This window comes from Sylvia atricapilla, chromosome 10, assembly GCF_009819655.1.
Source record: "Sylvia atricapilla isolate bSylAtr1 chromosome 10, bSylAtr1.pri, whole genome shotgun sequence".
NCBI lineage: Eukaryota > Metazoa > Chordata > Aves > Passeriformes > Sylviidae > Sylvia > Sylvia atricapilla.
The window spans coordinates 17,113,486-17,182,575 of record NC_089149.1 but is presented as its reverse complement, the minus strand read 5'-3'; the positions used below and the strand labels follow the sequence as shown (position 1 = coordinate 17,182,575).

The 69,090-nt window shown below is 50.9% G+C and overlaps 3 protein-coding genes across 3 annotated transcripts; 1 reads left to right on the top strand and 2 right to left on the bottom strand.

Moving 5' to 3' along the window:
- The first annotated feature begins 13,396 nt into the window (after nt 1-13,396).
- Nucleotides 13,397-38,583, top strand: SLCO2A1 (solute carrier organic anion transporter family member 2A1). The gene is made up of 14 exons (XM_066326149.1): nt 13,397-13,639; nt 26,078-26,215; nt 28,109-28,271; nt 30,268-30,483; nt 31,296-31,394; nt 32,959-33,086; nt 34,115-34,196; nt 35,065-35,229; nt 35,518-35,707; nt 36,784-36,943; nt 37,285-37,448; nt 37,606-37,670; nt 37,766-37,886; nt 37,985-38,583. Exons 1-14 carry the CDS (start codon nt 13,550-13,552, stop codon nt 38,103-38,105), a joined length of 1,902 nt encoding a protein of 633 aa, XP_066182246.1. The 5' UTR covers nt 13,397-13,549; the 3' UTR covers nt 38,106-38,583.
- A 3,809-nt stretch (nt 38,584-42,392) lies between these two features.
- On the bottom strand, nt 42,393-47,393 carry SRPRB (SRP receptor subunit beta). The gene is made up of 7 exons (XM_066326151.1): nt 47,267-47,393; nt 47,039-47,133; nt 46,131-46,208; nt 44,904-44,986; nt 44,275-44,411; nt 43,390-43,444; nt 42,393-42,708 (listed from the first exon to the last, which is right to left on the bottom strand). Exons 1-7 carry the CDS (start codon nt 47,370-47,372, stop codon nt 42,492-42,494), a joined length of 771 nt encoding a protein of 256 aa, XP_066182248.1. The 5' UTR covers nt 47,373-47,393; the 3' UTR covers nt 42,393-42,491.
- Nucleotides 47,394-51,255: 3,862 nt separating this feature from the next.
- TF (transferrin) lies at nt 51,256-63,979 on the bottom strand. Its single transcript, XM_066326148.1, has 17 exons — nt 63,827-63,979; nt 61,586-61,749; nt 61,299-61,407; nt 59,932-60,123; nt 59,601-59,736; nt 59,271-59,326; nt 58,068-58,237; nt 57,766-57,952; nt 56,643-56,797; nt 56,437-56,530; nt 55,764-55,793; nt 54,951-55,109; nt 53,619-53,763; nt 53,090-53,154; nt 52,794-52,978; nt 51,897-52,083; nt 51,256-51,487 (listed from the first exon to the last, which is right to left on the bottom strand). The coding sequence occupies exons 1-17, from the start codon at nt 63,867-63,869 to the stop codon at nt 51,450-51,452; spliced, it is 2,115 nt and encodes a 704-aa protein (XP_066182245.1). The 5' UTR covers nt 63,870-63,979; the 3' UTR covers nt 51,256-51,449.
- Nucleotides 63,980-69,090: the final 5,111 nt, after the last annotated feature.

The window sequence follows — 69,090 nt, the reverse complement described above, 5'->3', positions numbered from 1 at the left end:
ACGCAGGCGCCTCTTCGTCTGGTCCTGATCCAAGCCCCAGCAGTAGCAGGGGAAATTCCCAGTCCAGAGGAAGCCATACCAGCATTCCAGTCAGCCTTTTCAAAATACTTGCTGAGGAAAAGCACACACCCTCTGTTTGAGTCCATCGAGTGTCCTGTTTACCTTTCTTCTCGGACACTGCAAGAAATGTCCCGGTATCACCTGGCCCAAGAAAAAGGGAATTATCCATGAAAGTTTGAAAAATCCCCTGTCCTGGCACTTTTCTGAGTTGAAGAGGTGCCAGGAGCCCAGGTGAGAATTCCTGGGATGGGGATTGCAAAAGAGGCTAAAAAACATTTGAGACTTGGCACTGTGTGGTGGGGGTGGCTCTGCCCTAAGGAGCTACAGGTCTGCTCTCCTCTTCACACCCCACACCTGTTGGGTTTGCTCTGTACCATAAGATTCTGCTTCTGCCAACTGTGTTGTTGTCTGGCAAGGAGAAAGGGACTGAGTGCTGCAGAGGGAAATGTTGGCCTGGGAACCCATCAGAGACACCTTGTGCTCCTGGACAGGATGGCAGGAGCAGGAGAGGGGCTGGATTTCTCTGGGTATGTTGTTGTGCAAAGAATGAGAAATTGCTTCTTAAAGGACCTCACCATATAACCACAGAGTGTGTTAAATCAAGCCCCACATCACACTCCAGGTGTAATGTCCTCACCATTCCTGTGTGACTCCCAGGAACGCTTCCAACACCAAACTGGCAGTCGAAGCACAGCATCCTGCACTCCACATGAATGGGGCTTGGAGCAACCTGGTCTGGTGGAAGGGCCTTTGGAATGACATGGGCTTTAAGGTCCCTTCCAACCCAAACCATCCTGGGTTTCAGTGGTTCTATGATCTGCCTGCAGCAACCCCAGGGAACTGCAGCTGTCCCAAACTCTCCATATGGAGCGTCCTTGGACTGTCACAAAGATAGCTGGAACACCCCACCCTCCAGTGAGACCCCCAGCCCAGTGCCGTGTCCACAACAAGGTTGTTCCTTCCCTGTGAGAGAGCACTGCCATGCCCTGGCATGCCCTGGAATCTGTTCACGGGCTCTGGGAGGAAAAACACCCCCGTGGGCACTCTTGGGAGACATGCAGCCCTTGCTTTGGCACTGGTGCCCTCCTCACAACGAGAGGCACAACCTGCTGCCCTCCCCAGGGAATTTGGGTGCTGAAGGTGCTGTTCCCGAGGCTGGTCCCTCCAGGAGAGGTGTTGGCTGTCTCTTGCCACCTCTTATCTCTGGTGATGGAGGGCTGTGCTGCAGAACGAGGAGTCCCGGGCTGGTGTCCAGCTGGGGATGCCAACAGCTCTGGACAGGCTGAGCACAGAACAATTCCTCCTGGTTCGATACTGCCGCACTCTCTTGTGAAATGTCCTGGCTGCATCAAGGATCAGGGCTGGCTCTGGACACACAGGCTGGAGGAGGCAGGGAAAGGCCTGGGGAACAAAGACAGCACCAAATCCTGCTCTTTCAACCCCTCTGTGCCCATGACCTGTGAGGAGGATGCCTGGTGTCTTTCATCAATAGTCATTTTCCCAAGGATCTGTCTCTAGACCGTGGCAGAGCACTGCTCCATGAAAGCCCAGAAACTTTGTCCATGTGGATGGCACCACCTGCATTCAAGTGCCAGAAACCTGCTGCCTGTACCCACCTATCTGATGGGTCCTGTCCACACCAGGCTCTGATCTTTCCCCTCTAGGTCCCACGTAGCTCCAGGTTTGCATCATATGCTTGACATCTCTTCTGGGAGTTTTCCTGGCTGACAGGACAGGTAGATGTGCCTGTCCTTGGGTCTTCCCCAGCATTTTGGAGGGGCAGCAGCTGCTGCCAGTACCAGCACCAGCAACCTCTGCAGGAGTTAATTTTCCTTCATTTAGGTGAGTTAGGAACCTGCTTCCTGATGCATGGATGGACCAGGCAAGATCTGCACTGCTCTTTCTGGCAGCAGAGGGGAACTGGCTGAGTCTTAATTCCTTGTAGCATCTTCCCAGCCCTCTGCTGCTGCTCTGTTTGTGTCCAGACTGGGTTAGAGTTGACTGGGTTAGAGTTGACATCGTTCGTCTGAGAGCAAACCTCCTGGCAGGACTGGAGAAGGAGATGAGTCTCCAGGTGCCTACGGCCTTCTGTTGCTATCAAGAGCCCACAGAGAGGGCAGCTTGGATGCCTGGAAGACCCCAAATGCAGGGTCTCTGGGGATGGGAGGAGGTACAGCTTGAGTCATGCGAGAGAGGAACTGCTGCTGTGCTCCACCTATTCCAGTTATGTTCCATCCCCTGCCTCGCTTGCTGTAGCAGTGGAGCAGGCAACAAACGATGAGTCAGGCATTGTCCAGAGAGTCTCCAGGGGACAAACATCATGCTATCATCTTTCCTTGGCTATCTCCTCAACAACTGCATCTTACAGCTGGCCTGGCAGCGCTCCTCCTCCTGTTTTGTTTGCTTCCTCCTGGCTGCAGACCTCTGTCGCTGGAAGGGGAAGTGTCATGGTGCCTCTCAGTCTATTCCACCTTAGTTTAAACCACTATTTTTGTCTCTGCAGGCTCATTGTGTTTTAAATTTGGAATAAAAAAAGAATCACATGAGGAAAGCTGTTGTCTGAGGTTTGGTGCCTTGGTGATGAAGCCCTCAGACCGGGACAGCCCAGTCTGGCCACTGAATGTCCTGACTGCGAGGGACAGGGCTGTGTTTCCTACAGACATTCCCCAAATGAGCAGGGAGGAGGCAGGAGCAGGATGGGATGTCCCATTTCTCTTCCCAGTTGAGTGTTTCCAGTCAAGAGGCTCCTTCAGCAGCGTGTCAGCACAGAGATAACAGAGGTGGGCACGTTTCAGGAAGCGGTTCCCAGAAGTGGATTGGCATTTCTCACTGGTGTGACCTGGGCTGAGGGGTGACCTTGCAAAAGAAAGAAAAGCAAAGCCAGAGGTCAAACAACAGGAACAGGCATTGAGGAAATTACCCCTTGCTGAAATTACTGAACTCATGTGGATAACATGTCTTTGAGTGTGAGTCAGAGCTTTTCTTCCCTTCATGGTGCTGAGGGGAGCACCGGGGTGTGGTGCTTCTGGTGTCCCTGGGGAGTCAGGGCTGAATGGGGTGAGGACTCGGGTGCCTCCTCACCAAAAGCACACCAGTGCTTGGGATGGGATGGCTGGGCAGCCTCACTGAAATCACCTCACAGGCTGTTTGTGAAGAGCTCAAGAGGCTCCAAAAAGTGTGGTGGTGGTGGTGTCCATGCAGCTCCTCGTGATTCTGGCTAGATGGTGCCCACCCCTGCCAGGTGAAGCCAATTCTCCTCAACTGCAACTCACCAGGAGATCTGAGGTAGGGAAGGAGCTAAAGGACAACTGTGCAATTCCAAATGCTGACCAAACTCCCCCAGTGGCCTCTACTGTCCCACCCCTATGGCAGCAGTGTGTGGTCCTCCCTTCAGGTGAGTAGCTCAGGGGAGTTTCTTCTCCAAAGAGCAGACACTCTTGTTCCTCTCCCTTTGCTCAGGGTGTGGGGGAAATTAAAAATGTCATTTCCAATGGAAAACAGGTAGCTTGCTCCATGAACTGGCAGCTCACTCTTGAAATTATTGATTTTTGGAAGTGCTTCAGGGGACCCCCACTGACCACATCCTTTTTATACCAAAATGCATCTCCCCTTTACAGCTCTGTGCTGGCATGTCAAAGACAGCTGGAGTGGGGTCCCTGTGCAGCCAGCCAGTATGGATCCATTGGTGGGATCTCAGCCATGCCTTTTGCTCTGGAATTCAGACCTTATGACAGATCCTTCATCTGACTGTCAGCTGTCAGACACAGACGAGGAACACAATGTTCCTGATTCAAAACAAGTACTTTCTAAGGTAAGTAAAGTCAAGCCCATCAGGAAGATGGTTGATCAAAGGAGGAGTTCTGGGTGGGAGTGCTCGCTCGTGGCTGTCAAAACAATTTACTAATTTCCCTGTAAAAATAAACATCTGTCTCACTCTTTAGAGACTGAGCAGCCGTGGCAGAGGCTGAGAAGTCAGTCAGTCAGTCAGTCTCTCTCTCAGTCACCTGGCAGGGTGGCTCTGAAGTGGCTCAGGTGGAGTGTGAAGGCAAAATATGTGTCATGGGAACTGGCAGCTTCTCACCACACCTGCTCCTTGCTCCAAGCTCACTCTCTTCTTGTGCCACTTGGCTTCTTGCTGTCCTCGGAGCAGCCAGGAGCAGTCAGGTTCCCCTGCTGACATTTTGGTGCTGACAGCCCGAGGCAGGGACTGTGTGGGCTGGGCTTGGTCCAAGGATGTGGTGCTGAGTCGCCCCTTCCACCAGCCCATCCCCAGCACAGTCAGGGGGACACGAGGTGTGGGGTGGGAGCTGGGCGTCATCTCTGTCAGGATGTTCTTGCAGGATTGCGGAATCCCAGAACGGTTTGGGTTGGAAGAGACCTTAAATCCTATCCAGTCCCACCCCCTGCCATGGGCAGGAACACCTCCCACTACCCCAGGCTGCTCCAACCTGGCTTTGGACACTTCCAGGGATCCAGGGGCAGCCACAGCCTCTCTGGGCACCCTGTGCCAGGGCCTCACCTCCCTCACAGGAAAGAATTTCTTCCCAATATCCCATCCAACCCTGCCCTCTCTCAGTTCCAAGCTGTTCCCCCTTGTCCTATCTCCTAAAGGAGAAGAAGAAACGAATGATCCTCTTCCCAACGCATTTAACTGGAATACTGTGATTTTTTTTCCCCATCTGTGCTAATTTTTTTTTAGAAGAAGAAGGGAAAAAGGACACATTTTGTTTCAAACCCCAAAGTTTTCACAATCATTTAGGGTGTGGGGTGGGGGGATAAGGGGAGGAAGATGTTTCAGAGTCCTCAGCCCATTTTTGAAATGAAAGAGCAGCAGATTATTTTGCTAAGAAATGATTGTTTAGGAATGTGAGCTAATCACATAGTGCTAAAAAAGGCATGATCTAAAGGAAATGTTTTGAAATTGTGAAAGGGTAACACTGTGGCCAACCTGAGACTGCAGCTTTCTTCTGCTGAGGAAGCTTTTTGAGAACAGAGTGTTTGTCAGGATTGGAGATGGGAGGGGGTGGAGGTTCCTTTAGCTCTCTGGGTATGAGAAACTTGAGACTACAACAAAGCAGGGCTCAGATTTCTCAGTTGTTACCTGTTTTCCTTCCATTTCTTTATGGAAAGCTGACAGGGATTTTGGCTTCTCTCCAGTGCTCCTCCAGTGTCCTGGATGTGGGTCCAGAGGGACTTGCTCCCACCCAGTCCATGGAGGAGATGCAAAGAGGCCTCCTCCTCCTGTCAGGTAGCAATCTCGAGCTTTAAAAACCATCCCTGTTGACCTATTCTGTGATACATCACATTTCAGTACTGTTTTTCTCCTAATTTATTGGCCTTCCCCCAAGGTCTTGTGGCTCCTCAGTCCAAAACACGTCCCACTGGATGGCTTGCCCTCCATTTTCCAAATAAAATACGTGTTTCCATGAGCTGTGCCCATGGTGACTGCTTGGATGGCTCTCCATCCTCCTGGGTGCGATGGTTGGATGGCTCTCCACTGCTCTTGCATGTGGCTCCTTGGATCCCTCCTGCTGGAGTGGGAAGGGCCAGAGAAGGGTGGAAACCGTGATGGGACGACTCCTGTGTATCAGCAGAAACTAAATGGCATTTCCATTGGAAAATATTTCAAGGTGTTGCAACCTTTCAAGATGAAACAAAATCTTTCCTTGCAAAATGTCGATTCCAGCCATTGTTCCACTTGGACTTGCCCGTTCCAAGGAAAACAAATTTCACTTGCAATGGCTCATGCTGATAGCAGCTCAAAATCAGCTCTTCCCTGCCCACACTCAGAGTTTGGAGAGGCTCTTGTGATCCAAAACTTTTTTTGCTGTTTTGATTCCAGCTTCTCCAAACAGAAAGTTTCCAGCACGTTTTGTACGAGGGACATTGCAGTTTTCCATCCTGCCCTGGGCAACGCCTGCATTCCCTTCTCGGGATGATGCCCGGGATGGAGCCAGAGCTGCCAGTGCCAAGGTATGGCCAAGCCTTCACCTTCATTTTGGGGTTTGAGCTGCTAAATCTCAGTGCTGGCAGGAACCCTATGGGAAGAGACACCCTCCAAAGGGGTTTTGTGTGGGGACGTAAAGAGCTCGCAGCAGCGTTGTCTCCTTGGAGAACCTCGGAGGAGGAACGAAGAAATCCAACTGCTTTGAGCATTCAGAAATGAGTCTGTCAAACCTGATTCCCAGCTGGGCTCTACAAAACTCGTGTCAGCAGGATTTGGTGGCTGCCAAACCTCGGCGCCTTGCTCGGAGCCGCCGCTGCCTCGTGTCCAGTCTGAGCAGAGCAGGTTTAATGGCTTTGTGCTGGGCTGTGCTGGTGAGTTTGCTGAATTCCAGCCTGTAATCCAGGCTGGTTTATGGAGGAGGGTGACCCTTCCTCACTGACAGCCAAACCATGCGGTGATACCCCACAGCATCGGGGAGATCTGCAATATTTCAAACCAAACAAGGAGTTTTGTATGAAACTTCTGAGCAGTTAAAGAACAAAATGGGGAAAAAAACCCCAGATGATTACACAACTTTGTTGGCACTCCTGTTGCCATCATGGTTAAGTAAGTCAATATATAGTATAATAAAAATATTTTGCTGCCTATTAGTGGAGACTGAAGCATTTTCCTTGCAAACACATAACTCTCATTCCATATTTAACAATACCCAGAGCTTCAGGACTTGCAGCAGTGTGAGTGCAGTCAGAGCCAGAGATATTAGGAATGAGATGTGCTGAATTCACTCTCACTTATCCTCTTTTTATTGAATTTACCATTTTTTTCCAGAGAGAAGCCTACAAGCATCCAAAGTTCGTGGTTTTACTGTCCTCAGAACATTTTCAGGAGGAATCAGATCAGAGCTGTGATCTTTGCACAGTGCTTGGACCAGGTCCTGTCATGTAATGGGGAAAGAGCCATTAAAGCTTTTGGATATTTTGCTTTTTTTTTTTTGTTTAATTTCCATTCAGTGGTAGCTGCCAGAGCACTCTGAGGTCTTTTAAAGAAGGCAAAACAGCTAAAGAAAATAATTTCCACGTTTAAGGGTCATGGAAGCTGTGGCCGCCCTGTCCCTGCAAGGCCAGCTTGAACAGACCTTGGAGCAGCCTGGTGCAGTGGGAGGTGTCCCTGCCCAGGGCAGGGGTGGGACTGGGTGGGCTCCCAACCCAGACCATTGTGTGGTTCCCTGATATACCCAACAAGGATCAGCTCTTGGAGGAAGTGAAGGTTTCCAGTGGCCAATGTGGGCACTTGGGTGTCCTATGTCCCAAACCACAGAGGCCATCCCAGCCCTTCTGGCCCTCCCTGGGGTGTCTGTGGGGACTCTGTGCTCATGTCAGTCAGAGAGGAGAGACTCTTCACCCTCGGTGAATTAGAGGGTGTCACACGGTGACACATCTCACACGTCACCTGCCAGGCCTTCCCAAGGGAAGCAGGAGGCTGACACCTGAGCTCTCCACCTTTCCCTGGGATGGCCAGTGCAGCTGGATCACACCCAGCTGGGAGCAGCTGCTGGGACAGGTCATGCTGAGATGTCACCATCCTCTTCCCTAGGCTGGGGTGAGCCACTTGGCATGGGGTGTCCCTCTGGGTAGGACCCTGCCTGAGCTGCTCAGGGTCTGATGCAGTCCCATGTCTCACCCCTCACAGCTCTGCAGACCTGCAGGGATTTTAGGACATTCGTACAAGCAACAGCAGGTTTTGATGCTGCTGGATGCACCAGCTTTGCCCTGCAACCCATTTTGAGGCAGAGGAGAAACTGGAAAATCTGTCTCTCCAGGTTATAAGTCCATGGAGGTGTGGAGGTTAGGGAATTTTACAAAAGTATTTGACTCTACCTTTTCAGGCAGCAGAATCCTTGCTTAGGGGCACTGTTCCTGGAATATTTACCAACTGTGCAGTTTATTGGCAGTGGGCAGAAGTAATTTAGATTGTCTCATCGTGATCACTTGAAACAATTTCAAGGAAATACAATCCTGCTTTGAATGGCTCTGTCAGATCCTTGTCTGCCTCCTTTAATTGCTTTTCCTACAGGATACTGATGCTTTAGATTTCAAATCCTCCGAGGCAAAGACTATCTCTTTGTTCTGGTGTGCAGAACATATCCTGCAGCGAAGGCCGGGGCTCTGGCTTGGCTACAAACATTTGCCTGTTTAAAATACCATGCTCAGAGAGTGCCAGGAGGGTGTGAGGGCTGGGGGGCCCTTTGGGTGCTGGGTGACCCCTGGTATTCACAGCACCCACGTTGTACCGAGGGATGTGCGTCATCGCCCATCCTTCCAGCTGCCCTCATGCATGGCACAACGCAGATGGGCAGGGCGTGGAATAAATAATCTTAATTCCAATCTCCCACCTCCTCCTTTGGCCAGCCAGAAGAGTTTGTCCTCTGGAATGTCCTGAGCTAAAGGCCCTACACGTGACACCTTGGGGCTGGCATCTCCAAAAGCTCTTGGGGAGAAAGGAGAAGTGGGAATGGTGTAATGGAGAATGGAGAGTTGGCTCTCCCACCAAAATAATCCACCCCTCAGGCCATTTCCAGCTTAACTGAAGAGTGTCTGGTGTACAATGGCATTGACTTAACTGATGGTGAAGCTCAAGTGGCCCCAGAGTAAACAGGAGTTACTTGAAACAGAAAAAGCAGAGGAAAAGAAAGTGGCGGTTTTAAGAGACATGAAGCACCACCAGGGCTCATTAAAAGCATTTCCTCCATTCCCATGTTAGCTCTTGACAGTGGAGGAACTTCTACTTTCCTCTCTGCTCTTCCTAAAGTCTCAGCCTGCCAAAATCATGGCCTCCCAGTTTCCAGGCTCCACAGCCACCCTGGAGTCACAGCCTGGCAAAACCTGCCTTCCCATTTATCCCTCCAGAATGCACCTTGCTTCTGCTGCTGCCCTGCAAGAGGCTTGATTGCCTGGGTTTGGACATGGGATGGAGTTGCTTGACGTAGCTATTAGTCAGCACCATGGGAGGGAAGGTTTAACCCTGGCACGCAGCTCTGCCGTCACCTCCCGGAGGAGCTCCCTGTCCTCTGTCCCACCTTGACCTTACTCCTAATCCTGGGCGTCGCTCTGGCTGCCCTGCAGGGCTGCTGCTGGCCTCCGGTGGAGGACAGGCAGTGTCACCTCCTGCTCTGGGGCTCAGCTGTCATTTGTCCCAAAAGCAAATCCCTTCTGGGCCTTTCCACCCTGGGGACAGCAGTGGACACCCCAGGGGTGCCGGAGAACCTCTGGCCCCTCACACTCCATGCCCAGGACAGTGGGGCTGTGAGCCAGCCAAGCCTGTTCTCCAGGTACAGCTGTGCACTTCCCCAAGCAGTACCCCAGCTCCAAACACACAGATCAAACCCAGCTCTGTAATTCCCAGCCACAGGCATTTGGCAGGAGCCACTGATGTCACTTGTTCTCCCCCATGCCACACCAGCAGCCCTGGAGAATAAATGAGGGTTCCAGGGGTGGGGTTGGTGTGCTGCTCTGCACCCCCAGGTGGCTCAGGTAACATGGGGCTTCTAAATCCACATTCCCAGTGCAATGTTTGTACTTGCAATTCTGAAACCTCCTGGGAGCCAAGGGGGGCTTTGTGTTTGCTTCCCCAGTGAATTAATTTCTGCTCAGTGGTGGCTGTCAGAACACTCTGAGGTCTTCTAGAGGCGGCAGAACAGCCAAAGAAAATAATTTCTGAGTTTAAAGTTCAGAGAAGCTGTGGCTGCTCCATCCCTGGAAGTGTCCAAGGCCAGATGGGATGGGGCTTAGAGCAACCTGGGGTAGTGGAAGGTGCCCCTGCCCATGGCAGGGAGTGGGACTGGATGAGTTTTAAGGTCCTTCCAACCCAAACCTTTCCATGATTTCTGTGTTTTTCAAGCCCAGCTGGCAACAGATAATTGAGCAGGACAGGTTGTCAATCCCATGGAGGAAAAGTGAGGTTCTTCAATCCCTACCAGACTGAAGGTGGTTGGTGAAGCAGAGTGAGCCTTGTCCTCAGGCCAGGAAAGCATCAGCCCACCACCCGGTGGAAATTGAGAGAAGGGGGATGTGGGGAAAAAGTCTTCTCTTTACTCATGGTCATGCTGAAGCAGTTTGACCCAATCACCTCCCCAGCAGAAGGAAAGTGGCGTCAGAAGGTTCTGGTGTTCTGTGAATCAGGTGAACACCCCAAAGAGGGGCTTGTCTTGGTTCCTGCACTGCTGGAACCAGTGAAGGTTTGCTCTGGACACTGGAAACCTTCAAGGTGGGCACGTTTCGTATGGTGACAAACCATTCCACCTTGGCTTGTTCTGCAGGAGGGAAGGGGCTGGGTTAGAGGATGAGCTGCTGGGCACATGGAGAGCTGTGGCCCGACTCAGCCTTGCTGACTGAAGCACCTGATTCCCTCTCAGTCAACCGCATGAGGGGTTCTCCTTCCTGCTGATTCCCTGGCCAAGGGAGCATCACCACTGGAGGAGGAGCTCATTTCCAGGGCTGAGGATGAAGCACAGCCCAGGAACACTATACAGCAAACCAAACCCTACCAATGTGGGCTCTCTCCTGCCAGGTATCGCCCTGACCAAGCACGGTGAGAAGGATGTGCAACCCAACTTTCCTCCGCTTGTCAGGACCACCATAAATAACTTCCCTTCTGTGCACTCATCTTCCAGGATGAACAAAGTGGAATGCAGCAGAGAACTCTCAAAAAGAGGCAAGAGACCCCCATTTTCTCACGTGCTCATTTTGTTAACTCCTGTTTGCACGATCTGAAGGCCATGATTTAAAGGCAGTGTTGGTGCAAGAAAGCTGGAGATGAACATGTGTCCAAGGGCTGGAGTTTCTCTTCCAGCAGAATAAAAGCTTGGGAGATGTCAGCAGTGCTCTCTGATGGTCAGAGGTGCCTGCACTGTAAATTCACATTGTCACCTTTTAATGTGTTGCTTATGGCTATTTAAGCTGCCAAGGCTTGAGCAGTGATCTCTGCTTGGGAAAAATGTTCCCTGGGAGCTCTTCATGGAGCACAGGCCAGGATGTGGCGGGGGGTGGGTCAGCAGGGCATGCAGCCCCTGGGGGTCCCAGTGTGGTCCATGGTTCATGGCTGGGCATGAACCAGTTGTTTTCTTGCCTTACCTGTTGCAAGAGCTGCACATTGAGAAATACAATGGCAGCGTGGTTTGCCAGCATCATTTCTCCCTGCCCTCCAGCAAATCAGCCCCACTGGGGCTCCTCTCCACGGCTGAGATCCAGCAGGGGCTTGCTGGGGGTGGCCAGACTCAGGGAGGACAGTGGTGCCTGGGGAGACAGAGGTCCTGTGCTGCCAAGCGTGTCTGAGGCTGCTCCAGTCACTGAGTGGGGTGTGTGGTCAGTTCTCACCAAGGACCTGCATCCATGAAGAGTCTGGAGCACCAGGAGCAGCTGAGGGAGCTGAGAAAGGAGCTCAGCCTGGAGAAAAGGAGGCTCAGGGGGAATCTTCTGGCTCTGCACAACTCCCTGACAGGAGGGGACAGCCGGAGGGGTCAGGCTCTGCTCCCAGGGAACAGGGAAGGGAGGAGAGGGAACAGCCCCAAGCTGCACCAGGGGAGGTTTAGACTGGATATTAGGAAAATTCCTTCCCAGAAGGGGTGGTCAGGCACTGGAAGGGGGTGCTCAGGGCAGCGGCGGAGTCCCCCTTCCTGAAGGAATTTAACAGAGGAGTGGAGGTGGCACCTGGAGGCATAGTCAGTGCTTTACTTGGCAGTGCTGGGGGAACAGTTGGACTCCATGGTCTTAGAGGGCTTTTCCAATCTAAACAATTCCAGTGGGGCAGCGACATCCAGCCCTCAGAGGTGGAGGCAGATGCAGAAAGTCCTGATTCCCTTTGGACCCAGCAGAGCTTTGTGGGGGTCACCAACCCCCCTCACGGGGTGTCCAACCCCTTCCATGGCACAGGACACCGGGGCAGGGGTGTTTCCCTGCTGCCAGGCGGGGCTCAGACTTGTCAAGCATCTTCCCAGCTGTGTTTTGCTGTACAGAGACAAATTTTCAGGGAAAAGCTGGAGTCAGTGGCCAGAACAGCTGCTGCATGAGGGGGTTGTTATGACAAAGCCAGCGTCATGGCTGCTGCAAAATAAACGGAATGGGGAGCAGGTCAGGCTCTGCCTGAGAAATTAGGTCAGTGTCTCCCGGGGAGGATGGGAGAGGAGCAGAGGTTTTGGGTTGCTTGAGCTTTTCTCTTGGTAAGGCTGAAACTTCCACGTCTTGCAGTAGAATGTTGGGTAAAGGGGCTTGGTTGACTCTCACGGGGAGTAAAGGGTCTCTGCATGCCCCAGATCTGACAAATTTGGGGATGCGAGTGGAAAAAGAAAGCTGGAAAACAAGGATGCTCGTCCTGGGACAGCGTTCAGAAACCGAGAAGCTGACAGCCAAAACGAGCTCTTTTTATCCTAGCAGGGCTGACTGTCACACTGCCCTAGGCAGGGTCACATCCCGAGGGGCCTCACCTGGGGACGGCGGCAGCGCCCGGGAAGCCGCTTCCCGCGGGTTCCAGGCACCCTCTCGTGGTGAGCGCCCACGGCCGGGACGTGGGGCCGGGGGTGTCACCGAGAGAGGCTCGGTCCTTGTCACCACTCCCGGGGAACCCGCCAGCCCTCCCAAGGGAAACCATCCCGGGAGCTGGGATTTATTTCTCCAGCCTCTCCAGGGTGGGCGCCACTGTTTGGCGCGGGGTGCCCTTGCTCTCTCCACCTGCCTTACGCAGGGAAAGCGATTAATGCGGACAAAACGCTTGAAGCTGGTTTTTCCTCCGGCTGGATCAACCTGCCCTTCTCCTTCTGACGCGTTTCCCTCGGAGAGGAGCTTGCAAAATAAATCAGTGCTTTGCATAAACAAAGCCCCGAGAGGTGCCGGTGAAAAAAGCACTGCTTTCAGGAGCTTCACGAATGCAGCTTTTTCTATGAAAACAAACACCGATTTTTTATTTTTTTTTTTCCCTCCAAAACCCCTCGACCCGGGGAAGGATTTCTCCATCTGGCCACCCAGTTTCCCCCTCCCACCACCTGGCAGCCAAATCTCCGTTGCTGAAAGGTGCCTCCCTTTCCTCTCTCCCCTTCAGGGGGCTTTTGAATGAAAATCCCAGTCGTTTTCTCTGCGGGAAGGCTCCGCTGCCGGCGCCGTTTCCTTATCCAGCCAGGTCCTGGCACACGAGCACAAGGGTGGGTCGGGGCGCTGGATGTCCCCACGGGTGGGTACAGCATTGTCACACCTCCACAGCCCCCACTCCCCGAGTGTCAGGGCTCGCCGAGCCCGAGCCTCCACCTGCTCCACGCGCGCTGCCTTTGCTCCCTGCGACTTTAAAGTTCCCTCGGTGCACAAAGCAAAAGAGGGAGGAGAAAGCGTTTCATCATCGCTCCCGGGAGCCGACTTATAAAAACTTGACGCTCTCGCTGCCCTGGCTCACTCGCAGCCTTGGAGGGATTTCGGCACAGTCCGTGCGGGCTACGGGCGGCCGGACGGGTCGGAGAGCAGCGCAGCCCAGCAACTCCGGGCTCCCCGTGAAGCCCTCGCCATGGGCGTCCACCCCGAGGTTGGCAAATCCCCGGTTGACATCCACAAGAGGTCCGGCACCTGCTCCAGGAGTATCTTCTGCAACATCAAAGTAAGGATGGGGCAGGGATGCTGGCAGGGAGAGAGGGGGATTCCAGCCTGGAGAGGGACCCCAGCGCACCCCACTCATCCCCGCGTCCCTCGCACGCACGGCGGGTGGAACGAGGGGTGTTTGATGAGGCAGAATTTGAGCATCAGCTCCTGGGGCAGTCCCGGCGAATCCTGCCCTGCTCGGTGTCTGTGGGTTCGGAGTGATGCCCTGCATGGCACGTGGGTGTTTCGCCCCGTGGAGCTCTCCGTGAGCTTCCCCACCGCCTCCGGTACACGGTGTGCTGCTGTTTAGGGAATGATTAACCACATCCTGGTGTGAAAAGAAAACACTACCTCAGAATAATTCGCGCTCGCTTTAAAAACTTGGGTGAGCGGAGTTTTTCAGTGACAGAAACAAAAGCTCGGAGGGTCGAGGTGGGTTTTCCGGTGCTGGCTGCCCAGTTCCTCTGTCACCTGAGAGCCGGCCCCTGCAGGAGCTGCAGGCTCCTGTGCTCACTGCCTGCGTGCGAACACACCGCTCAGCCCGGCCGTGTGTCACCTTTCACACCCTGCCGACCTTCCCGGCTTCACACCACCCCTCAGCTGGTTTTTACCCCCCGCTCTTTGGCCCGTTTTGGGAAATGCACCGAGACTGCCGCACGTGCTGATTCCTGTCCTCGGGACATCCTCCTGGATGTCCCTGCAAGGGTGGGATTCCACGTCTCCACACATCGGCCCCTCGAGCAGCCGGGCTGGATTCCAGCCTGTGTGCTGTGGTGTGTCAGCACCTCCCAGCGCAGGGGTTTCAGGATGTGTGGCCGTGGATTAGGAGTCGTGGTCGGGATGGGTTAGAGGTTGGTTTGCCGTCAAGCTTCCCTCATCCTGCTCCCGGTGCTGCCCGCTCCTCCCTGGACTGTGCCGGGGTTCTGTGGGGATGCTGGAGGTGCCGGGGGCTGTTCCCAAGTGGCTGCTCCTCCTCAGGGCTCCCAGGGCTGGAGGCACGACACCAGATGATATCTCCCAGTCCCATCCCCCTGAACTGCCTAGGCTGGGCTATTCCAGCAGGTGACTTGATGAGATTTTTTGGCTGTGGGCTGCAGGAGGAAGGGCTTGAGATTACCCTGGGTGATTTGGGGCTTCCTCTGGGCTACTCTGATGTTCCTCTGGAGGGGACTGCTGACCTGTCCCTTGCTCTGGTGGAGGTGCAAAATGTGCCCACGGTCCCCTCCAGGCTGCTGCAGTAATGATCCTGACTTGGGGTGAATAAAGTCACCCCAAACCAGAGCCCTTCTTGCAGTTCATGCTCTTTCCTGGAAACTGGCAGCAAGCAAAAATAGCCTGGAGTGAAAAAACATTGCCAAACCCTCTTGCAGGATGTCAGACTTTCAGATTAAAAAACAAAAGCCCCAACAAATAAATACTACTCCATTTGTACATCTCACAGGCAGCTGCAGGGTGTGGGATGTGGGTGCCCCAGAGTCAGGATGGGACCTTTTAGGGGCATCTGGCCAAGGGCAGATGACTCGGGGGTGTCCCTTTCCTAGTGGCAGGAAAACATTGCCTGAAGAAAAACTTTCAAACTGCTTTTGAAACTTTTCCTTTTCTCTTGAATTTTTTTTCTTTGAAAAGAAAGACTTTTTCTTTTTAACTTTTTCTAGTTTAAAATTGTTTCTGGTTTTAAAAGTCAACAGTATGGCAGTGGCACTGTGCAAGCACGTGAAGGAAGAGTTTGAGCTCTTCCCAAACATGCTCATTGGCATCAGAGGGAATGATGTGATTCACCATCTGGGGTGGTGGACAGTCAGGATGCCCAGGACACCCATTTCTCAGAGAAATATTCTTGCTTTTAAGAGCAAATGTATAAATCGACAAGCAACAAGATCCCCCACCCTTTCCTGACCTGTTCACTCTTCCTGTCCTGTGATATTTGCATTAAAAACATACACATTTACAAAAGAACTGCTTCAGGGTCAGAAAGCATCAGCCTGTGTGTAGTGTCAGTCCCCTCAGCCCCCAAAATGAGTAGGACATCCAAGTGTCACAGTGGAATTTCCAGGTTTGGGGGGTTTTGGAGTGAAGGGTCATCAGAGGGCAAAGCATGGTCAACACCTGGGTTTGAAAGGGTTTGTAGCTCTTACTTGTACAAGAAGCCACTGGTGCTATGAATGATGGATTATAAGAAAGCCTCATTCAACCTCAGATTTTATGGAAAGCTGAGGGCATCACCCTCTCCAGAGCCATCAGACACAAAATCCTCATACAGGCAATGGCAGTTTCTGATGGGGACAGCAAAATTCCCTACTTTTAACAGGCTTGGAAGGACATGATTAAGACTTGGAAGACTTAATCACGAAACTCATATTTAATCCCCAAAGCCCCACGTGGTGGGATGATATTCAGAGTGTCTTTTGCAGGACTAGGGCCAAAATAACAAATTTTTTTTCAATGCAAACCATCTTGCCCCTCTGTGATGGCTGTGACAGGGTCCACCCCCTGCACTGGACCCATTGCCACTGAGGTTTGGAGGTGTGGGAATATGGTGGTGCCAGGGATGGGCATCACGGAGGGAGAAGTCCTGGTGGAAAGAGGCAGTTTGAGGGATTCTATGGGGATCTGAAGAGCGGGATGGGGTTGGAGTCATGGGGACACTGCTAGGGATGCAGCAGCACTTCAGGAAGCAATTCCCTGTGGATGTGGCCTTGGATCTGTGTGGTTCCAGCTGCTCCCCGATCCCTCTGGAGCTGGGCTGTGACAGTTCCGTGTGGGGCTGTGCAGTCCCTCCCAGGCACACGTGGGTATTTGGCTGTGGCAGTGACACAGCCAGGCTGGGTCTGCGCTGATACCGCCGGGCTCCGCCTGCCCTGCCTCACACCTGGGACGGGCACAAACACTGCTCTCAGCCTGAGTGCAGGGCTGCTGAGCCCTCTGCCTCCACCCTGAGCCCCCTGGAACAGACAAAGCAGAACACAAAAGGCTTTCGGGTTCTGGGGCTGGGAGGTTTTGGGGCTGCTGAGCTCTGACCTCGGCCAGAAACCTGGACCATCCTGGTAACCCCACAGCGTTGGTGGAGATAGGGGTGATGATGAGATATTTAGATGGGATACTGGGGAGAAATTCTGCCCAGAGCAGCTGTGACTGCCCCATCCCTGCTAGCATCCAAGGCCAGGTTGGACAGGACTTGGAGCAGCCTGGGATAGTGGAAGGTGTCCCTGCCCAGGGCAGGGGTGGGTCTGGATGGGCTTTAAGCTCCCTTCCCACCCAAAACATTCCACAGTTCTGTGATTTCTCTGATGAGCAGGGACATCCCCTGCTTGGACGTTCACCAGAGCTCCCAGGGTTGTGCTGACTGGCCCTGGGGTTTGGGGGACTTGCAGGTGTGCTGCTCTGCAAATGCAGGATGAACCCAACCCTCAGGTGGATTCCAGCACCTGGTGGCACTGGGGATACCAAGAACCTCACAGCCTAAAGGATTAAGACAGGTTTAAAAGATGGAGAAGGTGGTTGGTCCTTTTGATACCCACAAATGGCCAGGGATCCCATCAGTGTCCCCCAATCCAGAGCCCCAAGCACGTGATTTAAGATCATGTTGGGCTTGATGATCTTGGAGGTCTTTTCCAACCTTAATGATGCTATGATTCATTTTCTGCTCCCAGACAACCACTGGAAAAGGATTATTTCACAGGAATTCTCTGTTTACAGAGCCTGAGATATTTTGGCTTCTTAGCCTTTACTGTTTCATTCGTGGTTTTGAACTATTTTAATTGATTTTGGGATCCCCAGAAAGATGTCAAGGAGGAGAGCTTTATAAATATCTTTTGATTTAGAGGAGCTGGACTGGTTTCAGCTGGAAGCTGGAGAGCACAGAGGAGCAGTGTGAAAGCATTGTGAGTGCAAGGCAGGGGGAGGATTTTTTTTCCATGTCTGCAGACCACCTGGCATGGAAAAGGAAACAGGAGGACAACAGAGAATTATTCTCACTTATGTCAGCCAGAGGTGATCCAGAGAGAGGTTTAAAAGCCTTAGTAGAGGTTTAAATTTGGTGTTGTACTGGGGCAGGGAGAGAGAGGGAATGGAAGAGGGTAGGAGAGGGGACAACAAGCTGAAGAGGAGTCTGGGGGCTCTCAAAGTGTGATAAGGCTTGGAAGCATCCCGGGGTGAAGGTGTGGGGAGCAGTGAACAGAGCAGGGAGCTCTCGCCTCCCTGGGGAGGCTGGATGTCTCCTGCAGAGGAAACAGAGCCTGGCCTTGGGGTCTGAGGTCCCAACAGCAGCAGGGCAAGTTTTTTGTCCCTTCCTTCCAAGGGACTAAAGGAATTTGCTGAGGAGTGTATTCCAGAAGCCTGGAGATGTACCAGTTGTGCTCTCATATCCTGTTGGAAAAGATTATGAATTGCTTTGTTTAGCCAGGACAGGAGATTCATCAAGTCACAGATCTGGAGGCAGCATGGCTGTAGGTTTGGAGGTGGAAACGCAGAAAGGAGAGTCATGGTTGATTAGAGACATTGATTTAAGCAAGAAAATCAAAGCAATATTGCAATCCTGGACACTGTGCAGGCACGGTGGGTTGGATAAGAGTTTGTGGCAAAGAAGGGTCCTTATTGACATGAGGGAAAGGACCTGCAGTGACCAGGGTCTTCCAGCATTTGTGGTGATGGTGCTGGCACCAGATAGCACAGGTTGGGTTTGGATGGTCCAGCACTGTGGTCACATCTGCTTTTGGTGGGATCAGGCTCCAGAAGGGAAGAACCACCTGGTCTTCGCCAGCAACACCAGCAGTGGGATAAGGAAAAAAGATGGGTCGGAAAGTTTAGTGGGATCAAGGTCTAGGAGGCCTGAGACAAGGTAATTTTATGAGGGGCGAGGTGGTAGGGTGCCCAAACAGAAGCAAGGAGTGGTCAGTGTAGATAAGATTATCGGGAGCAGGACGGGAGAGGAGTGACGCTGATAGGGAGCACGAGGCACGGCTGGCGGGGCAGGAGGAGTGTTTGCACACACTTCTGGGTCAGGCAAAACCCCGCCAGTCTGGACCTGCCCTCAAGGAAACCCTGATCAGATCCTGATGCCTCAGAATGAAAAGAGACTTTCAGGAAAGAATGAAGGAAGAGCAACCACCCAACCTGCCGGAGGGAGGAGAGGCTGCGGGATACTCGGCATCCTATTTCGTGGGGAGTATTTTCTTAGGAAGCATCCCACACTGAGGGTCTGTCTCAGCAGTCCTCTGCAGCCAAAAACCTCCATTCTGGGCAAAGCTGTGCCTTGCAAAGTCACCAGGACACAGTGCCAGGAAATCCCACGTCTGTGTTGTTGCAAAAAGAACAAATATTGTCTTTGCATGTGACAGATTGTAAAACATGTGTAGCTTGGCAGTAGACTACTGTCATTCCAGCAGGCTTCAGGCAATCCCTGATCAGGGTAATTTGTGTATTTTTTTATTATTTGCAATAGAAATCCCACTTAGAAGCCAACTTCTGCCATTGGACCAGACTCGGAAATTCTGTGCTAAAGGATGGGCTCTGGCAGGGTATTTAGTTCCTTTTGTGGAAAAAAAACCCATGCTTTTTTTCATCTTTCATGGTACTTTTTTGATCTGCAAATCCAATCAGCTGCCCATAGGAGAGTGATGCCAAGGAGGGATGTATTTCCCCACTCATCCCTACACTTTCCATATCCAGCTGATACATTTCTTGTGGACTGAGTGACCTCAGCTGTCCCACTGCAGGAGGATCTCCCAGTGTAGTAAGAGTTGACTATACGCAAGCTCTAAAATAAACACTCTGTCTTCTCCTTATTAAAATTTTGGGGATATTCTTATTAGCTCTTACAGTTGCCCCTTTCCTTTCGTTTGTTTTTTGTTTGTTTGTTTTTTCTTTTGCAAGCTCAGGAGACTAAAGTGGAGTGAGTCGCCAGAGGTGGGCAGCTTGGAGTCTCCTGCTTTGGGAGAAATGTTCCCTGATTTTGGGAGGAAAGTCTTCTGACTTTCCACTCAGGTCAAACAACTTTGCTTTGGACTCAGCTCCAGTTGTACTCTGTGTAGGGAAAGAACTAATGGAACATCCTTACTCCCAGTCCTTTCCAAAGGTTTACTCCAGCCAGATTAATTTTGCTCTCAGCCACGTCCTACTTTGGTGTCATCAGTCACATGGGAGCATTTGGACAAGTTCTGTGAAGGTCTCCAGCTCTCCAGGCAGTCCTTGTGCCCATCTAATCAACAAAGCCCTGGCTCTTTCCATCCCCACTGCCCTGGGAAAGATGCTGGGCATGGAGATCAGCACAAGTGCCGTCAACATTTCCACCCTCTTTATCTCCAACCAGGGCTGCCAAGGGGAAGGCACTGAAAAACTGAAGTGGGGGATGACTTTGGACATGAAGTGTGGAAGCAGGGCAAGGAATTAACCCATAACTGGCTCCTCCAGGTGGAGCAATGGCCATGCCACACATAGCAGGATCCTCCCAAACCCTCCAGAGCAGAATTAGGTTCTCACCTGGAAGAGTATTATCCTGACTGCTGGAGATCCCTGGAGGCTCCATAGAGATGGTTCACTCCTATGAAATGAAACCCGAGTATTTGTTAGACGCATCTCAGATGAAAGTTTAGGCTGGGGTTGACCGAATCCTTGCCAGCTCCCGTTGTCCAGAGCATGGAAGGACCAGTCCTCCCCCTTCCCTGCAATGGGATAGGTTTCTCTTCCTCTGGAAAAAGCACTGCCCTGGGAGGTGCTGGTCCCCACGAGTTGGGTGGGGGCAGCAGCCTGTCTCTCCCAGGAGTTTGCTTCCCTTCTAAATGCAGTTCCTTTTGGAAAGGAGTCAAGTGCTTTGTATAAACAGCCTGGAGTCAGGATGGCTCCAAAACAAGCGTGGGGATGATGATGAGGGGATTTGGGGGTGGTCCATGTGGGTGCACGCCTTTGGCCTTCCTGTGCTGCTCCATGCCTGTGTGCAATACTCCGCCCCCGCAGCTCCAAAAATATTCCAGGCTCCCGTGGGAGCCTCTGCTCCGGAGGGTCAGCACCCGGCTGACCTCAACCTCCCACCACGCCTTCACCCCCACGTGGGCTCTGCATCAGCAAAACCTCCCTGTGAGAGAGCATGGCTCCTCCTGAAGAACCCCTTCTTGTCATGAGGGACATGCTTCCCTCTCGGGGCTGCTCGGCAGGAGCTTGGGGCAGCAGGGCACATCTGGAGCAGCTGGAATGGCCGGGCCAGCACTGGTTTCCATGCACCAGCATGAATGTGTGGGGATGGGAACACATGGGAGGAGAGGCAGGGATGGGACAGACCCATGAGGACCTGTGAGGAAACACAGGACAGTGGTGCTCCTCATGTCCACCAGCCTCAGAGGGTGCATGGACCCCTTTTGGGGAGCCCTTCAAGTAAGGCCTTTTCCCAGTGTTTTGCACTCAGAGCCTTCAAGGTTTGGGATGTCCTTGTTTTAATTAAAACTGAGTCTGCTGAATGCAGGGGAAGTCTTGAATCGGGCCTCATCTTACCTCCAGACACTTGGAGAATGTCTGGAAAAGCCACACTCCAGCTGCACAAGTCCTGCAGCAAAGGTTTTTTGCCTTTCTCCTGCTGTTTTGGGCGGCAGGTTCTTCCCAAGGAAAAAAATCACCCCTGCCCTTCCCCTCCCATCCTCTGGGCTCTGCACATCTGAGGGCTGAGGCTGCTGTGTGGTCTCAGGGTGGGATCAGATCCCTGGAGCATCCTTCCAGCTTTGCTGCCTTTCCGGTTAATCCTGCAGACAAGGGCTGGATTTGAAGGACTCATGGGCAGGGAGAAGCAGTCACATCCCAAGGTTTTCCTCTCCCTTTGGTGGTGCCCTCCAGCTGCATTTATCCCACCTCATCTTCCCTCCTGGCAGGAAGCCCCAGCTTGTTCCCAGACATCTCTGCATCCAGGGCTCTGTTTTGGCCATCCCAAGTTAGCACCAAGGCATAAACACATCTCAGGCCATCTCCTGGCAGTTCTGCCTTTTCCTCCCTGCCCTCTCTACCCATGACTTGTCCTCCTCTCCTCTCCTCTCCTCTCCTCTCCTCTCCTCTCCTCTCCTCTCCTCTCCTCTCCTCTCCTCTCCTCTCCTCTCCTCTCCTCTCCTCTCCTCTCCTCTCCTCTCCTCTCCTCTCCTCTCCTCTCCTCTCCTCTCCTCTCCTCTCCTCTCCCTCTCCTCTCCTCTCCTCTCCTCTCCTCTCCTCTCCTCTCCTCTCCTCTCCTCTCCTCTCCTCTCCTCTCCTCTCCTCTCCTCTCCTCTCCTCTCCTCTCCTCTCCTCTCCTCTCCTCTCCTCTCCTCTCCTCTCCTCTCCTCTCCTCTCCTCTCCTCTCCTCTCCTCTGGCATTCTGGGGAGCCAGGCTGCCTCTCCTCTTCATCTTCCCTCTGTGCCATCATTCTCTCTGTCCTTAACCCTCCATCTTCTCATCTGCCCTGAGATTGGGCTGACATTTGCTGCTCTAAATTCAGCCTCGGTGATCCACCCTCTTCCCTCCCTGTTGGTAAACAGCTTTGCTTCTCCAGCTGACGCCTGGCTCCAGGAGAGCTCTGTGTCTAGCTGCTCTGCAGCAGGCAGTCTCAGATTGCTGCTCTTCAGCCAGCTCTTCCTTGCTCCAGTGGCTTCAGTAGTCTGGTCAGAGCCACACAAACAAAAATTGATGTTCTCTGGCAACCAGATCCCCTCTCCAGTTCCCATCCTCACAGGAGTCACCCCTCTGCTCCAGATCAGCCCATCATGATTCCAGGTCAGGCCTGGGGAAGGTGGTGGATGCAGCTTCCACCCAGAGGATTTTGTCCTGGGATGGGATTTCAAGTGCGGGAGCTGATAATGGGAGGGTGGAGAGGTCATTCAGCTTCAAGAGTTTACTGGCAGATATTTATTTCACTTCCACTTTGGCCCCATCTGGGAGGATTTCCCACGTTACACCCCAAATTCCTGTTCTGCAGCTTTTTGTTGGGGCAAAGTCCCAGCTTGGGACTTTGTCCTCTCCTGGCTATTGCAATGGCAATGCCAGCCTGATGCCAGCCTGTCTGCTCACCCCTGCGAGATGTAACTGGGTACTCTGTGATGGCAGCTTGTGCCTGTGATCCTTCTTTCCTCATTTTGTGAGGATTTGCCTTTCTACTTCATCTTCCCCACAGTCTCCAGGTTTTTCCAAGCCCGCCCTCACACTGCTGGGGCTCCATTTTCTCCTTCTCCTTCCTCTCCATCCTCTTCTCTTCTGTTGTCTGTCAGCATCCCTCCCATTCCTTATGCTTTTAGATTCCAGGTATTTTGGCTGGATCTCTCCTCCCTCACAGGAAAAAGCTTCCAAGAAACCATTTGCTTGCCCGTCTTCTGCCCAAATTCTGCTACAATTGCTGGGAAAAAAAAAAAAAAAAAAAAAAAAAAAGAATTGTGGTGGCCTGCAGCTGGCCTATAGGCCTCACAGTTCTAATTAATTCTGATCTTATAACTGAATTTTGATTGATGATATCATTACCTTGGTCAGGCCGTTGGGGGCTCAGGCTGCTATTGGCTGGTTGGCCAGGTGACAACTGGCTCAGGCAGTGAGGATTGACTGCAGGTGCCTTCTCAGCTATATAAGGCCTTAAAAAATCAGGCTGTTGCTGCATGATCCTTGTGTGTGTGTGTGTGTGTGTCGCCTCCCTGCCTCTCACTGCGATATCTGGTGACCCTGATGTTATACCAAGAGCCCCCTGTGGGTAGAGTGAAGGAGGCAGGAACAGCTGCTGGTAGCATACAGAGCTGTGGAGCCCTGGCAAAGGCAGCGTGTAGAGCTGCAGAGGATGATATGGAGAGCCATGTCTGGGTCCCTTGTTCTTAGAGGTTGTTAAGAGGAAACCACCAGGATGGGAGCATGGGGCTCTACACAAGAGGATCCTATCCTCAAGGTATGGACATTTATGTAAAAGAAAAGAGGTGTAAGGTATGACAACTGGGATTCAGCTACCCTGCTAAGGTGGTACAAAAACCACAAGCTGGACACTACTGAAGGGGTCGCTTTAGATTTTAAAACGTGGGACGGGGCTGGCAGGCACGTACTTCAAGCAGTGTCCATTAGAGATGAGGCTGCCACTGGCATTATCAAGCCATGGAGACTCATAATGGACCTGCTGAAGCAGCTACACAGAGAGCAGAGCACAAGGGGGGCCGAGGGGCCAGCCTGGACTCCTGAGATGGGTGAGGAGAGCCGGGCATTGGAGGAGCTGGCAGGAGGTGTGGGTGTGAGGAGGAGTAAAACAGCTGCACCACCTCTCCCTGAAAGGACCCTGCAGCCTCTAGAGACTGCCTTGCCCACCCGTGTCAGGATGGACAGACATCAAGCAGGCCCCAAGCTGAACCTGGACAGTGGAAGCAGAACCTGACGCTAGAAGAGCCCTGCCGAGCACCGGAGCCGGTCTGTGGACAGATCCCAGAAATGCATCACTGCTGGTGCCTGGATACCTGGCGAATGTCACACCTGGGAGCAGCAGACCAGCCGCAGGGTCTGAAAGTCACTGTCACCTCCGCACACGCACCGCTGCTCCCAGAGTCACCCGTGGAGCACCCACTGGTTAGGGACACCGAAAGGCAAACACACCGCTGTTCTGCAGACCCCCTAGACAAAAGCGTGACAAAGACGCTGCCCTGTTGGTTGTTTTTTCACACGGTTTCGAGAGTTGAAATGTTTCCTGTTCTCTACTGTTAACTTGGAAGTCTGTAACCTTCAAGCTATAAGCCTGCAGCATGTCAACTTGATCACTTGTATAGTTGGCAGTCCTGCCTGACGGCTCTCTAGGGTGAATGTCACAGCTTCGAAGGTAGGTGAGATACATCACTGACTGAGGAAGGACTGAGCCTGTCCAATTGAATCGAAGGACTTGTTGAAGCTTCCCGAGGCTTAGGTTGAGGTTTTTACACAATGCCCTGTCTTGTCTGCAGGACGACGAGGCACCGCTTTTGTATTTAAAAATGAAATGGAGGAATTGTCTGGCCTACAGCCCACAGTTATCATTAATTCCGACCATATAACTGAAATTTGATTGATTATATAATTACCTTGATTGTGTCACTCAACTGGTAAGGCCCATTGGAGAGCAGGCTCAGCCCTTTGGGGGTTCAGTGGCAACTGGCTCAGGCAGTGAGGATTGACTGCAGGTGCCTTCTCATCTATATAAGGAAAAGAGACCTTAATAAATCAGGCTGTTGCTGCATGATCCTCGTGTGTGTGTGTGTGTGTGTGTGTGTGTGTGTGTGTGTGCGCGCGTGTGTGTGTCGCTTCCCTGCCTCCCACTGCGAGAACAATTGCTAGTCCTGGCCCTACATCATCCTCTGCTCCCAAAACACAACTCCACCCACTCACGGAATTTGCATCCTCCAAGCTGGGTGGACAATTTCAGGTTTTTTTGATTTTTTTTTTAAATCATTTAGTGGGTCAGGGCTACTGGGCACTACTGTCCTTCCAGATAGATACTCATCAGGACTATTGCTGCTCTTTTGGCCAAGGACTTCAGGAATTTGTCAGCCCTGCAGTACCTTTGCTCCCCCATCCATCATCCCACACTTCCCAATGTTATCGTTGAGTGACACCCTTCCGGTATTCAGCAAATATTTTATTTCCTGTGGATCTAAATAAAAAGATGTTCCCCTGTTTGTTTAGTTTCTTGGGGTTTTTTTTAATTATTATTTTTATTTTATTGATTTTAAAATACTTTTGGCACCGTGTGGATGGATACATTCCATTCCAAGAAAAATAGAGGGAAACTGTTCTGACTAAATATAGATCAAAAGACACTTGTGAGCTACCTCTTTCATCCCTGGCTCCTCTCGCAGCCCACCCAGGCTCTTTCAACCAGATTTTTCCCTAAACTCTCTGTATTCCCTCTTCTGTCTTTGCTCAGCTTGGCCTCTGGCTCGGCACACTGCCTGGCTCAAAGGAAGATGCTGGGTTTGGAATATTATTTTGGAGTCTCCCAGTAGTGAGACCATGCTGTGCATATTTCATTCTCTCCCTCTGGGGCTTTTAACACCCTTCTTTGCCTTTTTCTAGCGACACCCCTTGGAGCAGGTTCTGTTAAATCACTTTCCAGCTGAGTGAATCCCGGGATGCTCCATGCCAGAAGTGCAGCCATTGGTCAAAGTCAGCTGGAATATGCTCATGCAGGATGTGGTTGCCAGCAGTTACACAACAGCAGGGCACTGTGGTCTCACATGGCCTCAAAGGGTGCATGAAGAGGCTCATATTGGATATCAGGGAAAATTCTTCACTGAAAGAGTGGTTAATCATTGGAACAAGCTGCCCAGGGAAGTGGTGGGGTCACCATGCCTGGGAATTTCAAACAGTGACTAGATGTGGCACTCCTCAATATGATTTAAGTGGGCATGGTGTACTCGGTCACAGGTTGGACTCGATGACCTTGGAGGCCTTTTCCAACCTTAACGAATCTGTGATTCCAACTGGGTCCTCACTGGGGTGCCACTCTTTGTTTGCCCACAGGTGTTTGTGCTGTGCCATGGGCTCCTCCAGCTCTCCCAGCTCCTCTACAGTGCCAACTTCAAGAGCAGCCTCACCACCATCGAGAAGCGCTTTGGGCTCTCCAGCCTCTCTTCAGGTTTCATCTCCAGCTTGCACGAGGTAACTGGGAGAGGAACACCCAAAGAGTGGCCAGAACCTGGGGGGCACCTTCCCAAAACAGGGTCTCAGGGCTGTTCACACCCAGGGCTTCCTCAGCCTCCTTGTGCTGGGAGGAGCAGCTGTGCTGTGCTCTGAGACACCTCATTCTGCTCTGCCATATCTAGGGGGCAACAGAGGACCCTGTGGTGATGGCCCTTGGACAAGAGCAGACTTTCACTGGATAGAATTCCAGAATGGTTGTGGTTGGAAGGGACCTTAAAGTTCATCCCATCTCATTCCACCCCCTGCCACAGGCAGGAAGGAATACATTCCACCACCCCAGGTTGCTCCAAGCCCTGTCCAGCCTGGCCTGGGACAGTTCCAGGGATTCAGGGGCAGCCACAGCTTCCCTGGGCACCCTGTACCAGGGCCTCACCACCCTCACAGGGATGAATTACTGCCCAATATCCCATCTAACCCTGCCCTCTGATAGTTTAAGGCATATTACTGAGCTGGCTGAGGATTTTTCTCACAAACACTTTCTTATCAAGATATCCCTTGGAACAAGTTTTCTCGTTCACCTTTTCAGGATTTCTGTCTTTCCTGGCAGCTCTTCAAGGCCTGGCAAAGGCCAGGAAGAGATCTGCTAGCAGAGACTTTTTTGCTGGCACCAAGTGGCAGCACACTTGTTCGTGAGCTCCCTGGTGAGCACATGGGATGCTCCATCAGGAAGCTGGACACTTGGAATCTTTGTGGGTCCTTGGGGAAGTGGATGCCCAAGTCTTACCTTAACCAGCATGAACATTTGGGATTAAAAAGATGTCTAAGGGCCCACTGAGACTTCCTGCTGTCTGTGACTGCGTGGGGTGCCCTGCCTGTCCATGACAACAATCTTATTGCATTGGTGCCTACAGCAATTCCAAGAAGAAAACCCACAAAGAGACAAAGGAGCCCACACAAACATAAATACAAAGTTTTCTTAGCCATACATAGAATGGTTTGGGTTGGAAGGGACCATTAAAGGCCATTTTGCCGAAAGCCCTGCAACAAGCAGGGACAGCTTCAACATGCCAAAGATAAATGATGTTTAGCTTGTCCTGAGCTGTCAAAGCCCATGTAATGGGAATTTTGTGGTGTTCACCCACTTGCCTGAGTGAGCTGGGTGGCTTCATGGCTTTCTAGCTGATGCTATCTTGCAGTTGCAAATGTCCAGGGTCATAAATATTTGCAGTGAGCTGGACTTTGTAATAGGGCTCATGTTTGTTTCAGTCACAGGAATGCAGGCAATATGTTTCATTCCTTGCTGGTTTTGGAGGAATTGTCAGTTTATGCCACATTGGTCAGCCTCTTCTTCCAGGGAACAGGGGACAGCACAAGAGGAAGTGGCCTCAAGTTGTGCCAGGGGAGGTTTAGTTTGTGTATGAGAGAAAATTTCTTCACTGAAAGGGTTGTCCAGCCCTGGCACAGCTGCCCAGGGCAGTGGTGGAGTCCCCATCCTTGGAGGGGTTTAACAGACATGTGGATGTGGCACATGGGGACATGGGGCAGTGGTGGGCTTGGCAGTGCTGGGGGAGCAGTTGGACTTGATGGTCTCAGAGGGTTTTTCCAACCTGAATGATTCTGTGGTGCCTGTGGGGTGGGGGCAAGGTGGGGGTGTGCTGAAAAAGCCCCAATCAGGTCACAGGGAGGCTGTGATGTTGTTCATGCCAACAAGGGATGCCCAGATGTGGCTGAGGCCAAGGAGTGACCCTCTGGCTGGAGATGAGAAAGGAGCACACGGGGCGAGAGGATGCTCCTGTGAGGGTGAAACATCTCCTGATGAGATGTGTCCACCCATCCAGGCCCAGCCATGGGGTCTGGATGTCCTCTGTGATGTCTTCTCACATCCCTTCCGCTTCTCTGTGCCTTTTGCAGATTGGCAACGTGGTGCTCATCATCTTTGTCAGCTATTTCGGCAGCCGAGTGCACCGCCCGCGCGTGATCGGCATTGGGGGGCTGCTGCTGGCGCTGGGGGCCTTCCTGGTGACCCTGCCACACTTCCTCTCGAGCCCCTATGAGTACACTGCACTCAGCACCGGTGAGTGCCCCCAGCTGTGTCCCAAAAACCAGGATCCAGCTGCTCCGGGATGGGTTACCCTGTGACTGCCCAAAAAGGGGGGCGTTTCCAGGGCACACATGGTTTAAATGGTGGTTGAAGGCAGAGCCTGCAGGTGGGCAGTTGCTGATTAAACATGAGGTCATTATAGCTTTGGAACCTCTTCTGATTTCAAAAATTACATGTGGGATTTCTTCTGACTCTCCTGCACATGTTATTCCAGCTGTTGTTACAGAATCAGGGAATGGTTTGAGTTTGAAGGGACCTTAAAGACTATCTCATTCCACCCCCTGCCATGGGCAGGGACGACTTCCACTACCCCAAGTTGCTCCAAGTCTGTCCTTGAACACTTCCAGAGATGGGGCAGCCATAGTTTCTCTGAGAGAGAGTAGGTTTAGATTCACTATTAGGGAGAAATTCTTTCCCATGCAGGTGATGAAGCCCTGGCACAAGGTGCCCAGAGAAGCTGTGGCTGCCCCTGGATCCCTGAAACTGTCCAAGGCCAGGTTGGACAGGGCTTGGAGCAACCTGGGCGTGTGGAAGATGTCCTTGCCTGTGGCAGGAGGTGGAATAAGATGGTCTTTAAGGTCACTTCCAACCCAAGCCATTCTGGAATTCTGCGATATAGCAGAGCTCCCTTGTCCCGAGGGCCTGTTCTGCTCTGGCCAGGATATTTATGATCCAGTCCAAGGAAGGCTGCTGCTTTAACTGGGAATGCTTTTGGGGACAAACCCAGGTGAACAATGACAGGTCTATTTTCCATGCAGAATAGAATAAGCAGAAGAACCTGCCTCACTTGCCACAAGACTGGCTTAGGTCTCTCCAAAGTAGTTTTGGTCCCTAAATCCTCAGAATGCTGATGAGTCTCAGGCTCCAGAGAGATTGCCACCTCTGAAACCCAGATCTCTGCTTGTCCCCATCCCATGATTTTTGAGTTTGGATAGTAAATTAGGCATCAGAGGCCAAGTTTTCCAGCAGCCTAAATTCATGCATCAGGCTACAGACAGGTCAGGAATTGGGACAAGGGGCTGCTCTTACTGCAAAGGAAATAAGGAAGGAGCAGGTATCACCCTGTTCCCTGCCCGGAGCCGGGCTCCCTGTGTGAGTGGATAGGTACAGCAATAAGAAAACTGGACTGGAATTATGCATTGGTCAAGTAATGCTAATGCCCCAATTGATTAGTGTTGAACTTGTGTGCAACCATGGGAGTATAACCAGAAATCACTGAAAAGGTCAAAAGAAAATACCAAGAACTGTGTTTGACCCAAAAGTTCTGTATAGAGCAAAATTCTTGCAGAACACCTTTGCTAAACTGAACAGGATTAGAGGATGGACTGCAAAAACAGATGGACAAGGCAGAGATACTGACATTATGAGGACTGCCTGATGATGGAAAAGAACATATTCAGTCTGTGAACAGCCCCTGAAGATAATTCAGTCCTGATTGGAGTCTGGAGCAGGGTGAAGACTCTCAGTGTCTGGGCTGTATGAAGAAGCAAGGGCCATGCTTTGGAAGGAGCTGGGCTAGTCCTTGGGGACTAGTCCACGGGCTCCCCTTGAGCCATGGGGGGAGCAGAGATTCAGGGTAGGGCATCCTGCTTAGGGCAGCCAGCTGACCCCAGAGGGCATCACTCCCTGCCCAGGTACCACAAGGGAGGCAGAGACCACAGATAGCAAAAGCCAGCCATGGGTTAGATCTGCCCTTGTTAAACCCAGAGTACCCTACTCCATGGAATGAACCCTTTAAAAGTTTGATATAAAAAATCACAGCCTGGCTGTTGGCTACTCTGACCTCAGTATAATACTCCAAAGGAAGGGCAGGGTGATGACAACTGCTGAATAAAATGAGCAATCCATCCAAAATCCAGCAGTTTGTACCTACTCAGCGAGTTTGGGAGATTCCTGCTATTTGGGGATTTAGTGTGGGAGGAGGCAGGGGATGTACCCAGGGTTGAAATGCTCTTGTTTTCCCTTCCAGGTAACAAAAGCCAGGGGCAGGTTGAGCTGTGCCATGCAGAGAGTAAGTTTGTGTGCCCAAACACCACCCGGGACCCAGAGAAGGAGGCCAGCAGTATGTGGGCCATGATGGTCATCGCCCAGTTGCTGGCCGGGATCGGGACTGTGCCCATCCAGCCCTTTGGGATATCCTATGTGGATGACTTTGCAGATGCCAACAATTCTCCGCTGTATGTCGGTAAGTGGGACCATTGCTGTACATTGTTCTCTGTTTCACAGAATCTCAGGATGGTTTGGGCTGGAAGGGACCTGGAAGCTCATCCAGTTCCATCCCCTGCCATGGGCAGGGACACCTTCCCCTAGATCAAGTTGCTCCAAGCTCCAGCATCCTTGTCTTCCCTCTGCAGTGAGAGATCACTGTTCCAATGAATTACCCCACTAATCCCTTAGAATTTCCAAATCTGCAACGAAAATGAAGGAAAGAGGACTGAAGGAACCTAAAAGGTTCTGAAGAGGAAGGAAAGTGGGACCAGTGTTTTGTTTATAATACAAGTGCTCCCTTTCGGGGAATGTCTGTCAGGGTGAATCAGAATCTTTCACCTCTCCTGATGTTTGCACCAAATGTTTTTCCTTGGATCTTAAGATTAGGATGTGTTTGTTTCCTTGGCATCCCAGAGGAAACAAAGGTCTCAATCCCCTGTGTGAGCCCAGGATGTCACTGCCCTGCTGCTCCCAGGGGTTTACGAATATCATGGATTTTCATGGTGTAGCTGACAACTTGTATCATGTCAGCAAAGCCTTGATGGCAGCAAAGCAGAGGGACTTTTTCCACAGGCAGCTGCCTTCCCTCTCCTTTTCCCATCAGATAAACACCACCTTCACTGTCGGGGCAGTGGGGACCTTCTCACTATCTGAAGCGTGATGAAGGGTGGCTTCTCCCCTCTGTGTGTTGTGCCATCATTCCTGCATCTCCTGGGCAGACAGAAGCCATATCTGCATGGAAACTACCATTCCCTGCTCACAGGGGCTGTCTCTGCTCCCTTTCCCCAGCCATCCTCTTTGCCATTGCTGTGTTTGGCCCTGCCTTTGGATATTTGCTGGGGTCTGTGGTGCTGCGGCTCTTCGTGGACATCGGAAGGGTTGACAATGGTGAGTATTGCTCAGGTAGCAATGGTCCTAAAGACCTTCTGTGGGTCAGAAGGTCACTCTGAGATGAAAGGTGACAGAAATCACCAGTCTTGTGACCCATAAAACCCACTCCCCTGGAAAGACCCAACCTGGAAAAGCATCCCCAGCATACTCCTCCACTCCATAAGGACAGATACAGGTGGTTCTGACACCACCACTGAGGCAGAGCTCCAGGGTAGGGACATTCCAATGCCCAACTCATGGTGCTGCACTGGAGGTCATGGTGGGCTGGGGTCTGCCCACTGCCACCACACTGAGGAGGTATCCCACAACCCCAGCACGGTGGAGGAGAGGAACAGGGAAACCCGAGGAACCCAGGGATGGAGAAAACAACCACAGAGCAACTACTGCCCTACGGATACACAGAGAACTTGAGTCTACTCATGTTCCTCCCCAGCACCCACCCCCAGCGCCTGCAGAGAGAAGGGCTGAGCTGACGCCACGGCAGGGATAATTTGTTTTATCCATGGCGTGTGCTTATTATTGCTGGTAACTTAATCACTAAAGAATTCTCCCCAGCTCCATCATTAACATGGCTTTTCCTGTGTTTCCTTAGAGAGATCAGAGCCTGCCTGACATTTTTGTCTGGTGCCTGATAAAAATAATAAATGAACGTGGGCAGGAAATGCCAAAAAGCCTTGGCCCGCTCCCTGCGGCGGCAGACAGATTTAGCAGCCTCTGCCTGGTCGCTCCATAATGACGTCCAAGCTCCAGAGTGGAGTGGTCCTGTTTGGGGAAGTGGGATGATTGTTTCAGTGGGGTGTGGGCTCCTCTCCTGTCACACTCTGGCACAGAGCTCCCACCCAGAGCTGGCCTCTGGTTCCTTCCCAGCCACCACATTCTGGCCGTGGGCAGCCAGGTCCCCAGGCCAAGCCAGGCAATCTATCAAACCTCCCGTGAGCATCACTTGGCCCAGCCAAAGGATGTATGTGCTGGAGACAGGGTGGCTCTCATCTTCTCCTCCTTTTTCCGGAGAAGGCGCCCAGAGTTTGGTCCACTCGGAAACCAGGAGCTTCTGCCAGCATATGGCCTTCCCTCAGTCCCTGCAACAGAAAGTGACCAAGCCTGGAACAATGGGAGAGAAACTTTTTCCAGGAAAGCAGCATGCCTTTTCCCAGTCCCTGTCTTGGCTCAGCATGGTCCAACCCACTGTGTTCTCCAGGCAGAGGATGGAGTTCAGGCCCCTGCAATCTCTGCCTCACTGGTTGGCTGTGCCACCAGCATGCTTCCATGCTGACCAAATCCATCCAGCAGTCACCTGGGAGGCTCGGCACAGTTGGGATGAGTGGCAGTACAGGGCCCTGGCCAGGGAAAGCACAGGTCAAACACAACCAGGGTGTTGTGTTTACTGCCAGCAGTGATGGGACCTTCCACCTCCATACATTTGCTCTTACATGTCAGTGGAAAGACCCTTGGGCTGCGTCCACATGGACTCTTCATACTCCACGAGTCCGTATTTTCATGCAGATTTGTCCCTTTCACCTCTGGAGCTCTTAGAGTGTGTCCTTGTGTCTTGCAATGTCAGTGGACCTGACGCCGAGTGACCAGCGGTGGATCGGAGCCTGGTGGCTGGGGCTGCTCATCTCCTCGGGCTGCTTGGTGCTCACCTCCATCCCTTACTTCTTCTTCCCTCGGTACATGCTGAAAGGAGAGGTGAGACCTCATCTCCAGAGGCTGGAACATCCTGGAGCCAGGGATATGCTCAGGGAGGGAATACCTGTCCCCAAAGGAGAGGGATTGGGAGGAAGGAAGGCAGTCCAGCAACCTTTTCCCACTAAAACAAATTTTAAAAGATGGAAAATAATTAACATGTAATTAACGTATATTTTGGTGTTTTCAAAGCCAAACCCTGCTGGTTTTGTTACAAAAATACTTTAGTTATGTTTTGCCATGTTTTTTTGTTTACTCACTGATTCTTTAAACGTAAAATAAAAGCCAAAATATTTCACAGTTATGGCTAAAGGACTCCCCAGACTTGAGCTGAACTAGCTCTAAGTTTCATTTTCAGACTTTTTGCAGAGTTAAAATGGAGGTGTTTTGTGAGGATTCAGGGGAAGGAAGTTCTTAAAACCTCCCAAGGGCAAGCTGTTGTTCTGCTGCTCTGTTCAGGGGCTGCAGTGATCTTTGAGATAATCTGTCCCCTTTAATCACAGAATCCCGGAATGATTTGGGTTGGAAGGACCTTAAAAGCTCATCCTGTTCCACCCCTGCCATGGACAGGGACACCTTCCACTATCCCAAGTTGCTCCAAGCCCCATCCAGCCTGGCCTTGGACACTTCAAGGATGGGACAGACACGGCTTCTCTGGGCACCCTGTGCCAGAGCCTCACCTCTACAAGAATTTGTCCCCAAGATCCCATCTAACCCTAATGGCAGTGGGAAGCCATTCCCCCTTGTCCTGACACTCCAGGCCCTTGTCCAAAGTCCCTCTCCAGTTCTCTTGGAGCTCCTTTAGACCCTGCAAGGGGCTCTTCCCAGAGTCTTCTCTTCTCCAGGTGAACACTCACAGCTCTCCCAGGCTGGAGAAGTGCTCGGGGCAGGTGGAATGAGGCTTTGCTGTAATTGTCAGGCTTGGCTGGGGGTCAAAGGCCTTTGGGACAGGCCCTGCCCCTCCTGAGCCTCCCTGTGCAAGGACAATGCCAGTCCCTCTCACCACAGGCTGCTCCTCTCTCCCCTCCCAGGAGCGGAACACGGAGGCCGGGATGCTCAGGAAGATGGAGCCAGGGGCTGCTGAAGAGACCTCCCTGTTGGAGTTTATGAAAAGTAAGCTCCTGGCGGGTCCAGGCGAGGGTGGATGGGGATGCTGGGCCGTGATGGGTGGGCAGATTCACACCAAGGGGGCTTGTTGGGAGTCCTTGGGAGCCCAGCACCGTGTGTGGACCAGCTCCAGCACCATGCAGGTCTAAGGACCACGGGAAGGTGGGCACAGCTTCCCTCTGGCTACAGACCTCTTGAGAGCCCTCTTCTGTGGGGCCAAATTCTGCATTGAGGAACTTAAAGTGGTACCAGTGTGCCACCACAAGGGTTGCTGGGAGGTTTAACCCTAGCTCCAGGAGTGGGCACAGGGCTCTCGGGCCACCAGCTCAATGAGGTCACCCCACTGCAGCTGACACTGTTTATAAGGAGCCAAAACAGGCTTGAGAGGGATATCACTGCTGAGGAACCAGATTAATCACTCTTTTAGCTCCACGAGGACTTCTTCCCAGATAAAGCCTCTCCCTCCTTGCCTCTTCCTCCACTGCAGTCATATTCTGGAGCTGTCAGTTCCCTTTTCTCCTCTCTTTGGGCTTTAATGGATGCTGGCTTTCCAGCACTCTCAGCTGTTTAGAAAACTTGGAAGAGACCAAATAAACAGAGTTACTCCTAGAGCCTATCTGCCTCTGTTGATGGGACCAGAGGACACAATGTTCCAACAGGAAAACACATCCATGGTCCTGCCAGCTGCTGGGATGCATTAGGGTGTCTTCCCTCCCACTTTTCCATGCCCACAGACATCCCCAGTAGATCATCATCATCACCCCACATATATCCTTACTGGGAACAGGCTAAGGGTGGGTGCCTCTTCCCAGCAGAAATTGTTGGCATGAGCATCACACAGCTAAAAGACATTTTTCCTATGATTTCCCTGCAGGTTTCCCAAAGATCTTCATCAGGCTGCTGCTCAACCCCCTCTTCATCCTCCTGGTGCTGGCTCAGTGCAGCTTCTCCTCTGTCATTGCGGGCCTGGCCACCTTCCTCAACAAATTCCTGGAGAAGCAGTATGGTGCCTCCCCCTCCCAGGCCAACTTCCTCATAGGTGAGCACAGATGGAGGCAAGAGATATCCACCAGCAGGGAGCCAACTGCCCATATTCTCCAGGCTTTTTAGATCCTAGATAAGTCACTGAAAGCTCATTTTTGGACGAGACCTGGGGTTCACCTTGGGGTAGCTGGTGGCTTTCCAGCCACCTTGAGTTTGGGCTGATTTGGACAACAGTTGGATCTGTGGGTTCTCCCAACTCCTGTGAGGTCCAGGGAGCTGCCCCCCGCCCATGGGGGTGGTTCTGGGCAGGCAGGACCCCTCTGATGGCTCCATTCCTCTGCAGGAGCTGTGAACCTGCCTGCAGCAGCACTTGGGATGCTGCTGGGAGGGATCATCATGAAGCGCTTCTCCTTCTCCCTGCGGGCCATCCCGCGCTTCTCCGTGGTGGTGCTCGTCTTCTCCATCCTCCTCTCCCTGCCCATTTTCTTCATAGGCTGCTCCACAGGGCACATCGAGGGCATCTACCACCCCAGGTAATGCAGGTGCTGATTCCCAGCTCCTTGTTTCTCCAGCTCTTATTCGTGGGGAGGGATGAACGCTGGTGGAGAGGCAGAAGACATCACCCTGCTGCTTCTTGCTCCTTCATCTCCCCACTGCATGGAGGAGATCTGAGTGCTTCACAGGCCAGAGAGCTCAAGAGGGTGTTTATCCATGATTTTCTGGGCCAAACAAGAAATTACACTTGTAATTTTTCACTCCGGATTTTTAGGGGAAAATTAGTAATTTTGTGTCCACATCACTTCACACGTTCCCAGTGTTACAGCTGGACACCATCCTTCTCCTCACCTCAGTGGATATTTTTGGCTCTTACTATGAATTCTTAAGATAAAAATGACATTTATATAGAACCAAGGCTTGATGTCAAATGCATTGAGCTCATTTCCCAGCGCACTGCCAGCAAGGAAGAGATTTCTGATGCCATCTTCCCAGAGGAGGTGGAGCAGGCCCCATCCCATTCTGCCCAAGGGCAGCTCCCCCAGTGCCACATTCCTGCAAGATTCAGGCTGTGTGACTCCAGCAGACCCACTCCTTGGGAAAGTGAGGGAAGACAGGGCAGATTTGGGATTGTCCTCTTCACTTCCACAGTCATCAGGCTTGTTTGGCAACATGCTTACTTTCAGTTTGTGTCCATGTAGTGCTTCCAGCTGTGGCTGTTAACACATCTGTTTGTGCCGCTCTGGATGCAGCCCAGATCCATTTCTCCACGTTTTTGGCTGATAATTTTCAGCTGAGAGAAAAAAAAAAAAAAAAAGAAAAAAAGAGAGAGAGAGAAAGAGAAAAGAAGCATGTGAGTACTTGTTTGTAGACATAACATAATTCCTGTGATATTCACTGCACACTTTCAGAGGTACCTGCAGGGATCAGAGGCTGGCAGAAGGCCAGGCTGCTGCTGGCAGTGTCCCAGCCCAGACAGGAACAGGAAAACTGCTCAACTAATAAAAGAGTTGTGTTCTTGGGTTTTGGTTTTTTTGGTTTTTTTTTTTTTTTTAATTCCTCCTGTCCTATTTCTTAATTTTTTACCAATTTTTTCCTCCCTCCTTTCTGGCAGTACACCCAATTCCCAGCAGCAGGTTAAGGAGCGGGTTGGGTGCCAATGCTCTAAGCAGATCTTCCACCCTGTGTGCTGGAAAAACACCACAGAATACATCTCACCCTGCTTTGCTGGCTGCACCAGCAGCAGCACCAACCCCTCCAATCCCAGACAACAGGTGAGTAAAGCAAGTGGTTAGCAAAGTGGCTATTCCTTGTTGGGGAATAGTGGAGTGATGCTACAGGAACCCAACAAATAAGGAGGAGTGGAACATTTTCCACACAGTGTGCTGAGCTCTGGGAAGGTGCTGTGGCAAATTGCTGTAATGCCCTGGGAACCTGCTTGAAGGAACAGGGATGGTGGCAAATCCCATTACAGGATACCCTGGCTCTGCCTTCAGACTGGAGCTGGTGCTCTTGTTGGTGTCCTGCACAGGGATGTGGGATGATGGGTCACAAGAAACTCGTGCTCCTGGCTCTGGGAGTCTGACGTCTGTTTTGTTCCAAACATTTCCAACAGATCTACCACAACTGTTCCCTGAATGGGAATGAGCTGTTCTCCACATACACGGGCTCTTGTCCAGTCAGCTGCTCCCATATGCTCCTTCCTGCCATATTCCTCATCTCCTTTGCTGCCCTGGTCGCCTGCCTGTCCCACAACCCCCTCTACATGATGGTGTTACGGTGAGCAGGGGCGAGGGGAGTCCTGAGTCCCAGAGGGGAGCAGATATGATGGTTCCCTGTGTTGGGATCAACAGGATGTCATAAAGGGGCAACCAGCCCAAGTCTTGGCCAAATCCAGTGCCAGCAGCTCTGACCTCCCATGGCTTCTCCCCTGCAGGGTGGTGAACCAGGATGAGAAGTCCTTTGCCATCGGAGTCCAGTTCTTACTGATGAGACTGCTGGGTGAGTGTTCATCTCTGGATGAGGTTCTCTGGAGCCACGGGAGGCACTGAGCCTCCTCAGGGTCAGCACCTGACTCCATCCTCTCTTCCCGCCAGCCTGGCTGCCGGCCCCAGCCATGTTTGGAGCCCTCATCGACTCCTCCTGCATCTACTGGCAGCAGCAGTGCACCCAGCGCCGCTTCTGCGCCTACTACAACAACGATTTCCTCCGAAACAGGTACGCTGTGCCCCGGGCAGGGCAGGGGCCCCGGCCCACCTGGAGCCGGCAGGAATGCCAGCTCTGGACGTGGCATGCCCCTGCTCTTCTCCCGGCAGATACCTGGGGCTGCATGTGGGCTACAAGTTGGTGGGCACCGTGCTGCTGGCCCTTATCAGCTGGAAGGTGAAGAGGAGCAAGGAGTACAACGTGCAGGAGAAGGCGGCGGGGTTGGTGTAGCCCCCGAAGACTGACTCACACCCCCATCACCCGCTGCCACTACTTTGTCTTGTCTGGGTTTGTTTTACCTCCCACGGGAGCGACTCCGCCTTGGCAGCTCCGAGCTCCTCTCCCGCAGGCCAGGTTCTCCCGACGAGGGGCGCTCCGGGCCAGCCCCGTCCTGGGGACTGCATCTGCCAGGTTCTCCAGCGGAGAGAGCAGGAGGCAGAGGGGCCTGGAACACACGGACTCGGAGAAGTGCCTGCCGTGGGCGATGGTCCCACTCTGGTGTGACATTCCCGGCCTGGAGGTGCCTTCCCGGCTGGGACAGAAGCAGGGGAGGTGGCTGCCAGCCCCGAGGGGCTGCCCGGTGTCCCCTCAGCAGAGGTCAGCAGGGATACCGCACACGTGTTGGGATAAGTCATCACAAGGGGTTTATTGCAGAACAGCTGGGGTTTGTTGCTCTTTTTATTTTTTAAATAAAGGTCACTTTTCCAACTGTGGTGCTTCCTTGGTCTCCCCTTAGCAGCACGACAAGCCCTGGTCATGGCCTGGCCCATGCTGAGCACATTCCAGCTGCGAAGGGGATGAAATGGTGGCAGAGGGGGACATTATTCTGCAGCTCCATTGGTGATGGGGGAGAGCTGGTAGGGGCTACACAGAGCTCTCATGGAACCTGCCCAGCCCTGCCCACATCTCCCCGATGGGCAGGGGGCTGCAGGCACAGCAGCAGGTTTTGACCTGAGGTTCTCATCCCTGATAGGTTCATTGACACAGATCACTTCTAGTATTTGGTTGCTGGAGCTGGTGCCTCAGAGGGACCACGAACAAAGAAATGCCTGGCAATTAAGAAGTTTCATTCCCCCTCCCTCACACCACGGTCCTGAGCAAGAGCCATATCAGAGTCTGGGGTCCTTCTCACCCTTCCCTGCATTGCTTTCTTGGTTGTTTCACACCCCTCAGGTGGGTTTTGGTGGACTCTGTTAATCCACACTGTGATGGGGTTGTTACAGTACATAGACCTATTTTTTTTTTACCTATTATTAATGATCTTTACTATTGTTATTGATCAGATTGTCAGCTCCAGGTTTCCTTCTGATCCATCTCTGCCTGACACAGCACAGGCTTAGGGTTCACATCAAGTTCAACCCATGGCCTAACAAGTCCAGTTACTTATGTCAAGCACTGAGCTACTTAAAAATCCTGCAATTCTTTCAATGCAGTGGGCTTTGGGCAGAGTGCAATTGGGTTTAGGGCTTGCTTTCAGGGCGCTTATGGGTTGAATATATTCAGCCCCTGCTGTCCTCACCCCATGGCTTTTCCCTGTGCTCTTGGCCCTGCTGCACCCACGTTCTTAGAGGGAGTTGAAGAAAAGGAGAGGACAGGAGGGGACCTGCCCTGGATTTGCTCTGGATCACCAAAGCCTTCATGAAAAAGAGCTCTCTCTCCATGTTATCCCTATTCCTGTTCTACCTCCACCCTGTAGATTTTTTCCCTGAACACCCACATGGACCTTCCTTAAGTTTCTCCACTTCTTTGGCCAAGCCCCAAGAGGTGCTGTCCTTTCAGCAGGACAAGCCCCATGAGGGGCCAGTCACAAAGCGCACAAGGTGGCCCAAATGCGGCAAACAGAAGCTCCTGGCCCCAAAGGCACCAGGGTGGTGGCTTTTTGCAGAGGAAAGGTCACAGCTGGAACACCTGCTTTGGGGAGCTTTGGAAACCATCCCTAGGGATGCTGATGTCCAGGCATTGCTGTTTTTGCTTTTCTTTGCCTTTCTGAAATCTCTCCTCCCCTTTCAGGTTTTCTGCTATCCCAGTTATCACTCTGCTTGTCATTCTCCTCCAAAAACATCAGCCTTGTTCCAGGGGAACAATTTGGAGTACAAACCATAGGAAAAAAAACACTGACCTGAAGAGCTTTAGCATAGTGAGGGCCTCAGTCCCTGGAGATGTGTGAACACAGCAGGTTCCTGACTCAGGGTCAGGCAGCTGGAGCAAAAAGGGGCTGAGTTTACCACATCCCACTGTCCTGCCAAAGTCATCCCAACACAGCCCTGCTGAGCTGCAGCCTCAGGAGCAGCACGTCCAGCCAGCAGAGCCACGGGCTGGGAACAAGGTCAGAAGAGCAAAGAACAAAGCACAGAGCTGACTAGGGAATAAAGAAAAACAAGAAAACAACACTCAGAGTTTCCAGTTCTGCTCCTTGCCTTCAGCCACGGGGGAAAACCAGCCCTGAATATTTAAAAAATCATGGAGTGTAGCCCAAAAAACTCTTAGAGTTCTGCTCTGTGCTCCAGCATGAGCAGCTCCAGGCACAGCCCCAGCTCAGCCATGGCCGTGCAGCCACTCCCCAGTCTGGGACAGCTGAGGCATCTCATCTCCATCCAGCAAAGCCACAGGGTACCAAAGCCACCTCCAGGGCAGAGCAGTGCTGCTCTGTCACCATAGTCACCACAGCTGGCTGGAGCTTTCCTGTGCACATCACCACTGTGCTTTCCAATCACGATTTGTTGGCATTTTTTGCCGTGTGATTATCAATCTCTCAAGTAGTAGGACCACACAGTAAATACAAAACCAAAAAAACCCACCAACCCTGAAGCTGTCTGTGTGCAGAAAACAATGTCTTTTGACAACACAGACCTGGCCACAGAGCAGGAAGGTGATCCCTAAAACTGTGCTGAGCAAGAGCAGAGCCCCATCCATGGGAACAGCCAAGGCAAACACACAGACTGAAGCAAGACTTGAGTACAAACATTTAAGCAAAAAAGAATTTACTTAAGGAATGCTTTTTGAAAGAGTAACTTAAAACCCACCATGGCCTCATGGTACCTTCCCCCCTTAAGCTGAGGCTGGTGCTTGGCCTCTGCATCTTTGCAAGAACAATCACTCAAAGAAACAGCATTTTTTGGCCCCAAATCACTTCAGCATTATGGATTTGAGGCAGGCAGCCCAAGACCTCCAGCTAAAGGAGTTCAAAGCACGGCAAACATGTTCCAACAGGACTCTGCCTGCAGGAAACAGAAGAATCTACCATGTTTGGTAAATACAACCCTCCCCACCTCCGGTACGGATGGTTCCTGAGGCTGGAAATGCCAAGATCAGCTTCATTACAAGCAAAGGGCTTTGCTGAAGGCTGTTCCTGCTCTTCCCAACACTTGGCAAATGCTACAGGGAGGCAGGAAATGCCCCAGAGAAGGAAAAGAACACAACAGATGAGCTGAGTCGTGAAGGAGGCATCAAACCACAGGGGAGAGGGGGCTATAAACTACAAAAAGGGCCTGCCAGGAGCCAGTCACCCCCTCAACCCTAAAACAACAGGGGAAGTCACAAACAAAGGGAAAATGTCACTGCACTAGGACTCTGCAATGTGCAGTGAGACACAAACTGGGAAAATCTCTCATTTCTTTCCCCTCTTCCTTGAGCATCTCTGCCAGGAGGAGGAAGCACACCCACGTGCTGGCAGCTCCTTGACTTTCTCTCTCACTTTTGCCACAAGTGCTGACTAATTAATTACAAACAAAGCAAGAGCTTCCTGCAGCCACTGGAGCAGGAGGCAGCAGGAGACTGCACAGCAAATGCCCGGCACAACAGGTCCCAGAGGAAGGCATGGATCTGAAACTGTGCCCATCTCAGAGTTTCATGCCATGACTCCCTATAGCTCTGCCACTCTTAGGATTGTTTGTTCCTGGCTGTGTGAGGAGAGCTTTGAAGGAGAAACAGAGAAGGAGAAACAAAGCTTTCAGAACATAGCCCTCAGCTAAAAAAAAACTCCCAGGAGCTGATGAGGAGAAGAATAGAGGGCGCAGAGCTGGGCCCAGGGAGTAAAGCAGGGCAAGCAGTATGGTTTGGGCATTTCACACTTCTCCGGCCCCACAAAAACAGGGCTCCAGCAGTTTGGAACAATGGGAAGGCAGATACAAAGAGGAAATCAGCTTTTTACACTCTCTCAATGCCTGTCCAACTTAGGGAGCTTGTGCAGTGCTCCCCAACAGCCCCAGCCATAAGGTGGTCAGTGGCTCTTGAGAGGCAACAGGGGTTTAAACCATGGCAGGAAACGACAGGCACACTCCAGGCTTTGAAACTCACCTGCCAGCGCATTACTTCCCAATTTGCTTGGCAGCTACCAAATGAAAAGCCTAAAGATTAAGGAAAAAGAAAAGCCCAGAGGTTCAGCAGCCCAGAGGAGGGCAAGGGAAGAGGGGAGAAGATAACAACATTGCAGCATGAATGGACAGTCGGAGGAAATCACAGCAGCAATTGTCACATCACTCCCAAGCCCACGACCAGCAGAGGAAAACACCACAGTGCTGACTTGCAGCTGAAGTTCCTTCTTTTTACATCAAGATGAGATTTGAGTGCTTCACACCATCTTTGTCCCGTCAGCCCCCCAGCCCTGTCCATCTCTGTTCAGGCCACCTTCACCAGCCACTTCTCGAGGCCCTCCAAGTCAGCCTCTCCCTCCTCTCCCTTGCTGCCTCGAGCACTGCACTCGACAAACTCCACCTTCATGGGCAGCTGGGAGAAGTCAAAGTCCTTGCCCTTCTTCCCCAGCAGGGCAGGGCCCCCTGCAGCTGAGCCATCCAGGCTGGTGGGGGCTGCAGAGCGTGTCACCCGCAGGGTATTGCTGCAAGGAGAGAAGGGAAAGGGTCAGGAACTGAGCACCAGGGAATATCACCTGCACCATGGTTCTAGGATGATCCAGCTCTGCCAGCAGCATGCCACCTACAGCAAGGACACAAGGGCAGAGTCTCAACAGAGTAGGAGGGCACACAAGGAGAGGTGTTCAAACAGGTTTGGATTTGTAATAAAGGACAGCAGAAGTCAGATGATGATGATGATGTCCTTATCCCAATTTGCCCACAGTAAACACTGGAATAACGGTGCCTAACAGGGCACAGTAACTACCTAGAAATCCAACACCTACACACAGGTAGTTGGCAAATGCTCAACGTCAGAACAAGCAATCCTTATTTTCCTGGAGAACGTGAGTATGTGGCAACTAACTCCTCAGCTAAAAACCAGAATGTTGGGTGTTCAGCCTGGAAGAGCCACAGCACAAACACCCCTGCTGCCGTCTACTGGCCAAAGGGATTATAGATCCAGAGAATCATTTAGCTTGGAAAAGACCTCTAAGACCATGGAGCCCCACTGTAAACCCAGAATTGCCAAGCCCCAGACTGAACAGACTGTTCCCAGCTCCACAGAGAACTCAGACACGGCTCCAGGGAGCTCACTGAGCAATGAGGCAAGAGAGAAAGGGCAAGAGGAAAAGGTCAGAGGGATTGAGATCCCATTCCATACTTACAGCTCTTTCTCCAGCTGTTGCTGGATGAGTTTTGCTGATTTTGCCATTGTGACATCTAGAAAGAAAAGATCATGACATCAGCTCTTTGGTTGTCTGTCAGAATTCAAAACCTGTTTCCTCTCCCTAAAGTAAGGCCAGGTCACACTGTGCAGTCACTGGAGTTACCAGGACAAAGACAGCTGTGCCTGCAGTAGGATGAGGGATGCTGGAGCTTTGGAATTGCAGGCATGAATGGGAACAACCGAACAGTCTGATACAATGCAGGGAATTAGCTTCTTCTTGCTGGGCAGAAGATACTTCAGAGGATGGGGTTGATGCATCGGCACTCCCTCCTGTCCTGCACCTTCCACTGTGGGATGCAGACCCATGAAGGCCTCAGGCAGCTCCTGAGTTAGTGCAGGAAGTAACTACAAAACCCAAATCTGATACTGCCCCAAAACATTCAGCTGCTACAGAGGGACCCACACTTTCACTGCAGAATTTGTAGTGGTCTGAAAATCAACTCTTTTCCTATAGGTGGGTGTAGAGAAAACATTGAACCCTGGCAGCTGAAAAACTCGTTTTAACTTTGAAGCTGTCGAGTGTGTAGGGATAGTTCATTATGCTCCAGCTGATCCTACTTCCTGCTGCCTGAAGACTGAGGAACAGCTCTGCACAAAAGCAGAAACAAAAAAAAAACAAAAGCCACCTGCTTTACTTACACCCACCCAAAGAGCTGCAGCTCTCCCAAGTGGTGTTCCAAACCCTCCTGCTGAGCAGTGAAAGTTTAAACCTAAATTCCAGCCTTCCTTTTGCTGAAATCCCAACTCCAAAGCTGAGCAGCTGTGGCAGGAAGCCCTGGCCTGCAGGACTGGCCAGGCCCAGCCCGAGGGCAGCCCAGGGTACCTTGCTTGTTGCAGGCGATGAGCAGCGCAGGCGCATTCCTGAGCACGGTGCTGTCCACCAGCACCTGGTACAGGAATTCTGCCACATCCTTCACCTCCCTCTGGAAGGCCACACTGTCCACCACGAACACAATGGCTCTGAGAAGAGGGAAGGACAAGTGTTGGGGATGAAGTTCTGCAGTCACCTTCTCCTACAAGCACTCTAGCCTGGGCTGGGATTTGCACACCTGCTCTCACCCAGCCCAAGCAGAGGTTCATTCACAGCATGTGCTGGCTGAAATACACCCCATGGCCAGCTGCAGCAGGAATTCTTCCCCTGTCTGCCCCAGGATGTCCCACATCCCCTATATCTCTCTGCTGCAGAGGCTGTGCCTCCTGCTGCACTACAAGCCCAGGGAAGTAGGAAATTCATGGTGCAATTTTTGGGATTGTCCTGGGTCAGGAGCTGGACTTGATGATCCTCGTGGGTCTCTTCCCACTCAGGATATTCTATGAAGGCAAAGCAAAAATTAACCAGAACCACCCCACAGCAGATCTCTGATTCTTGGGGCACCACCATCCCAGCTCACAGCACTCCCAGCACCATCATTTAGTTTATCCCCTTCCAAAGGATCATCCCCTCCACATTACCTGGCTGCAGCCTTAAATCTCTCCAAGAACTGCAGCCTCAGACTCTCATGGCCTGGAAGGTCGATCAAGGTCACACTGGTGCTCTGGAACACAGGCAAGAAGAAGTTAACAACACCTGATCCAAGGGTTCCTGTGATCACAGACTGGGGAAAACCAGCCTGACCCTGGATTTGTGTCCTGAAGGCACAACACAACCTCACCTGCTCCGACACAAAATATAAACCTGCAGCCTCAATTTTTCACACATACCAAAGTCTCCCCTAAATACACCAAACCTTGCTGGGAATAACACAGAAATGCTCTTTTTAACTGAAAGCTGCAAAGGTTTCTCCTCCCAGGGAAGGAAACAGCCAAAGGCAGGACATGGGAGAGAACCAACAGCCGAGCACGGCCACATCACTGCTCTGCAGTCCTTTCTGCCCACTGCTCTTGGATTTTATTGCAAACCTTGGCTATGATTAAAAAAAAAGATCAAAAAAGCAGCAATCTGCCTTGCAGTGTCACCCCTTCCAAATACTTGTCTGCTCAACTAAAGAGACACAAAATAGGAAAAAGAAAAAAAAAAAAGTCAAAAATTGTGCATGGCCTTTTACCAAGCTTGTAACCTTATTATAACTGTTAATAATGACTGAGAAGATGAAGCCACAAAACCACCCTCTACTTTCACAATTCACCAGCAGTTAAAGTGCTGACAGCATTCTGCTCTCCCTGCCACATGTGCATCCAGCACAAGAAAGAGATTTCCAGAATGAAAGAATTGCCAAAAGCTGAAAATAATCGGGTCTGTGGCAGCCCAGGACCTGAAAATAACAAAATCCTTTCTGAGACCATATAAAGTGCAGCTGGAGCCTCTGCTTAAACCTGATAAAGCTTTTAATTTCAGGTTTTCTTGGAGGAAACAGAAATTACTACTGAGGAAATAAAGCAACACAACAGAACAATGAAACCCCCAAATCTCCCTCCTGCTCCAACCCACAGGTGTGGCTTTCAGTCAGAAAGGTTTCACTGTTTTACAAGCAAAGGAAAAAGAACCTGTGGAGCCCCAGCAGGCTCTAACACATCCCAGTATTTCCTGACTTTCACGGCATGGAAAAATCCTGTCCTGCACTCAGACCAAACCGGGGCCTGAGCAGTACAAAAAACTGACAGGTTTAGCACAGGGAGCAGGAAAAGGATGCAGGCAGAGGCAGAGGCAGAGCAGAGTCAGAGCTGGTGCTGTGCACTCACCTTGTCCTGGCTGACCCTGTACACAGCAGAGCTGTCAGTGATGGAGGTCTGGGTGTCTCGGTACCGCCCCGACAGCAGCTGGGGGAACAGGCAGAGCTTCAGAACAAACAGCCTCAGAGGCTCCACACGCTCAAAGCAGCACCTTCAATCTGCTCACAAACTGAAATGGTCACACAGCGGCAATGGGCATTGGAGATCTGAGCTCAGGTTCCTGCAGAAACCTACTGCTGGGGTTGCTTTCCCCAGTTAATTAAAAATGGTCATTAGGAAAATAAGTGTGTATTTATATCATGAGTCTCCAAGAAGAGAGTGTGCCTGCAAATCCTTCCGAGTTTTCCAGCTGGAGCCACTGTAAGCATGGCTGTGCCCCTTTCATTTTCAGACTTGGCAGTAACAGAATATCCACGGTTGGAAGGGACCCAACACGATCATCAACCCAACTCCTGGCCCTGCACGGACATTCCAACAATCCCACTCAGTGCCTGAGAGAATTGTCTAAAGGCTCCCGGAGCTGTGGCAGCCTTGGGGCTGTACTCATACCCTAGGAAGCCTGTTCAGTGCCTCACCACTCTCTGGAGAACAATCTTTCCCTGATATCCAACCTAAACCTCTGCTGGCACAGCTCCAGCCGTTCTCTCGGGCGCCGTCCCTGGTCCTGGAGAGTACAGACTGGAGCTGCCCCTGGGGAGGAGCTGCAGACTGCGGTGAGGTCAAGTATCCCTAAGCCTTTTACTATGACAAATTCAAAACGCAATTTCTTTTGACACTCCGTGGTAGACAAAACTCGGTCTCCATCCCTCCTTATATCTATAAACCTCAACTTTCAAGCTTCATTCCAAGATTAAAACCGAACTAAGGGAAACTCCTTCACCTCCGTATAAGAGGCCCCCGAGCCGCTTCCCGCTCACCCGCGCGAAAAGCAGCGTCTTCCCCGCGTCGCAGAGGCCCAGCAACAGCACGGCCTTGCGGCTGCTCCTCCTGCCCTGCACGAACCGCCAGATCACTGCGGGAGAGAGGAGCATGAGGACGAGAAGGGGACACCGGAGCCCGCGGCTGACGGCACCGGCGCCCCCTCAGCGAGCGCTGGATGCCAGCAGGCCGCGGGGTGGGGGGAAAGGGAGTGTCCCGCAACTCACGGAAGGTGATGGCGACGGCGATGAGCGCGACGAGCACGGAGAGCACGGCTGGGCCGTGCAGCTCCCGCCGCAGCGCCTCCAGGTGAGGCTCCAGCCCGCCCGCCATGTCCCGCACTCGTGGCCACGCTCCACTTCCGCTTCCGGCCCCGCGGCACGTCGGGAACGGCGGCGCGCGGGGCCTGATGGGAGCTGTAGTTCTTCCGTGAGGAGCTGCGGCGGCAGGGACACGGTTCGGAAGCCTGGGGAAACGTGGAATGGTTCAGGCTGGAAAAGCTCCCTAATCCCAGCGCTTCCGAAGCCACCACTTAGCTATGTGCCGAAGTGTCACATACTTAGGGCTTTTAAATCCCAGCCAGATACACCAGTGCTGGACAGCTCTTTCTGGAAAGAAATTTTACCGATGTGCTACACGAACGCACCCTGGCACAACGTGACGCTGGTTCCGCTTCTCCTGTTCTCTGGAGCAGAGCCCGACCACCCCCCGGCTGTCCCCTCCTGTCACGGGTGTTAAAAAGCAGACCAGCTCCCTTGAGAAAGCTTTTATTGATGACAGCGTGGGCTGGGGACTCGAGGAGCGGGCACACACCACAGCTGCTCCATGGACAGTGGAAAGGACGAGATCAGCTCCGTCCCATTGCCAGTCTGGGCCTCCCGTCCTCGCGAAAATCCTCAAAACATTCCCTGCTCGTGGTCTAGGGATGTCTGTCAGGTCGAGTCTTGTTGAAGTTATGGTGACAAAGTAAGACCCAGCTCTCATTGGTGTGAAGTTCCTTACAGTTCTGCAGGACAAAAGCAGTTATTCTCAGTTCCCAGTCTTATTCTGGCTCTTTGTCATCGAGTCCTGACTTGTACTGGAGACTCTTAATTTGCACATTGTCTCAAGCGCACGTCCTTATGGGAGTAGTGGAAGTGATACACGACCAGAAAGGATAAATAGGTACAGTACAAACAGTAATTAAACTTTACTAAGGAACATTAACAATTTTACCAGAAGAATCTATTGACTTTAAAAATGCTTAACAATAAAGCGGTATCTTGGGACTTTATTTTCAACAAAGGAGCTGTGCAGAGCCAGAAGGTTCCCCCTGATCCTCCTTTTCTCCAGGCAGAGCCCCTTTCCCAGCTCCCTCAGCTGCTCCTGGTGCTCCAGCCCCTTCCCCAGCTCCGTTCCCATCTCTAGACAACACGCTCCAGCCCCTCAATGATTCTTGTCATGAGGGCCCAGAGCTGTCCCCAGGGCTGGAGGTGCCTCACAGGTCCCAGCACAGAGGGACACTCCCTACCCTGGGCCTGCTGGACACACCATGGCTGGGACAGCCCAGGGGCCATTGGCCTCTTGCCCACCTGGGCTCGTGTCCAGCCGCAGTCACCAGGACCCCCAGGGCCTTTCCCAGCTCTCCAGCCACTCTGTCCCACACTTTGAACATTCCATGGGGCTATTTTGTCCCAGGAAGATCAGGAGGTTACTAGCAGGCATCAGGAAGCAGAGCCAGGCTTCCCAGTGTGCTGCAGGGTGAGGAGTAACACGAATACACTGAAATGATACAGGTTCCAAGTGGATAAGAGTGGGGTTCTGTAGCTTTGTTTGGAGCAGGAGACCTGTGTGCTTTCTGTGCTCTCCAGGAGCAAAAAAGGCTCTGTAGTGCCATGCCTCCATCTGGCTGCCTGTGTTAAAAATGCATATTATATAGTTGTGCTTTTCGGAACTATTAACATGATTACTATATGTATAATTACACTGTATTATATTTTATGAATAAGAGTTTAGAAGGGTAATGAATGTGCATTTTCTGATTATACCAGAGGGTTAAGACTGGGTGGGGTTGTTGGTTTTGGGGTTTTTTTGGGTTTTTTTCCTCTTCTTTGTAGCATCTAAACCACCAAGCCAGAAGTTATGGGAGGGGGGGTAACCTTGTGACCCTTCATAAAAAACTGTTAACTTTCTGGGTTTTTATCCAAATGAAAAGAACCAGAAAACATCAGAAGAAAATCTACACCCATGTAACCAGATTGAGTGGAGCCACCCACAAAATAAATCTGTCAGATGAGATGATCGGGAATACTTAAAACTGATCAAAAGAAGAATGTTTGATTAACATCTATTGAATATTCAACACAGTGCTCCTTAAAGATAGAAGTCCTAAAACGATGAGGTGGGCTATGGGTGGACCTTGTGCCAAGCCCCCTCAGCCAAGAGGCTTCACTTATTCTGTCTCCTAATTTGTATGTTTTCTTAATTTTTTTTTAAACTTATAATTTTTTTTTAAAGAGTGGAACTCGTTTTTCACACCTGCAACAGGGAGAACACTGCACACAGATCAGCTGGCCTCAGTGGGGGGGTTCTGTGCTTTCTGGCTGTGGAGAGCACAGGAAAAACACCGGGCTCCTGCTCCAAGCAAAGCCACAGAACCACCCACCAGATCTGCCTGCAGCTTTCTTCTGGTTCTGGAGCTGCCAGAGGCACAAACAGTGCTCCACAGCCTTCTCTGCTTGTGGAGAGCACAGAAAGCACACAGGTGTCCTGCTACAACCAAAGCTAAAGAACCCCAAAACAAGGCCATCAGATCTGCATGCCACATTCTCCCTGTCCCAGGGCTAGTAAACACACGAGAGGTGCTACACAGGCTTCTCTGCTTGTGGAGACTACAGAAAGCGCACAAGAGTCTGGTTCCAAGAAAAGCCACAGAACCCCCCTCACCGAGGCCACCAGATCTGCCTGCAGCGTTCTCTCTGTTCCATGGATTCTTTTCCTTTGTGGGCCGCCTGGAGCAGGACGGCCTTCCTAGGGAAGTTGTGGGGTTGCCATCATTGGAGGTCAAGCCTTGAACACCCTGGTTGATCCATTTCATTGAGTAGAAAATGGTACTGGAGACTGTCAGAGGTTCCTTCCATTTTGAGTGATCCTCTAGTGAGCTTCCTTTTATCCATGCCTTCTGCTTATGGGACAAGGGCTTACACCAGATATGAAATACATATGGTAGCTTTTTGAGGGGGAAGTTATCTAACTGTAGCCATACTGAGTTGCAGAAACAGCCTGTTAGAGGCTCCAATTCTCTTTCTTTGCTAGTTTTGAAGAATGGGTTAGAAAAATACCTGTTGAATGTATTCACCCTATATAAATTGAGAGACTACATTTTATCCTCTCCTGTCACACGCTGCATTTCTGCCATCCAGGGGGATTTTCAGCCAGGCTGGTGGACATCTAACCACACTTACCATATGCATCCAAAAAATCATCAAAATGTTCATTCCCTCTAAGCCAGGAGCTTTGTGTTCTCAGCATCTCCTCCATGCCTGCCTTGACAGCAGGATTGGGACACCCTGGATAAGTCCAGGCTGTTCCTCTGGAGCAGAGACCTTCAGCAGCCCTTTTTGTCTCACCTTTTTATTTTCACTGTGGCTCAGAATCAGGCAAAACAAACTGCATTTTTTTTAATCAGGTCAGCAGCACAAAATCAGACAGATTACCAAAATAACTACATTTCTGAGCAAATCCTAGATTTTTCCAGAAAGGAAGACTAGGCCTGGACTCTCCCCATCAATGCATGTATGTGCTCAATAAGTCCTGTCAGGTGGAAGGGACTCAAACCCAGCCAACTGAGATCTGAGACACAGCAGTTTCTGTTCACACCTCCCATCTTACTCTCACTGTATTATTTTGGTTTGGAGTGGTTTTTATTCCTTCTTCAGCCTTCAGCTTCCCTGACACAAACGCTCTCCCTCTTGTGTCCCAACCACACTGGGGAATCCTCACCTGCCAAGGAGACAATGGGATAATCTGGGCAAAGCACAGAGAGTAAAAAGTATCTGTTAATTAGGCTTAAGGGTATTTTCAATCCATTTTGCTTTGGCACATGGTGCAAGAAATTTCTCTAAGGGGCAGCAGTAAGTGACAACAGCCATGCTGTAGCTGTCACTGCCCTAAGGTGAGAGGCACTGAGGAAGGGATGGGCTTAGTGATCACTTGGAAAAAAATCTCAGAACACCCGTTTAGATTTGAGATTTTATTTTTTTGCTGTTCTGGCAGCAGAGAATTGTAAAGTCTCAAAAAGCTACTTTCAGAGTGATGAGGAGGGGCAGGGATAGTGGTGAAGGCAGACGGCCCTCCGCGTGTCAGTGTTCGTGCTGAGGGCACGAGAGGAGTCATGGCTTGAGGTTTTCTCCCTCACTTTGAGGATCCTTCCTACTTGTCCTCGAGGAAGGTGCACACCTGGAGAAGATCTGGAAACGGAAAGGACAGGGAGAAGTTCAGATCCTGCTTTTAAACACTCCTATCCCACCAGCACACACCCAGCCATGCCAACAATGCCACACCATGGAAAATCCACAGTGTGCCACAAAAAAACCAGCTTTAACCACAGATCCCACACTGATGGGTTGGGGGGGGGGGTGTCTCTGTGCAGTTTCTCAAAGTCCATATTTTCCAAAGGTGAGGGAAAGGCCTTTATTCACATTGCTGCCAGAGCAGCAGATTTTAATTCTGTTCTCATTTCCCTCAAGGAACTTTGAGAAAAGAATATTGGCATCTTCTTCCTTTAAAGGCATTGAATGGACAGTTCCAGAAGAAACTGCTCATGCCTGCAAGGTAAGAACTGCAATTCAGGACTTCCTCTGAGGCTGTTTCAGTTACCTGATGGATTGCAGGTGTTGAGGCTGGCAAGTGAAGCATAGTATTTATCTCCAAGGAATTCCTTGTATGACATTCCATCACGGAGTTTGATCAGGCACTTTGTCCGGTCTTTAAACAGAAGATCCTTGGATTCGTATGCAAACATATTGAAATCTTTATTCCTGGTTCCTTTTGCTCCAAACAGCCTCTGAAATAAAAGTACAAAGAGGAGAGAAGTAGAAAGTTGGCCTACTTCTTCCTGGTTCTTTACCAACTGCCTGGGGAACCCCAAGCCAGGCTCCAGAATTTTAGGATTGAGCCCTCCATCTGTATGCTTAGAGGAGGGACTTCTCACAGGTAGGCACATTTTTTCCCCAATCTTAACATGTCCCTGTGTGCAGAGATGCTGCCAGCAGGTCCTGTAACTTTAACCATGAGTAGAAGCAAAAGGCCCCAAGCACCTCTCACCAGACCCTGATGGTGGAGCTGGTATTAATGTTTGCAGGGAGAAACAGAGATGGTTTAGCCTAGTTCTGGTCAGCCCAGTAGCTGTAGGACTGTGTGTGTGCTGGGAGGCTGCTGTTGGGGCTGAGCCTGACCCAGCTGTGGCACAGACCAGGCACCACAAAGGAATTTCTGAAACAGCCCAGCAAGAGCAGAGGCCAGAAAGGAGGTGATAAATTCATGTCACAAAAGTATAGTGTGACGGCAGCAGCAGCTGCAATCCCACTGCTGCCTAAAGGTGTGTTTGCTAAGGTGGCAGAGGAGAAAGAGCACTTGGGAAGGGATGGAGGAAGGGGGAGGCCAAGGGACAAGGCTGTCACCCCACAGCAGTGAGGTAGAAGTTTCCACGTTATGCTGACTTGGGGAAAATCAGAGCAACCCCACAATATTTCTTCTGCTCTCAGCACTACAAACCTCTTGGTTCTCCAGCATCTCACGGACTTGTTGTGCTTTCTCAGGACGTGTCATCACAGCGTGGGTAGGGACTTTGGCCAGGTTGCATCTCCTGTAGTCCATGACATTTGCCCGCTGCCCGTCAGTGCACAGCAGCTCAAATTGGTCCATTTTCAGATCTTTGGCCCAGCTTTCTGTATTTTTGCCTTTAAAGAGAAGAGGTTTGTAGATTCAGAGATCTTGTGTAGCAGGAGAACATCAGCCTCAACACCACCTAAGCAATCATGCAGATGGGGAAGGCAGCCCTGACCACGTACCGTCAGTGTTCTCCTCAACGATGGAATGCTTGATAAAGGCCACATCCCCCTCCTCGACCAGACACCTGGGAAGTAGAAAAAGAGTCCAGTGATGTAAATGCTTGAATCCTGTGCTTTTCCCACAGATTTGATTTAGACTTGAGTCTTACTCTGTACAATTAATCTCCAAGGACATCCAGGTCTAAGAGTCCTGCCATGATTTTTTTAGATATATCTGAAACACAGTCTTTACACTCTTTATTTACGTTAAAAGAGGAGCACTTCTGACATTGTGCCTCTCTGGGTTTGCCTGGAGGCACCAGAACCTGAGCTTTACAGAATGGGGATATTTTACATCCATTTTCAGAAAGCAAAGGACAAGCATGTGGCACATGTATAGTATTACAGAGATACGTACTTTCAGTGGTGTAATGGAGAAAAAGAGCAGGTCAGCAAATTAGTGTCGACATGAGGCTGTACTTCCCCTGTGCCCTCCCCTCTGTGAGCAGCCCCAGGACCCTGAGGCAGCCTGGGTGTCCCCAGCACGTACCGTAAAGCTCCGGTGTACCCGTAGTACTGCTCGTGGCTGCTGGCCACACACTTCTCTGGAGGGACCCCCCCTGAGCCCTTGCACAGCTGGCAGAGACGGGAGGTGGGAGGAGACCCAGGAGCACAGCCCTGGCTGAAGTATTCATCTGGAGACAGAAATTAGGAGAAATTCACTTTTTTCCCTGGCCTGAGAAGTTAGGTTTTATTTTAATAACACATTCTCACCCTGAGTTTGTGTTAGGACTCACTAGGGAGGGGTAAACAGGCTGCAAGAAGGAGCATGACTTAGTGGGCAGGAAATCACATGCATCCAGCTTTGACCATGGAACTTGGGTCCTGTCATCATTGGTAATTGTTGTTGTTGCCTAGAGAATCTGTGGCTGTCACTGGATCCCTGGAAGTGTATGAGGCCAGGTTGGACAGGGCTTGGAGCACCCTGGTCTAGTGCAAGGTGTCCCTGCCAGTGGCAGGGGGTGGAAAGGGATGGGCTTTAAGGTCCTTTCCAATCCAAACCCTTCCATGATTCTCTGATTCTGTGATTTTGTGATTCCATGATGAAGCAGGGCCTAAGGCTCAAGTGCAATAGACACTAGCTTGGCATAAAAGAGGAATGTTTTCCCTGCAAACCATTCCCAGCGCACACAGAGCCAGCCCAAGCCTCCACAACCTTTATGGGTCAGCAGAGGTGCATTTGACAGCAGTGTTAGAGCTTTTGGGGTAGAAGAGGCAGTGGGAAAGGAAGGCAGGAGGATAGAGAAGCCAAGAATAAAACTTACTAACGCTAATATTGTCATGTGGTTAGAGATTTCCTTTTAATATTTATATGCTTATTTTGTCTTGGTTGATAACAATGATAACGTTTCCACACTATTTTTGTTGGACCATAACTCTCAGTGAATTCTCAGGCAGTCAGATCAGATCCTTCAAGTTTTTCAAAGATCAGCTTCTGTCTCCTGTTCTCAGTCCTTCCCCTCCCTTTGAGTTTCATCCTTTATCCCCACTCCACAACCTGCACAAGTACCAGGCCCATTTGGGGCAGCCCATACTCCCTTTTTGGGAATACCTCTTGGGCTGTTGCAAAAGGAAGGGGAGACATGTGAAAAGAAAGCAAAGACCCCCAAAGCAGCTGATGTGCCATATCTTACTGAAGAAGACACCAAAAGACTAAAATTTTGCTCAGTGAAACCTTAAATAACAGAGTCTTCTCCATTTCCTCCCTCCAAGAGGGAATCTTTGAGGCACAAGAAATTTTGAAAACCTGACAAAGGATGGTAAAACATTTTTTTGTGAGGAGATTTTCAGCTCAAAGAAATGGATTCCAAACTGGACTCACCGAAGTTGCAGTTCCCTGTCCTGTTGTGGATCAAGCCCATTGGGATGTTCCAGCCAGCAGTTCTCCCCACGGCGGTGTGGCATGACTTCTTACCCTGCAGGTTGTTCCAGCTGATATCCTTGTCAGACTTCTTCACAACAGCCACAGCAAAGTAGGTTGCTTTCAGAAGAAAAAAGAGAGAAGAATTGAAGCCTGACCCAAGGATCCCACTGTGATCCCTTAAGAGAGAGCACTGGCTTCACTTGGGAGAGGGCACCTACAAACAGCACAGAGTTACTTTGTGCTTATAAATACTTTGCCAGGCAGCAAACATGGCAGAGTTTGTAGATGTGATGCATCTACTTCCACCAGACTCCTGGGAAATTCTTATATCTGGCATTTCCCTGCCCTCCAAAGCTCTGAGGTATATGAGAAGGCTATGAGAAGGCAAGACACATGTGAGGATTTCATAGCCACCCCTGATTTCTTATTCTCTCCTTAGCAAAGGACAAAACCCTTTCCTCCTCTACCCCTTTCCATTTCTAGAAAACAATTTCCTAATGCTGCAGCCTAGACCCTCTTTTTCTATTCACAGGCCTGCCACTGTTATGATATGACCACACCAATCTGTGACAATACCAAATGCTTCACCTTGATCTTATTGCAGCCCCTAATTTTCCCTCTAACTGCTAAACCTATCTCCCAAAATTCTAATGTCTACACTGGACACTCTTTGGGTGGAGACTGGCTATTTATTCTCCACTCATGACTCATATCTACTTTCTACTTATATCCCTCTGGACTGTTTTCTGTCCCTTTGTTATCAGTAATTACCTGGTTCTTCCTGTGATTCGCAGTGATTATCTGTGGGAGGGGAGAAGAAAAAGATGTTGGGTTAAAGACATCTCAAATCCAAAAGAATTGAGCTCACTAATTTCTGGAGAAACTCTCTTGTAGGAGTGACCATTTCAAGTAACACGTTGTGCATCAGCAAAACTAAGCACAGCCTCTTGCTGCTCCTCTGAGCTAAAACAAGCAGTTTTACCAAGGCTGGTGCTAAAGGACCAGAGCATCCTAATTAAAACAAACAAGAGCTCCTGGCTATCCATGCCTGCTCTGCCAGGGCTTTTCATGGAAAGATGAGGCATGTAATGGTGAGCAGAGTTGCCTCAGAGTGTGTTAGGTGGGATATCAGGAACAGCCTCCTCCCCCAGAGTCTGGTCAGGCACTGCTTAGGCTCCCCAGGGAATGGGCACAGCACCAGGGCTGCCAGAGCTCCAGGAGCCTTTGGACAGTTCTCTCAGGCACAGGCTGGGATTGTTGGGGTGTCTGTGCAGGCCTATGAGTTGGACTGATGATCCTGGTGAGTCCCTTCCAACCCAGGGATATTCTGTGATTTCTGCAGGATGCAGCACTGCAGCTGCTTTGTAAGATTCCAGAATAAAACCAGCGCTTTGGAACCAGCCCATTCTCCACCATCAGGACCCTGAGACAGAGCTGTGCTTACCCTCATAGCTCTCTGCTATCACTGGCACCAAGCCACACATGCCAGCAGTGTAGACAAAGCCTCCATCTAAGCTGATGGCATCTGCTTCACCTTTCTGCAAAGGAAAGGTGCAGAAATGAAATGCTGACAGTGCTTTCCAGAGCTCAGATGGTAAAAGAAGCACCTGAGAAGTTCACGGTGAGAAGAAAAAGGGAAAAAAGCTGTACCATGATCTTCGTGATGCATTCCTTGGTGTCCTCTGCCACAACACACTCCACATCCCCATTGCTCATCACACTCCACACGTCACACTTCTTCTTCTCATCCCTGCCAATTGCGCACCACTGGACCTTGCTGCCTCTGCGGCTGGGAGTCAGGCGGTCTGCAAAGGCAGCACAGGGAAAACAGGGATGAGCCACGTCCTGGGGACAAGGGACTTGGCCACCAACCACCTGTACACACCAGCCTGCTGCTGCTCAGGGCAAGGAGTTCTTGTTAATTAAGCCCTGGCAAGAATAGAAAAGGTGATTCTTGAGCTGAAGTAGGCTCAAAAATCAGTTTATAGGTCAGAAAGGTGAACTGCTGCATAACACAAGCCATTCAGGCAGATTTCTTTTAACTAAAACATCACAACTATTAAACACCCCTCTGATAACTTGGAATTGCTGCCTATATTATGAGTCCCACATTTCTGCACTCCTCACAGCCCAGACAGCCACGAAACTAAGACCTGACTGAGCTTGAAAATTACAACCCAGTTACGTTTCTTTAAAACAGCTCTGGAATTATCTGGTTTGGCGCTATGTGAAGTCCATTCACCCCCTTCCATAAACACCACTTAACAGAAATTTCACTTAACAGAAGTGGCGTACTTTAAATTGTATTGAATAAATTCTAAGTGGGTTTTAGAGATCATTTGTGAGGTGTTTGACTCTCAGAAAGCTATCAGAAAATGCTTGATGAGTCTAGATGGAAATCAAGGACATTGTTTCCCTCAAGTGTCTGAACCTGGTGTCCTGAGATGTTCCTTCTTTTTACATCCCAGAAACGGCTTCTCTAAGCAGCACTTTTGACCATGTCCAATCTCTACCACCAGCTGAATAACTAGTGTGGAGTTTGTGTAGATTTTCCATATTTGTCAGCGTGGTGATTTGGGTTTGGATAAAACAAATTCCTTTGTCGATGTAAGTGAATTTTGTGAGGGTTCTGTGATTTCACAGGAAATATTCTGCAGATGATACAGTCTGTGTCTAAGAACATCATGTTCCTTTTGCCTGGCTGTATTTGCCAATGCCAACCCTTCCACACAGCCCATGCTGACATGACATTGGTGTTTGATGTCCTGCCTACCTTTCTGGAGGCTCTGGACAGCACTGTAATACTCAAAGCCCAGGTAGAGCTGAGCATCCATCAGTGATGGGATTTGCTTCAGCTGTACTGCAGAGTCTTTGAAAAGCAAGTCTTTGAGGGCTGGGTCCTTCTTGCCAGGTGGCCCAAAGAGGTGGAAGTTGTTGGTTGTGCCCACGCCAAATTTTTCCTGCCACCAAGGGAAAAATAATCAGCAAATAACCACACTCTTGGAAAGCTGGAGAAAGTAATCAAAACCAGAGGACAGGGGATGTTAGAGGAAGGAAAGGAGAGCTTGGTGATACCTGTGCTTTGGAGAGGAAGTTCCAGATGTCACTGACTTTGCTGTCGTCTCGAGCCACAACAGCGTGAGCAGGAACCCTGGCCCAGTGGCAGGCCTTGTAGTTGTCCACGGGCTGGCGGGTGCCATCCAGACACAGGAGCTCATACTCATCTTTCTCAGCTGGAGCATTTTCTAAAGGAAGAGAGGAATCACAAGTTGCATCACCATGAAAATAGACAGAAAGGCCAGTATGGGAAGCTTTGTAATTTATTTATTTCTGCTGAAGCTCCGGAGGGAATCCTTTGCAGAAGATGGGTTGCAAGGCACCTCCCTTGCAAAATGGGGTTGTCTTGGGTATATGAAAACAATGCCTTTGGAAGAGAGATCACCTTGGCCTCTGCTGTAGCTAACCCAACAGTACAAAGATTTATGCACAAAGGGATACAAATAGGTTTACAAATTCCATACAGATGGATTGAGCAGGTCAGAAGCTGTACATGGTCTGTGAAGGCCAGTAGGTGACTAAAGTCAAGGCTGAAGACAAGGCCCAGGACTGAGATCACAAGGTTACAGGACAATTCAAGTGTGAAGGGACTTTTGAAGATCCCTGGTCAATGCAGGACAGAGCAGGATATTCCAGGTAGATCTTGAAACCTTTCAAGGATGGAGAGTGCACAGCTGTCAAGGACAACCTGCCCCAGTACCTCACTGTCCTCAAGGGGAAAAAAATTCCACCTGGTATCCAGTTGCCAGGCTGACCGAGACCATCCCACAGAGCACCTCCTTGCAAGACAGTTATCCCTGTCCCATGACCACCTTGGTGAGCCTCCACTGAGCTCACTGCAGGTCCTGGGTGTGCCAGGCCAGCCTTGGCCTCCATAGAGTTAGTGAACTCTTGATGTGGGCTGAATTCCCTCCAAAATCCCTTCCAGAGGGATAGGTGACCTCTCAATTGCTCACATTACAGCTGGCTCTGAGATATGGCACCAAGCAGGTTTTCCAACTACAAAGAAGAACCTCAGAGAAGAAAAGATGGATCCACCATAATCCCATTTCTCAATAACAGGGATGTGTCAGTTCACAATGTGCAAAACTTTTTTCAAGAGGTGAAAGTATTTGGGCCTGGAGAGGAATGAAAGCTGCACAGTGTAGACAAATTGCAGGATGGCGAGGCAGAGAGAGGTGGGACCAGAAAGAGGAGAAATGAGGGATCTTGCAGGTGTACCTTGAACAGTTGTGTGTTTCACAAAAGCCACTTCTCCTTTCCCATCTTTCAGACATCTACAGGTGGGAGGAACAGAAGAGAAGTTAGGAAAAAAAGACATTGTGACTCCCTATCTCCCATTTCAACAAATTTTTTTTGGCATAAACTGCAGCCATAAAGCAATGGTCTTCCCCCAAAAAATTATGCTGGAAAGGAGGAAATTGTAATGGCAGAGAAGTACTTCAGTCTCCTCAGGACCCCTGATTCCAACACAGCCCTTCTTGGTATAAGAAAAACTTGCATGTTTCAGGGCTAGAATGTTTCCCCAAAGGAAAAATAACTCTCACTCACTGAAAAGCTCCAGAATATCCAGAATAAGGTCCTGTGCGGGACATTTTGGTCTTGGCATCCCCCTTGCACTGACGGTACAATTTGGGTTCAGTGGTGGCACCAGGAACACAGCTGGCAGAGAAGAAATTTGCCACAGCTATGGAGGAGAAGGAAGCAATAGTTGGTCAAAAATTCACTTTTAGGAGGGCTGGGAAGGGAGGGGATCCACAAGAAGTGTCATTGCCCTACGAGCTACCTCCGGAGCCCCACAGAAGATTGGGCAACACCTCTTTCACTGTGACACCAGCCCTGGCTTAACTCCCACTGCCAACTTCACCATGCCCCAGCTCACCTTGCTCGATGGAGCCCGAGTCTTTGCCATCCCACTCAATGTCCCCACGGTGGGTGAGAATCCCAATGGGAATGTTCCAGCCAGCCGACCTGCCCAGCCCTGTGTGGCAGGAGGTCTTGCCCCGCAGCTCATCTATGGAGAAGCCTGTTCCTTTCTTCACAACGGCCACGGCGTAGTAGCTGGTAGTGGAGCCTGCAGTGCAGGGAAAAGGAATAAAACAATGAGGAAAGAGGACTTAGGAGCATTTCAAATCCTGCTGAACCCCCAGTTTCAGGGAACAAAGTGCTGCACTTGCAAACAATCAGCAAATTTCGTTGAACACTTGTGGTTTTCTCATTTTCTTGGGGGTGAGCTAATACTCCCCATATTGAACTAATGCACATTTCAATTTACAGTAAGTGACCTGAAAATGCTATCACTTTCAAGGTGCCATAGTTTTGTAAGCAGCTTCAATAAATCCTTTTGCAAATCTCCACTGGCAAGTCTCTTCTCAAATGCCATTGCCCACGGACACCTTGTGGGACTGGTTCTCCATATTTAGTCTTTAGAATTTTACCCACTCTGTCACATGCTATATATGGATACAGTGACTGAGTTTTGGGGGTGGTAGAGACCTCAGCTTTTAAGGTATAAGATCTTTTTCTTAGCTACTATGCTGGCAATGATTTTGTCGTGTTGCTTTGATCCTGAATATTGCATACAAACGGGCTGAACTCCAGGGAAGAGGTCAAAAAAGATTGAGAGCTTTGGATGTGAAATAGCATCTGTTTGGCTCCCAGGAAAAAGATGGGAGAGATGAAGGATGGTACAATGGGTGAATAGGGATGGAGCCATGGATCTCACTCCTATCAGAAGGGATTGTTGAAGAACCCTTTTTATGCTTCTCCTTTTTTCCTGGGGATTGCCTGCATTTCTTGCCTCAGTGATCTCAGCTGGGTTTCCCTCTCAACCACTAGTAATGCTGTTGTCTCTCCAAATATTTTTTTTTCTGTTTTGATGACTGCAGAGAAAATCACAGAACTTAATCTGTGCCTCCATGTTTTACCCACAGAGTTCAAGGCCACTGAAAGCAGATCTCTGGGACCTGCACAATTTTTATGCCATGTTTCAGGAGGACCATGATTTCTGCTTATGGGATCAGAGATCTTCACTGCAGCAAATGACAAGGAATGGGACTCTGCATCCTGTGACCATGGGTGATGATTCTGAACTGCTCCCCCCACACCTTCCCCTCTGGGAGCTGGAAACCAGGGGCAATATCTTGGACCCCAAACCCAAATATATGGGAACTCTGCATGGAAAGGATGGCCTTTTCACCCTTAGTTTGTTACCACCACTTGTCTTAAAAATATTGCATAGAAATGTACCTTCACTGTGTTCATAGACCTCAGCAGCGATGGGCTTCAGCTTGTAGGGAGCAAGGCCTGCCTCAAAAATTTGACCCCCATCCAAGCTAATGGCATCTGCTTCATTATTCTAAACAACAAAGAGATTTCATCAATTAACAAAGAGCAGGAAAAGCGCTTCCCAGAGTCTCTCCTGGATCCTTGTGTACAACAGGGATCACAGGTAATGAGTGACTGAAAGGAAACTCTATCTCCAAGTGTAACAGGCTGCTGAAACACCCCAGCAGGGGAATTTACTGCCCACTCACCGAAATGGCTTTTATGCAGTCGAGGTATGATGCTTTCTGCAGGCAACTGAAAGCAAAGTTCTCCTGTTGCATGTGGTCCCTCAGGCTACTGCATTTTTTCTCTTCTGCTGAGGATATTGTGCACCACCTGACACTTGGCTTTTGGGGAGCAGCAAAACACAGAGCTGTAGAAAGAACCAGAAAGGAATAGTCTCAGAGAGGTAGAAAGGCATTGATTGGAGAGAAACAGCATTTCTGTGAGCACAAGGTCACTGCTTTCCTGTGAGCACAAGGTCACTGCTTTCCTGTGCTCATGGCCTTGGGTGATGGCCACACGCAGGATCTCCCAAGCTGTGCAGGAAGGTCCTTTCTTTCTTTCTTGCCTGCCATGTGCACCATCAGGAACATCTGGGACAATCATTCCTGTCTCTGGACTATTGTGATTCAAGCAGCCTGGACTCACAGCAACGTCTATAGGATTAGGAGAACAATTCCACACATTTCAATAGAAATCAAGCTCAAGCCATTGCAAAAACAGAGAGGAAAGTTGGAGCACTGAAGCACTGCCTGTGCCAATAACCCCGAAAGGAGAAGAGCTCTGACCTGGCCAGGCTGTGTGCAATGCACTGCCACTCTCACCTCCTTGGCAGCTGAATGATCTGATATATTGAACTGTCTCTATGTCTCACCTGCTCCACTGCACCCCATGAGAGGTGCCATAGTCCTTCCATGAGCCCCCCAACCAGTAAAGGCAGCTGAATGGCTGCTCTGGGGGACCAGAACAAAGCAAAAGCCACAGGTGGATGTAGATTCATGTCTCCTCCAGAAACCTGAACCCAGAAATGCAGTTCAAGGATGTCGCCAGCCTGTGCTGACACTTCACATTCACTTTGCCCCTTCCTGGCAGGGCTGTGCAGACCAAGAGACCACTTGCACTCCTCTCTCCTTCCAAACCATCAATAGCACATTTCATCCAAACATCTCCAGATTAACCTGTGTCGTTTCCATTTTTTCTGTCATCTCAGAAATAACCTCTCTTGATTTCTGAGCCTCCCAGTGGAGGTGCTGAATTTGACCACAGGGAGAATATTTAGCCTCAATTCCTATGGCCACCACCCCTTTTTTTCATACAGTTTTTGAGTTCATCATACATTTTTCAAGTCTTGGCTGCACAAAGCCATGGTCACCTTAACTTAATGATGGCAAGCGTCCTGTCTTGGGCAGGTGGGGACCTCCTGAGGGCGTCAACCCAGCTGCACTGGTGACGCTGGGAAGGTCATGGCAGCCTGAGTGCCCTGGCCACTGTCACAGATCTTTTGAGTGACCTCTTGTCTCTTTCTGTGCAGGAGAGGAAGAGGAGGAACCATTAAAAAAAAATCTTTGCATCCTAATATTCATCAGAGGTGCTGAAGGACTTCCTGATGCCAGAAGCACAGGGAGCTCTTCTTACCAGAGGACATTAATCACCACCACAATTCGTGGGGGATCAGAAGAGACCTGCTGCCTGCTCCAGGAGGGAGATCCCTCTTTTCCTGTCCAGGCATCAGTCCCCAGGCCGGGTGAAGCCAGCAGTCTCCTTGCCATTGCTACCTGCCCATTGCCTGCCAGAGCTGTGAGCAGAGAAAGAATCCAAGCAGAGCCAGCCTTTCAGCAGCACAAATTTGGCAAAAAATAGGAAGGAGCCTGAGAAAAGTGCAGCAGCAGCAGGACAGAGCAGCGCAGGAGCAGAGTGGGAAGCGCACCACATCTTTAATTATTTAAGCCCTATTTTATTGTCATTGAACTCAGGTTTAACCAAACACATGTACAAGCTTGGCAGGCAGGTCTAGCAATAATTTTTTCCCCCTAGCTGAGCCCGCGCCCCTCTCCTAGCACATCAGTTGGCCGGAGGATGATCTGTCCCTTCACCCCGTGACAGCAGGAGTGCGGAGCCTCTCCCAAGCCTTCTCCTCCGTGGCGGTGGGAGCGGAGCATCCCTCCTCCTTTCAGGGTGGGCATCGGCAGTTTGGGGAGCTGCAACCCTCCCTCCACTCCATGGGCTGGCCAAAGCTGTCGTCAGTAACACACAAAACAGTAACACCGTCCTCTTTGACAGATCCACGGCTGCCAAAGTCAGCACCGCTTCATGTCCCGGCTTTTCCTTAACAGCTGCCTGGGTCTGGCATATGCCGCTGCTCCAAAACAGCCTTGCCTGGGGGCAAGCCTGGGTCCACGGAGGTTTTGACTTCCTTCCCCCAGATGCTGCTTCCAGCACAGACTTACCCACTATCCCGAAGGACAGCACAGTGAAGAGGGCGAGTTTCATGCTTGAGCAGGGGGGTCGGGTGCCGAGGGAAGGGTGCAGCAGCCTTGGTCACAGACCGTCCCCTCCAAGTCTGTGATGGTTCTGGAACCGCTTGCTGCCCCTTTTATAGAGGAACAGCCTTGGCTGTGTTTGCAGAAGCGATGACCTAACACTGTTTGTCCTTCCTTGTTTCTCAATAGCTCCTAAATCGCCCCCCTTCCCTGGATCAGCCCCTTTTTTAGGAAGCCTTTCACTTTGGCACTGAACCCTTCCGCAGGCAGGAGTCAGAGCAGAGCACAGCGCTTTGCATTTTACAAAGGGCTTCAGATGGAAAATTCCCAAGTTGTGACATTTGAATTCTCCTACGGGCTGAAACGCCGCAGGAGGGGCGATTTTCTTTGTGCTGCCCACCCCCTGCCTTGCCCAGAACTAATCTCAGAGAGTCCTGCTGGATCCAGAGCCGAGTTTTGTGTGTTTGCCAGTAAGTGCAGCTGAGGTGCCCGTCGCCCTTTGGCTCGCCGCCCCGAGTGCCTGCCCGCTCCCTTGCGTGCTCCTGGCAATGGCAGCGGGGTTGAAAGGCAGTAAATGATTGTTACACATGATCTGGCAAAAAAAAAAAAGCCAACAGCAGTGACCAAACAGCTTCATAAGTGCCCTGCAGACAGAAGGAAGCATCACGTTGTACCTTCGGTACATTTTCTGTATAAACCTGGGAAGAAATGCTGAGATCAGCAGTCAGCCTCCCACTGCCTCCGCAAACCTTCTCCATCCGATTGTGTCACTCCTGCCCTGTCCCCCTGCGGCCAGTGGGGCATGGCTTGGTTTATGAAGGGCACCCTCTGTGATGCTGTCCCAGCCTTCATGTCTCCATCTTTGCTGCAAGTGCAGGACCAGCTTCAGTCTTTGGCACATGCACACAAACTGAGAATTCCCTGGAGAACTGAGAATTCCCTGGAGCACATCACCAAGCCCTTGAGCCCAAACAGCATCCCAACACCACTGCTAAGGCTGGTCCACACACCATGTCCTCCCCACAGAAGCTACAGGCTTGCTGTTGGAAGCCCAGCCCGGAGGTCCAGCTCCCAGTCTTGCTTTCATGAGCATGAGCCTCCCTTGGAGGGGGGACCTCCTGGATGCCCTGCACAGGTCCTTCCTCTCCTACAGCCTTCACTCTCTACACAGCTGGAGGTTTACTGGAAGCACCTGGGCTGGCTCTTGTCCCTTCTCTGCAGGCTCAGGGCAAAGTGACCTGCAGGTGGTGGTGGTGCCCAGAGTGGCTTCAGTACAGGTGGGAGCCCAGTGCCAGGCCAGGGATTTGGCTCTACAGAGTGACCCAGGGAGGGTGGAGGCCCTCAGGCAATGACCACCTCCACCGTGGTACCAGGAGCCCACCCTGCCTGTGACTGAGAGGCACTGCTGGCCACACTAGTTATTTCAGCATCATCTGTAGCACTTCTTCAGCATGGTTGTTTCCTATTTCTCATCCCTTCATCCATTGCTTTCCCAGAAGAGCAGAATTTCTTGTGTCAAGAGTGTCTCCAAATATACTGCAGCTGGAGGAGGACTGACTTTCTCTCACCTCAAGCCCCTCATTTTGAAAGACCTCCCATCCATATTTACTCCAGCAAACTGTGGTCTTCCAAAGTCTTTTTCACCAAGATAGGTAGATGCCGCTGAAATCCATCCCCAGTTTCCTGCAGGTCTCATTGATCCCTGCCTCACTCATGCAGCTTTAGCAACACCCCCATCCATGAGAAGAAGAAGCACAAGGGCTTGCAGGAGACTGTCCTACATGGTTCTTCCAGAGCCTTTTGCTGATTTGTTCCAAAATGCCTCTTCTCTTGAGACATATTGAGAAAATGTAGTTGTGACTGAAACAAAAAAGACACCTGAGCACATAAATACTGGTTGAAATGCTTGGTCATGTTGACTCTCTAAGTTGCTACAGCACTATCCAGATAAAGATACTTTTACCACATGACAGGTGAAGGGAAAAGATACAGAAGAGAGCTTGGAAAACATAAAGGATCCACTCAAATAACAGAGGAGCAGCTGCTGGAAGAGCCCAAATTATCTTTGCCTTCTGTACATGGTTCCCAGACCTTTTTCCATGGACAACTCACAGCTCTTCTCTCCCTTCTCACATTATGCTTGCATCTCAATGCCTTCTCTACCTGCCAAGGGGATGGCTGTAGTGTGCTGATGGAATGGGTGGTGCTCACGTCATATCTCTTTCCTTGCTTTCCCAGATGCCATCAGGGCAAATCCAGGGGTGAAGGAGGAGGCTTGGATTGCAATACCCCTTGTACTCCAGCAGCCTCCTGCATTTCCAGATCTCCAGCCACAAGTCATCTGGAACATCACCAGCCACATGGAGAGGTGCTTCTACACCTCCTTTTGGTTCTAGCAAATCCTACCTTTCTCCACTCTCCTTCTGCTGTGTATCCATCCTGTGGATGTTCCTTTGACAGCTTTGACTCCTGTGGCCAAGCCTGCGGAGAAGAAACTCTTCCAACACACATCTTTCCTTGGAAGTACCCCATGGCAGAAGCACAGCAGCCAGAGCTGTGTTCTCTAGGCCACCTGGGCTAAGGGCTCAAGCCTTGATCTTCAAAGGACCCAGCAGGTCTCCAAGGTGGTTCTTTCTGAGGAGTACAGTCCACCATGGGAAGTCTTGGAAGGAAAAGGAAAAGTGTCCTGGGTGGCCTCCAGCTGCAAAATGCCATTCTTCCTGGAGTTGAGGAGGGATGGACTGTATGATGCAGTCAATTTTCTCCCCTGAACACTCGTCAGACACCTGCTTTGCCAAATTTTGTGTTAGAAAATGCATATTTAGTCACACAGTGAATCCTGCCTCTCACTGAGTACACGCACCTCCTTCTGCAGGTTCTGGTCAAACCCATACCTTGCTGCCTGGGTGCATGTTTGATCCCATTCCCAAATGGCTGTGTCTGGCTGACTAAGCTCAGATTGAATAGCAAAGGCCTGTTTTTAGGAATGCTGGAAATTCTTGTTGCTTTCAAGGTAACAGCTCCATGCTCTGTGAGCAGGAGCAGCTTTACAAGAAAGGACAGAGCTGGTGCCCCTCAGACTTTGTCGTGGTTATCCAGAAACATCAACTCTTTTTAGTGCACATCTTCATGGAAAAACCTGAATTATTGTCACACATCTCAAGTTCGTTGCATTGCAACACTGCATATCCCAGCCGTTGTGTTTTCCAAAAGAGGATGCTGCTAAAAATTACATGAGTGATGAAGAAATACAAATTAACACACCCTCTGCCCAGCCACGGGTCAATGGTGATGCATAAACACAGCTGAACCCTGGGGAAAGAACAATGCCAAGTGAAAGAGAAGGTGAAATTAATACTGTTTATTTCCACATCTCCCTCATTTCTGCAAGGCTGTGTGTGTGCCCTGTGGTTTGTGGCTGAGATGCGGCTGTGATGGAGTTTTGGTTGTGTCCTAAGGAAAAGACATTTGTTGCAGCTGGGATAAGGTTAGAGCTGGCATGGTTATGTAGGAGAAAGCTTGGCTTTTACCACAAAGCTGGCTGCTGCCCAGAGCACAGCTCATCCCAGAACCAGTGCAGCTTAACAAGGCTGTAGCTGAGCTCTGGCTGTGTGTGGGCCTGTGGAAAACACCAAAAAAAAGGGGAAATCTGCCATCAAGGCACCATCCCATCACAGGTATCTCACCCAGTTCTTTGGAGCAGTTATTTCCATAGAGGTGCTCCTAGGCGGCTGTGGAAGCCTTTGGAGCTAATGTTGGTGTTCCCATGGGTGATCAGGCTGGCAGCTGTGATGAAAACCCAGCTCACCTTGAGAGAAAATGCCCTAAGGAGAAAATGCCCTGAAAATGGAAGAAAAAAAACAAAGGGGAAACTACTGAACCTCGAGGTGGGGTAGGCTGAAGGAAGAGGGCAAAATATCTACCCACCAGGAGTCTCAGCTTCTCCAGAGTTAACTTGTTTCCCTCTAGAAATAGGAATTCCCAGTTTGCGGAGAAGCTGGACAAGGCTGGAGCGTCCCCACGACAAGGATGTCACCAGGGTCAGCCACAAAAGCTGGGCTCAATTTCTTGTCCTGTCCTGGGCCTGCAGGTGAAGGCAGGAAGAGCAGCCTGATGGGAATACATTTTCCCAGATCACCTTCTGTCAATAGTCAGGGTGGGACAGAAGCTGGGACTGGCACTCAAGTGGCAAAGGTGCTTATCTCAAGAGATGGGAAATGGTGACCCCAGGTCGTGAATGGATGGGGAGCATCCCTGTGGAGGAGGATTAGGGGAACTGATGGGTGATAAACTGGACATGAGCTGGCACTGTGCAATTGCAGCCAAGTGTCTGCTGGGCCACATCCAAAGCAGTGTGAGCCGCAGGACTACAGAAGGCTCTGGGGAGACCTTAGAGCCCCTTCCAGTGCCTTAAGGGACTCTGTGAAAACTGGAGAGGAACTTTGGACAAGGGTATGAAGTGACAAGGCAAGTGCCAGAGGGCAGGGTTAGATGGGATATTGGGAATGAACTGTTCCCTGTGAGGGAGGTTTGGCCCTGGCACAGGTTGCCCAGAGAAGCTGTGGCTGCCCCACCCAAATTGTTCAAGGCCAAATTGGAAGCAGCTTGGAGCAAACTGGTGTAATGAAGGGTGTCCCTGCCCCTGGCAGGGGGTGGAATGGGATGGTCATTAACAGTCTTTTCAAACTCAAACCATTCTGGGATTCAATGTTCAGGTACCCAGGAGGGGCAGGGAAAAGTTAGGGGGCTTCTGCAGAACTGTTTACCTCACCTCTGTAAGAACCTGGGGGAAATCCCAGCCTTCTTGCCTGATGCCAAGCCTGTCCTGGAAGAGGGAGTCACTCATGCCCTGGAGGCCAGGTCAGCATGTGGCTTGGAGCAGCTCTAAGCCACTGTGGGAGTGCCAGATCTGAGAGCATGGCCTTGGCTGACGATGGACTGGGACCAGCTTGGCATTCCCTGTGGCTCCCAAGGCCTGACAGATACCTGGAGAGCCGTGACTGGCTTTCCAGAAACAGGCTTGCAGGCCGTGTTTGGACCTGTGTGTCAATTTTGGGGCCATGCTCCAACTGCAGGGTCACTGTGCTTAGTTTATTTTTCAGGAAATGCCACAAACCAGTTCCCCTGCTTGTTAGGAGAAATATTCAGTGTCAGGCTTTGACTGTGTTGCAAAATGCTGTTTTCTACCTGGGATGAGCCAAACTGGCCACTAGAGAGTTGGAGCTGATGTT

Bases quoted from the DNA above. Each gene is read 5' to 3' on its own strand.
- TF (XM_066326148.1), bottom strand. From the start codon at position 63,869: ATGAAACTCGCCCTCTTCACTGTGCTGTCCTTCGGGATAGTGG. The intron at 61,408-61,585 runs GTGAGTGGGCAG...TTTGTTGTTTAG, and splicing joins ACTGCATAAAAGCCATTTCG to AATAATGAAGCAGATGCCAT. The intron at 52,979-53,089 runs GTACGTGGTCAG...TTCTCTTTAAAG, and splicing joins CGTTGAGGAGAACACTGACG to GCAAAAATACAGAAAGCTGG.
- SLCO2A1 (XM_066326149.1), top strand. From the start codon at position 13,550: ATGGGCGTCCACCCCGAGGTTGGCAAATCCCCGGTTGACATCCACAAG. The intron at 26,216-28,108 runs GTAACTGGGAGA...TGCCTTTTGCAG, and splicing joins TCATCTCCAGCTTGCACGAG to ATTGGCAACGTGGTGCTCAT. The intron at 28,272-30,267 runs GTGAGTGCCCCC...TTTCCCTTCCAG, and splicing joins GTACACTGCACTCAGCACCG to GTAACAAAAGCCAGGGGCAG.
- SRPRB (XM_066326151.1), bottom strand. From the start codon at position 47,372: ATGGCGGGCGGGCTGGAGCCTCACCTGGAGGCGCTGCGGCGGGAGCTG. The intron at 46,209-47,038 runs GTGAGCGGGAAG...CTGTTCCCCCAG, and splicing joins AGACGCTGCTTTTCGCGCGG to CTGCTGTCGGGGCGGTACCG. The intron at 42,709-43,389 runs GTAAGTATGGAA...CTCTCCTTGCAG, and splicing joins CAACAGCTGGAGAAAGAGCT to CAATACCCTGCGGGTGACAC.